Below are 72,089 nucleotides of genomic sequence, written 5' to 3'. Positions count from 1 at the left end.
CGAGGCCCATCTCGCATGCCTGCCGTTATGTCGCTCACGCATAGGGCCATATGCCATTTTCCAAAGCATCTCTAGCTAAAGGCATGCCTCGCCATAAGCCCATATGCCTCGCTATGTGACCTTGCGCTCAAGGGTCCATGCAAGACCGCACATCTTGTCTAGATGAAGACCCGCAAAAGGCGCCTTGCCTCGCCATATCTTCCATGACAACCCCTAAAATCAGCAACACTTAAACAAAATGTAAGAAAGTCTGGCGAAAAGATGTATCTTTGAAATAGGAAAAAGAACCATCAAGTACAAAGCATGCCGATGAGTACGGGATGTACAACCCTGAGGAGGACAAAGACGCTACTCTGATATCCGTGCCTGGAAAGTAGTGGAAGTACGAGGAGTGGTGGCATGACCTACATGTCTCTGACCACAAACAAGCATCGACACCACGATCCTCTGCTCCACCACGACTTGTGCCACTACCATGATAGTGTACCCAAGTACCATCTTGTCCCTTGGAACCACCTTGTATCAGAGGCCATTAGAGCCAAGCTATAAATAGACCTCCACCCCTCAAACTAAGGGGTTGGAAAATTCTTGTAATGTCAGGCTATTCAAAGAGCAATATGCATGTTTTTTTTTTCGTTACTCTCCTACTGTTGTTCTATGAGTTTCCATAAGTTTTCCTAAGAATATAGGTTATTTATGAAGTCTTTGAATTTTCTAGCCTTAATTTGTTGACGAGTTCTCACCATCAACAGTTTAGCACCGACCGTGGGAAGAACATGTATCAAGCCATTGTTCTTTCATCACTTTTAGCAAGGGAAAATGACAAGGCGTTTGAAATGCCTACGTCAACTACAAGATGATGAGGTTCGCCTGGACAGAGAATAGCTGAAGGCCTCCAGAAAAGACCCTTTGCCGCCTAAGCATGGAGATATCTCAGAGGAACATCCTGCCCAATGAAAGGAGAAGGAAGCATCATCCTCGGCCCCCGATGGAACCACACTCTAGCCACCGAGACCCGGGTCCCTCGATGTACAAGCCAGGCAAGAGTCCCCGAGTGCACTCAGTGAGTTCCAGCTCAAGGACTCGCTTTTATAAGGACGAGATTTGCGAGTTACCCAAATAGAATCGAAGGTTGAAAACCACACTAGAGAACACACAGTAGGTTTTAAATGGCCTTCTGCAAGGAAAGTCAACCATACCCCTTCCAAAGCATAAGGAGAAAGAGCATGAAAGAGGGGAAACCACTGTCACCGTAGACGATGGGAGAACCCGACTTTCCACCAGAAACACTCCCCAGAAAAAGTACCATGAGGGACCTAGGCCAGAGAAATACCCTTAGGAGCAAAGGAGGAATGACAATGCTAGTCGAAAGAACTAAGCCGAAGTCACCTCTAAGGAGACGCCCCCTGACCTAAGAGAAAAGCTCAATGGGAGGAGGTCAAAAGTAAGGACGACACCTCCTATGGCCCCTCCGAAGGGTAGAGAGAAGAGAAAGGCCAACCCTACCAAGCTGAAGGACTCCTTGAATAGGAGGCGACAGGAGCTAGACCTCAAGATACTTTGGAGCAAGATCGTCACGGCGTCTGGGGGGGCACATTACCGATGAAGAGTTCGACTATGAGTCACCCTTCACTCGAGAAATCCAGTTTGAACGACTCCTGACTAACTTTAAAGAACCTCATATGACCCCATATGAGGGCACCTCAGACCTTAAGTGCCTTCAACAATTTTATGAAGTTAAGAGGGATCAATAGCAGAGCAAGGTATCACCGTTTCGCTGTCACGACAACAATTTTCTGACAAAGTTCTCTAGCAACATCATGTTGTGCGTGATTACACCTTGCCAGGCACCAGCCTCGCTAATGTGAAACAAGGAGAAGGAGATAGCCTGAAGATCTATATCCATAGGATCAATACGGAGGCAGCCAAAATAGGAAGCCTAACTCGTGGGGAGTTAAAATTGGCTGTTACAGCTGGAGTGCGCTCGAGTAGTAAGTTGTGGGATAACATGCTAATGAATGAGGTCACTGACTTAGAAGATTTCTACAAACGGGCACAAAAGTACATTCGTGTCGAATACGGCCATGAGAACCTAAAGGCATCACTTGTCAAGCCCTCAGCTCCAGAAGGATCGAATGGTGCAAAAGAGAAAAGAGTGTATGAAGGCCAAGAGATGACCACCAGAGGAAGCACAAACACGGAGGTAATCCTAGGCAAACATCCCACACCTTCTACACTGACCAAACACATACTAGGGAGCATATCTTCGTAGCGAATGAGAATCAGGTCCCCTTCAGGAGGCCCCCACCAATGAAGAGAGATCGTCAAAGAGAGATCCCAGAAAATATTGTTAGTACCATAAAGACATTGGCCACACCACGACAGAATGCACTCATTTAAATGTTGAAATTGAAGAACTCATACAAATGGGGCACATGGGTAGATACGTCAGAAGAGAAAATGATAGACCACCCTCGCCATGAGCACGAGATGTAGCCCCAGATGTGCAAGGAGAGGTGAGAAGGATCTTCGGAGAACCAGGATTCAAAGGAGAATCGAGAAAGGGGTGAGACAGATGCACCAAGGAAGCCAAATGAAGTCCACCCCCGTGCATGCTAAGCTTAGAACAACGACCCCTAAAAAACTTTAAAGGTGAAAATGACTCAATAACCTTCACAGAAGAAGACGTGCAGAGTGTGCATTTTCCGCACAATGACCCCTTGGTATTAAGTGTATAGCTGGCTAACATGAAGGTGCATCAGGTTTTGCTAGACAATAAGAGTTCGTAGACATCCTATATCATCCAGCCTTAGAGAAGCAAGTGTGAAAGGGGAACCTAAAGAAGCAAGGGAATGTTATAACACACCCCTCTGCACAATCATGAGACTGCCGGAACTTATGGCGATGGTAGTGCATGGGAGCACAAACCCACGTGAGTTCAACCCTAAAGTTAGTGAGGAGATCAGAATCGATGGTTGTGCATACGTGCCTGAGAGGGAACATCGGGTGAAGCTCCACTTTTACTATGATAATCAAAGCGGTTACCACAGTTTGCCCCCCAACATAGTTGTGAGTCCTCCCCTTAAAAGCAGCTATGAATTAGACGGGTAACCTATATGCCCTAATATGTAGTAAGAACAATGTTTCCATAGATACCTATGTACTATACTCATTTTTAATGAATATGTTTCTTATTGGCATGTCACACTCCTCATTTACGTGAGCATGTATCTAACTCTTGTGTACCTATTACTAATTGGAATTATCAAAGTGCATGAGGAAAATGATCAAAGTGCCTAATGAGATAAATCTCGTCAACCACTTGGGGGGCAGAGCATACAGCCAAAAAGGGTCCTAAAAGAGACCCTTAATAAAAAATGAAATTAGGGAGAAATCCTTGCAAGGCATCTCTTGAGTTCACGAGGATTAGCTACCCTTATGAACATCAAGATGGTCAAAAGGTCCTACTAGAAAAGCCTCCTAATAAAGGCTGATACCTCCACGAGAGGAAAGGCCTCAAGAAGAGCATCCACCAATAAGCCTAGAGCGGCCACCAAGCCGTCTAGCCAAAAAGGGTCCTAAAAGAGAGGAAAGGCCTCAAGAAGTGCATCCACCAATAAAGGACGATACCTCCATGAGAGGAAAGGCCTCAGGAAGGGCATCCACCAATAAACCTTAGGAAGAGCATCCACCAATAAGCCAAGAGTGGCCACCAAGCCGTATAGCCGAAAAGGGTCCTAAAAGAGACCCTTATAAAAATAGTACTATGCATAATGACGAGAAGGACGCTTCTTGCAAGAAATAACAAGCGCGCAGAAAAATATATAAGATGATGGCTAGAACCAAAAGGGTCAACATATCCTTACAAATACAATCAAGGTGCACCAAAGAGACTATCACTATCAGTCCAAATAAAGTATCAACAAGTTATTAGAAAAAAGAGACACCTATCAAACCCCTTTGAGTGGGCTCAAAAAGACCTCAAGTATAAAGGAAAAAGAGAGACCTATTGAACCCTTTGAGTGGGCTCAAAATGACCTCAAGCATAAAGAAATAAAAACAAATGATTACACACACACATATATATATAAAAAGAAAGTTGCGATAATGTTGTAGGATAAATTCGACATCAACCACAGCAGGACTTAGAAAAGTTCCTAAAGAAAAAAAACCAGGAGAAACCTCTCTAGTGTAATAAGGTTCGAATACGCATACAACCAAATCGAAGCGAAAGATAAAAATTGTAGAAACAAAATCTCAAGGCCTCCCGCCGCAAGCATTCCAGTTGGCCACCTTGGCAACGACATGGTCACCAAATGTGGAGAAGTCGAAGCTACGACTCTACCTCCACATTTAATAAAGGGTGCGCTCTATGGACTTATACTCAACCTCTGCCAAATTAGCCTCTAGGAGAGTGGCCCTCTCCTGCAACACCTCAGCCTTAGCTTTCGCTCTCTTCTTCTTTTTTGATGACGAAGAGGCTTTCGCCAGGGCCTTCTCTAGCTTGAGATTTACATCGGCAAGTTGTCCCTTGAGCTCCTGAACTCTGACTGCTAGACGATCCCATTCAGCGTTGGACAAAGATAGGCCCTGTGCCGAGTCTACAAAGCGTTGAGCCACCAGAGAAGCCTGCAAGGAAGCAAAAAGTGAGCAAACAAGGAACCCAAAACATAAAAAAGACCAATGTAAGACGCATGAACTCACCCAAGTTGTGGAGTGCAGAAGGGTCTCCTCAAGCTTCGCGATGGTAAAATTCTTGAGACCTCTCCACTCGGTCTCAGGAATACCATCGGCAACTCGGGCATACCATTGCATTCAAGGGGATGACGTGCGACCCACCCAGGATGTCCCCTCCAAAATCAGGAGTGCCCTGGTGAGCAGGGACAGATGACCCACTCACCGAGGTAGGATGAGGCGCAGGAACATCAGACAGAGGGTACCTCGAATGGCCATGACTAGAGGGAGTGTATGGAAGATTATCAAATTCATCAGAGAAAGGCAGAACGAAGTGCCCTTTCATGGTCTGTGGACCGTGGGAATGAGAAGTCCTATCGCGGTCCGTAGGAGCAGAAGAGGGGCATCCCCTGGAAGATGGAGATTCGGGGGAAACCTCCTTAGGCACCCATTCGACATCACCCACATCCGAGTGAGGCTCTTCCAGAGTTGTCTTCTTCTTTTGCTCAGAAATGTGCCATAGCATGCCGGGCTCTGAAACCCTGGATAGACCATAGTGATTGAGGTTGGCCACAGTAAAGAGGTGGACAACCATTTTCATTGCAGGGTCTATGTCAAGGAAGACATCTACCAGCGCCGCCTCCGATTCAGGAATGTCAGGGATACTGAAGCTCTCTGAACAATCAACTCAGTTATCAATATGAGTATAAGTTCCATAATAGCATACTGAACATAAAAGGAAATACATGAAGTACTTACTTGGAGATGAGCGGAAATGTTCATGGACGAAAAAGGGACCTTTCACAAAGAAAAAGTCCTGCTTCCACAAACCCTGGTTAGAAATGGGACCTTCTATCAAGGAGACCTGAGACTTGGCTTTTTGTAAAATATAGATGCCCTTAGATTTAGGAGTGGGCATGAGATTGTACATAAAGTGCATCTCCTGGGCCGTGGGAGCGTGACTGTTAAGCTTCACGAACACCATATACAGGCAGCTTAAGGTCAAAGTGATTTGGGACCATGACGAAGAATGGGTGTAAGGGAATGGTCCCACCCGCCTTCAAAATATGTTCGCTCATAGTGACATAGCCCTGGGCGGAGGGGGGGGGGGGGGGGATTGGAGGGTACATATAGCTTGTACTCTTTGCTAATGTGGTATTTCTTGGACAACTCTAGCAGCATATTTTCTGACACGTGGGAAATGATGGTGGACACCAATAAAGGACCGGAGTCTGGCTTCTCGGGAGTGACCTGTCGTCTCATTCTCTTTAACATGTCTACAATACCAAGGGCAAAAGGTGAGGTTAAAACAGAGCACTTTACCCTCCATTTTCTTCTTCTTGCGTGAGTTTTCCACTGGGACATTGGTTGTGGAAGCATCAAACACGGGTGGTGTAATGCCCTGGATAGCCAAGACCATTACACTGTGTGTTTATGAAGGTGCAAGACTTGCTAGTCAAGTCATAAAGTTGAAAACGTGGTCCTAAAGTCATAATTAGGTAAAGATTAAAAGGTTTTAGTTATAAACAGATAATGTTTCATATATACAAATATAAGGAACTCTTAGTCCAAGTACAATCACATATCACAATCATACAGTAATGTCTACAAATATAGGGAACACTTAGTCCCAACATAACCACCTAACCAAGTGCAGTTTTCTTACCTTAGATTCCGATAGCTTTGACTAGCGAAATGGACCTTCAAGCACGATCCCGTCCGAGCCCTAGCGTTCACCTAGTCACAACCATGAATTAGAATCCATCACTAATGTAACGACCCCAAATTTGCTAATGAGGCTTAAGGGCCTTGATTAGTGTGCCGGAAGGGCATTACTGGGTTAAATGTGGTTTGCATGACTTTATTGATTTAAATGCATAATTATATGGTTAATAATGCTTGTGTGATTATATTGGCTTTAATGTGATATGTGTATATGGTAATTGTGAGAACCACATTATTATGTGGGTAGGTCTGCAGAGCACGACTCGAGGCGATCCTAGGGCTAGTTAGTGGGGAAAAGTCACAACAGGGCTTAACAGCTGACTTTGGATAAGTCAAGGGTATTTCAGGTATTGGGTAGTTATTTAGACTATTGGGTTATGAAAATAAATATATGGAGATATATTTGAGGTTAGGAAGTCTAGGCAGGAATATTGGGGAATTTTACCATTTTGCCCTCGGGGACGTTTCCGGCACCCCGAGCCTCGGGATTTACTTAACGGGATAAGGTTAGACTAAAGGAATAGAAAACAATAGACAGAAATATTAGACCGACTCTTTCTCAGCCCTTCTCTTTTCTCTCTCTCATTCAAGGAAACACAAAAAGAAAACCACTGAGAATTTAGTGAATCAAGGTGGGAATTTCTGAGAATTGAGGTGGGGATTTGGAGGCTTAGCTCAAGAATTAATCAAGAACTAAATCAGGACTAAGGTAAGCATTTAATTTCCTTTTCTGTGGTTAGAAATTCTGGGTTTTGGTTGGGTTTTGAGGTAAATATGGTTTTGATGTTTAAAGACAGAATTAAGGAGGAAAGCTTGGGAATTAGCTTGGTTTTGGCTTTGTGAAGTGGTCCAGCAGAAGAGGTAAGTCTTAATTCATGATTTAGAAGTTTTAATTTGGGTTTGAATGACTGGTTTGAGTGTTTATAGCTCTTGAGTTTCAGAAATTGAAAAGAGAACTCTAGTGTGTGTTAGGCTGGGTTTTCTGTGGAATCATGTTGTCTAAGTCATGCTAAAAGTGTTGGGATTGTTGGGTGTTGAAGTAGGGAGCTTAAGGGTGGTTTTGGCTAAGGTTTCAAGCCTAGAAATGGTGTGAATTCTGGGTTCAAAGGGAAGGGTCGTGGCTCTGTTCTAGAGCGCTGCGGCCCTAGGATGAAGATGAGCCAAGGAGGCTCGGCCAGAGGTGAGCGTCGCGGCGCGTGGCCCTTGGTTCTGTTTTGAGGCTAGGGCCACGGCTAAGTTTCAAGGGCCGCAACCTTTAGTTGTGCACTTGAACTTTTGGGGATTTTAGGCATGAGAATGTGGTCTAGTATGCTCAGGATTGATTTCACTACCGTGCTTGGTGGAATTTGGATTCCCGGGAGTTAGTTTTGTAATCAGAAACCTATATTTGAATATTAATGGAACCCTATACCTTGGTTGTGACTAGGTGAAAAAAGCTTAGGCTCGGGAAATGATCGTGCTGGAGGAGTGTTGCTCATAAACAATAACCATAAAGATTAAAGGTAAGGAAACTGCACCTGGTTGAATATATGTGACGGGACTAAGGGTTCCCTATTATGAATGCTTGAAAAGATGGTATTATGCCATGCAAGCTATTTAGTGAACCAACATCCTAAGGGTGCCAAGGGTTACACTAGCACACAGGGCGCGGCTCAGCCACTAGTAGCCGAGGACAGCTTAATATGCAATGAGCTCGGTTTAAGCGGGTCGGAGTCTGTGGGATAAACAGAGGGTGCGGCCTAAGTTGTCGGCCCTGATTATTACGTGATATAAATGTTATAAGTGTTTGATTGCATCCATGACTTTGAATATATGCTGATTGATTATTGTGGATTATTTGATGAGAGTTCATGCTTAGTGAGTTTGTTATATGTTTCTACTATTTATGTTGCACATGTTTTCTTGCTGGGCCTTGGCTCACGGGTGCTATGTGGTGCAGGTAAAGGCAAGGGCAAGTTGGATTAGCCTTGATTGGAGAGCTCAACGGGCGGAATGTACATGACCAGCTGCTCGGCCGCCACAGTTGAGGTTTAGGCAGGGACGAGACCCAGAGATTGTCTATTTTGCCTTAGTATGGCTTACCTTTGTTTATATACTTTTGGAAGTCTATAAATCAACTTTCAACTTTGTTCCTTTTGGGATCCCGTGTATATAACAACTTAATTATATAAAATAAGCCTTTTAAGACCAAAACCATTTTAACCCTAGTTCTTACATGTTTAATGACACGTTTTCAAATTAATGACTTGATTAGCAAGTCCTGCACCTTTAAAAGTTCACAATGTAGCGGTCTTAGATATCCAGGGCATTACAACTAAACTTCAATACCAAAACCTAACCTCGGGACCAATCCCGAGCCCTCGGGAAGCCTTAATTCCACCAAACGGAGTGGTGGAATCAAACCCCGAGCCCCTGGGCAAAAATCCTAAGAAATAACCCAAAATTCCCTTCTAGAAACACGGTAGCGATATAGTGCCGCAAAGTGGGCGCTGTAGTGCTACAAATAGAGCCAAAGCACCCAAACAACCTTGGCCTAGTGCTGTAGCGCCCAAAGGTTAGCGCTACAGCGCTAGTTACAGCACCCAACTTCCCAGATTTGTCTCCTTCAAATTTCCGCGAACCAAAATCCACCAAAACTCCTCCAAACCTCAACCATACTCCAAAAGGAGCCTACCATCATCTATATCTGACCCCACATGACCCAATAACCCAAAACTTAGCCACATGCACCTTTAAACAAAGAAACAATATTTGACTCCAAGACTCAAGAACTCAACCAGAAAACTAGAACAGCCCAGAAATTCAAATGTTCGAGCTCAGAATTTCTTACCTCAAGTGGGGAATTCGACCTTGGGTTACCCTTAGTATCCTTTCAGCCTTTAGCTCCTCAATTCTTCAAGCTTAATTCCCTAGAATTCCCATCCAAAACTCAATTCAAGCACAACTCATCAAAACCAGAAAACTCAGACTAAACTCTTTAAGCCTTACCTTAATTTGATGGTTAATCCCAGCTAACTCTCTACAACTTTTTCAAGGATCAAGGTTCCAAAGATTAGCTGTGACTCCCTCTGAATTTACAGCTTCAAATTCCTCTAGAAATGGTGAAGAGATGACCCAACCGAGAGAGAGAAAGAGATATACCATATACCCTGCTTTTCCTTCTTTCTTTCCTTCTCTTTTCTTTCCTTTAACTTCTAAGACTTTCTACAACTTCAACTAAACCCATAAAGTAGTATAACACTTATCTCTGATTTTAAAAACCAAAAGACCATATTGCCCTCCCAATTAAAACCAAACTTTTAAACATTCTAAGGGTATTTTAGTCATTGCTCCCAATTCCAGCTAATTCTTCAAGTGTCCCTAATAACTATCGTTTACATCCCGTCACCTAACTAGCCATTAATTATTTTCCTTAATATCAAATAATCTCCAATATATTTCCCAGAAATACCCCCGAGCTCTCCCAGGCCGGGTATAAATTCCCGCCGTGACTTTTCTGCCAAACCGCTCACTAGGATCGCCTTGAGTCACAAGCTACAAATATATCCACATAATAATGTGGTATCAACAATTTATCGCAAATAATTACATTTATGCCCTCAACGGGCCAAAATTACAAACATGCCCTTAAAAACAAAATAGGGCCCACATGCATATTCAATACTCATAAACATGCTTCTAATCATATCCATATACTCATTTAATCATGCATGTCATATAATCATGCATTTAATCATTCATTCACATAGATACCAATTATGCCCTCCTGGCACGCTAATCAAAGCCCTTAAACCTTATTAGCGATTTTGGGTTGTTACAGGTTGATTAAGGACAAGGGTTGAGGGGAACCAGGGGTGACCTCAGGGCTACTATAGGGAGAACACAGGGCTGAGGGTTCCGCAGGGAGGTTTCCCTCCATGACCTCTAGCTCCATTTGTAGATCAAAGAGGTTCACTATAAGGCTTGCAATGTGATCATTAAGATCAAAGGAGAAAGGGACTCCATCACCCCTCAAAGACAAATCTATCTCACTCTCCACCACCCAGATTTTATGCCTAAGCTCAGCCATGCGTTCAAGGTGACACACACGGGCCCTCCTCAAGGTTTCGTAGTTTTGGTAAGGTTTGTTTTCAGGGGATCCCGAGTCTGAGGACAAGCCTACAAACTCGACCCTCAGAGAAACGCTAGACGACCCATCACATGCCATAAAATCATATCTCGTTTGTGATATGGGTGCAAGTGTATGAGGAAAGTGTACTATAAAACACAAAGGAATAAGCTCAAAACCTCCAGACACAAGTACTCGAAATAACCAACTACGGGGTGCAAAGGAGGGTATATGTGCAAACAGGTGCATATACATAAATTAGCTCACGAGGAGCTCTGAACGAGATACCCCTTCCCAAGTAACGCTAATTTAGACCCATTAACCATAAAAAGGGTGAAGGCGTACCTTAAGCGGGTAAAGTCGCGCACCATCGCAGTTGCAAAAATACCAGGGGTCCAAAGTACACGCCTACAAAAAGAAAGGAGATAGATGTTTTAGTCTCCTAGCAAATATGATAACATTTATATATTAAAATAAAAAGAAGAAAGAAGAAGTGCCCTTGTGAGGGATAGAACCACTCACCTCTTGGAAGCTTTGAAGACAAAAGCACCACCAAGCTAAGAGGAGTAAGTGTAGAAATTATCCTTGAGAAGAAGACCTATTTATAGGAAACTCAAACTCATCCTAACCATTGAATTCAATATTCGATATATGGCTAAGAATGAAGTCAAATACCTGCATTGGGATTGGCGAAGCCAAATGATAGGTTCACATTTATCCTCAAGGAATCATGAGGATCACCATCCCAAAGTATGTTACTTCACACCACCAAGGCAAAGAAACACACTAACACCATAAAGGACTCGAAGGCACCATTACAAAAAGTCTACCAGAGCACCTAAAGGCTCTCCCATAGACTGGGGGGCAAGTGTGGATACCAAAATTATGCTTGAACGAGACCCCTGCCTCGTGGCCCTCGGAGTATAGGCTTGTGATGAAAATAGCCCTCATCCCCTGCGTCTCGCGCTAGGGCCTCGCAGACACCGCCTCGACCATGCCCCTACATCTCGCGCTAGGGTCTCGCGGACACCGTCTCAGCCATGCCCCTGCGTCTCGCTCCAGGGCCTCGCGGACACCACCTCTTCCTTGACCCTATGTCTCGCGCTAGGGTCTTGCGGACACTGCCTAGGCCACGCCTCTGCGTCTCGCACCAGGGCCTCGCAGACACCACCTCGGCCACACCTCTGCATCTCATGCCAAGGCCTCGTAGACACCGCCTCGGCCATGCCCCTGCGTCTTGCGCCAGGCTCTCGTGGACACCACCTCGACCACGCCCCAGCGTCTCGCGGAAGCCGCCTTGGCCACGCCCCAGTGTCTCGCGGAAGCCGCCTCGGCCACGCCCCTACATCTCACGCTAGGATATCGCGAACACTGCCTCGACCACGCCCTTGTGTCTCACACTAGGGCCTCGCCGACACTATCTTCGCCACACCCCTGTGGCTCACGCCAGGGCCTCGCCGACACCGCCTCGGCCACGCCCCTACGTCTTGCGCCCCATAGGTTCCTCGTGAGGTCATCATGCCTTAGCTACTCGAGAGATGCCTCACAAACCTGCCTTACCCATCTACCTAGACACAAGGGCCTCGCCTAGCAAGGCCCATCTTGCCTGCCTGTCGTGATGTCGCTCATGCATAGGGCCATATGTCGTTTGCCAAAGCATCCCTAGCCAAAGGCATGACTCGCCATAGGCCCATAAGCCTCGCTATACGAGACGCCATGCCTTGCGCTCAAGGGTCCATGCGAGACCCCACATCTTTTCAAGATGAAGACCCGCAAAAGGCGCCTTTCCTCGCCATATCTTCCATGACAACCCATAAAATCAGCAACACTTAACAAAATGAAAGAAAGTCTGGCGAAAAAGATGTATCTTTGAAATAGGAAAAAGAACCATCAAGTACAAAGCATGCCCATGAGTACAGGATGTACGACCCTGAGGAGGACAAAGACACAACTCTGACATACGTGCCTGATAAGTAGTGGAACTACGAGGAGTGGTGGCATGACCTGCATGTCTCTGACCATAAACAAGCATCAACACCACGATCCTCTGCTCCACCACGACCTGTGCCACTACCATGACAGTGTACCTAAGTACCTTCTTGTCCCCTGGGATCACCTTGTATTAGAGGCCATTAGAGCTAAGCTATAAATAGACCTCCACCCCTTAAACTAAGGGGTTGGAAAATTCTTGTAATGCCAGGTTATTCAAAGAGTAATATACATGTTTTCTTTCGTTACTCTCCTATTGTTGTTCTCGGAGTTTCCATACGTTTTCCTAAGAATATAGGTTCTTCGTTAAGCTTTGAATTTTCTAACCTTAATTCGTTGATAAGTTCTCACCGCCAATAGGCTTGCATATCAGCAAATATCTGCTGCCAGTTCTCAGGGACTAGCGGAGGGTTCTGGCCCTGGTCATCATCTCTAGCCTCAACCCCTATGTCGGCTAGTCGTATTGATCTCCTAGGACGCATAACTATCCAAGTCTCTTTACAATCAACGACTCGACAGTTAGGCAATGATGACAAGTTTACGTTCTTTCCATGGTCCAACATCGAAACTCAACCAACATTATGCAATCAAGATGCAAACAAGCATTTAAACATTTATTCACATAGAATAGCAATGCTAATAAGCACACCTTATCATAATCACATCGTAGTCAAGGGCCAGGCCCTATCAGTATATCTCATGCTCCCTATTAATCATGCAAATAAAACATTTATATTTCATTTAAACATTTAAGCATATAATCACATATATGGTTACCAAACCCTGAGTCGTGCTTGTCTTTAGCGGAGAGTGTACATGCCCAGCCAGTCTTCAGGAACCCTTAAGCCTAGACAGCTCTGATACCAAATTGAAATGCCCAGGACAACCAAGACCATTACACTATGTGTTTAAAATAGTGCAGGACTTGCTAATCAAGTTGTTTGAGCATAAATGTGAACCTAAAGTCAATTAACAGTTAGGGTTAAAAGGTTTTGGTCATAAACAGTTAATTTTCATTTAAATAAATGCTTGATGCATTGTATCCCAAAAATAGTAATTACATGGTGGAAAAAAACTCTAAAAAACAGATACAACATAAGCCAATCTAACGGAAAAATAAAGTACAGAGCTCTAGTTCCTGTAAAATTCCTTCAGTCGTGGCGGTCGAGCAGTTGGCAATGTACACTCCGCCCATAGAGCTCTCCAACTCATGGTTGGTTTAGTTTTCCTTCGCCTTTACCTTTACCACGTAGCACCCATAAACAACAAACATATATAACACAAGAGCAGTTAATAAACTTCAAACCAATTAATTCAATTAATCATCAGAATACAAGTATAAAGCTAGGCAACGATTAGCATATACTTTCGCACATAACTCAAACTATAAGTTGAATATTTAGGTGTTGACGCCCTTAGGCCGAGCCCTCTGGTTATTTAGCTTGCTCTAGCTCGCTTAGGCTGAGTCCTCTGATTATTTAGTTGACCCCGTCTCGCTTAGGCTGAGTCCTTTAATTATTTAGCTGACCCCAGTTGGCTTAGGTCGAGCTGCGTCCAATACGCTTTTCATCAGCCCCAACACCCTTAGGCTGTACTTTCATATCCCACATAGCAGATATATAACTCACAGAACGCATATATTCAATTATAAGGAATCTCAGTCCCAATGACAACCACATGGGTCAAGTTTTCTTACCTCGAATCCCGAGCGATGGATAAAGAACAGCACCGAGCACGACCCTCAGTCATGAGCCTTAGCGGTAATCCTAGTCACAAGACATGATGGATAACTTATCAAATTTTAATCCAATTAAATGTTTTGGAAACAAATACTAGCCTCCGGGACCTCAAATTCTACTAAACTGAGTTATCATTGAAGTTTAGTAGAATTTGAGGTCCCGGAGGCTAGTATTTGTTTCCAAAGTTTTCTTACCTGGGACCTCAAAGTTTGAATTCCCAAGCCTCCCCGAGCCTAAAACCTTGGCTGCCCCTCATTTTTTATTTACGGTCGCAACTTGCCCTTAAGGGTCGCGACCCACCCATTAGACAGAGGCCAGGCCCTCCCTGCTAGAGGGCACAGGCCGCAACTTGCAAACCCCTGGGTTGCGGCGCGCTTGGCAAAACAGATAATCCAGCCTCTTCAAGCACGCGAGCAGCGATGCCTGAAGAATAGGGCCGCTACTCGAGTCCCCAAACCTAGAAATTCCATAATTTTTCCAACATTTCCCTCGAGTCTAAGTCTTAAATTTCAATCAAAACCTTCAGCCAAACTCATAACTGAACCCATAATTCTTATCCCTATAACCCATATATCATATCCAATCTATAAACAATTCTTACTCTCCTTAACACCCAAAATTCATCCTTAGAAACCATTCTCATGCAAGCTCTAAGTTTCAAAATTATCCCAACAGAATTCAATATTCAAGGTAAGATTTTTACTTGAATTGATACTCTAAACTCCTCAGAAACCCTTGTCTAACCTTGGCTTTTATTTCCCTAGCTTAAACCAGCCTAAACCCTTGAGTTTCCTTATTTTTTCCTCAGGTTCAAGACACAAGGAGAGGGAAATGGAGAGTATGTGATTGAGAGGGAGAGAGAGAGTGTGTCTAAATGTTCCAAGAGTGTTATGATAGTTTCCTAAGACCCAGCGGAAGAAATACCTTAGCTAAAAAGACTAAAATACCCCTCAAGTTTTCCCAACCCTCTAATAGCCCCAATGGTAAAATGGTCTTTCTCCCAATTCCCGTTAATTCCTCAAGTCATCCTATAAATTCCCAATTAATCCTATTATGCCCAAATAATTATCAAATACTTACTCGTTACTCAATAAACCCCAAATTATATTCTAAGTTCCCAAAATACCCCTAAGCTCACCCCGAGCCGGGTATTAAACCCTGCTGTGACTATTCCGCTAATCCGCTCACTAGGATCACCTTGAGCGATATACTGCAAATATATCCAAATAATAATGTGGTCTCAACCATTTATCACATATAGTCACATTTATGCCATTAACAGGCCAAAATTACAGATATGCCCTTATAAACAATGAAGGGCCCACATGCATATCTAGTACTCATAAACAAGCATATAATTTATTAACATAATCATATAAATAATGCATGCCACATAGTTGTTGGTTTTTATAGATCAAATCAGATATTATACACACCGGAACAAAAATCAAAATTGTTAATTTAATCCCACAAGATTTCTAGATCTGCTTCTTCACATGTATATATATATATATTGAATCAAAGACATGAATAGAAAATTACATCAGGTCCTTCCTTGCAGCTATCTTTTTGTATGGCAAAATCCTTGAGATCTCACACCAAGATCTTCCAAAATGTTCTTAGCAAACAAAGAACGAGTGTGGGCTCGCTATACAAAATGATAGGCAAAATCTATTTATCAGATGTTCTCAACACATGAGATCTGATAAAATTTGGACCTAGGTTTTGTGAAGAACAGTGACTTTTGTTTCTATCACTGTTCTCTTTCTCTGAGAGAGATTTCAAGATATTTTTCTATCCCTAAAAAGTTACGTTCTGAAAAACTGATATCCTATATTTAATATATCAAATATATTAAAAATAAAATATTAGTTATTTTAAACAATTTGAAAATAACTAATCAGTTATCAGATTTTGTTTAAATTATAATATTTTAATCATATTACAATATCTCATTATTTATTTAATATTTAAATAACTAAAATTGTGGAACCAAGAAACTGCTCAGAGTCTCTTATGTGTGTAGCACAGTAACTATGCACTGTGCTACACGTGTACCACATGCCAGAGATGGCATGTGATTTTTCCCAATTTTTATTATTATTTAAATACCAAAAATCCCAAAAATAAATTAATTCAAAATTAATTATATTTTTGTTAAATCAAATAATTAATTAATTCTCAATTAATTAATTACACATGATTATACAATAATTATGTTTGATGCATAGAAAAATATTTTTCTTATCAAATAAGTCCTTTTGCCCATTTTTGTATTTACCTTTGTCAGTGTTTGTTTGAGCCATTTCGGGGACCATGGACCTATAACATTAAGCTCTAATAAATTGAAACTAAATAATTAAACTCTTTAATTATAATAGTTAATTTATTAATTCTGATATTTCTCCACTATAAATTCATAATTGCACTCTTTATGTTATAGATATACTTTTACAGAAATCTTTTCTTAAGTCATCCATTGATATAACCATCTTACAATAGTTCAACCCTCTAATTAATTAGTTCATGAATTAGAATGGAAGAATTACCATTTTACCTTTCTAATTTACTTCTTAATCCTTAAGGACTATTAATTCACTAGTGAATAATTAATCTATAATCTAATTATAGATTTGAGCTCAAAATCATTCCTTTTCTGATTCAAAAGAATTCCAATCCAATAAGAGGGAACTAATATACGATCTGTTAGGAAAGATTAGATTCCGTATTGTTGATACATGTTCCCAGCCATCCATGATATCAAATCTCCAAAACAAAAGTCATTAGCCTCATTCTATGAAGAGACCTTAACGAATGAATCAAAAGATTTAATAAACATGAACAGGAGTTCATGATCACTCAGGATTTAGGTTGATCTATAAATGATCATCAGTTATGATATGAATTACACGTCTTTATTGTTAAAGGTTTTGGGATAAAGACTTTTATTCATATCGGTCCATGTCATATATAATCATATTATATAAAACACCTTTACCGAGATGTTTTACCACATCAATAATCTGAATCTAGATTATTTGTATCATTGTGATACTCAGTAAACCGTACTTACAACTCCAATTAAAGAATTCCATAACTTTAATTTGATGTTTTTGACTATTTTTATTCATTCATGTGATCTTAATTCTCTTGTACTAATACAAGATCACATCCTCAATAATGGATATGAAATTTTTCTGATATTTACAAAACTATTCAAACAATAATTTAATAATCTAATTATAACAATAATAATAAACCATTGTATTTATTTATTCACGGAAAATACAAATGTCTTTTACATGCTTTTAGGACACACTCCTAACAATAATCACACAATTAAATCACATAATCACATACTTATATCAAATTATGCCCTCCTGAAACGCTAATCAAGGCTCTAAACCCTATTAGCATTTTTGGGTCGTTACATGAAATGTTCAGGGCGAAAGGTTTGAGCTCCTTATCAGAGTCACAATCATCAATCCCCTTTCCAGATAAGAGCTTATTCATTTGCTCCTCCATCAAGGCCAGTCGTTCGAGGGTTGGGTCTTTTGTAACGACCCAAATTCACTAATAAGGCTTAAGGGCCTTGATTAGTGTGCCTGGAGGGCATATTGGGATTTATGTGTGACTTTATTGAGTAAAATGCATGGTTATGATTTAAAGCATGTTATAAGACTATTTGACTATTTGAGATGCATGACTATGTGTATTAGTATGCATGTAGGCCCTGATTGTGTTAAAAGGGCATAATTATAATTTTGGCCATTTTGGGCATAACTGTATCGATATGTGCTGATTGTCGAGACCACATTGTTATGTGGATATACCTGTGATTTGTGACTCGAGACGTTCCTAGAGAGCAGACTAGCGGTAAAGTCAAGGCGGGGATTTATACCCGGCTCGGGGCGAGCCTGGGGGTATAAATAGGAATTTTATGAGTATATTGGGGTCTATTTTGATATCGAGGAATATTATTGGTGATTAATCAGGTATTGCAGAGCAATGGGAAAATATTAGAGACACTTGAGGAATTAGCGGGAATTGGGTAAAATGACTAAAATGGCCCTACATGGACAAAAGGGTTTAGTATTAATAGGGAGGGCATTTTGGTCAATTGGCTTCTTAGAGATAAGTTTATTGAGGCTTTATATACTTAGTGGGATTGATAGAGAGAGTTAGATGGCTGTGGAAAAGAAAGAAAAAGGAAGAAAAAGAAAAAGAGAGAAAACAGAGGGGTTTTTCCAAAAGGGGCGGTTTGTGGATTCTAGCACCATTTCTCTTCAAATTTCTTGGACCAATGCTCAGTGGAGAGCTAGGATAGGCTGAGCATCAAGGATCCTAAGTTATACTTGAAGATTTGGCAAGGGATTAGCAAGAACACATCAACTTTTGAGGTAAGTTTTTAGAGTTTTCAGTTTTGGGTTTGGCTGGTTTAAGCTGTGTAATTAAGCTGAATGATGAGAACTTTAGGGGAATTTCTGGGAAAGCTTTGAGGAAGAGAAAGCTAAGGAGGTCTAGGAATTGAATCAAGGTCGAAATTGCATCAACGGTATGAATTCTAAGCCTTTAACTTTGATGTTTGACTGAATTTCTGGGTTTAGGGTTAATCATGGTAAATTTTGAAATTTGGGATGAATGTGCTTGGATTTTGAGGATTTGGGATGCTTGGGATGAGTGGAGAATGTTTATAAGCTTGATTTTGAGTTTGGTAAAGATTTGGGGAGGTTTGGGTTGAGATTGGCTCAAATAAATCGCAGAAAAAAAGAAAATGAGGGTTGCCTGCCTGCAACTAGCGCTACAACGCTAGTCTTTGGGCGCTGTAGCGCTAGGCCCTGTTTCTGGGTGGTGCGGTTCTACTTGTAGCGCTATAGTGCTCTCTTTTGAGCGCTGTAGCGCTACCCTGTTCCCAGAAAGGGGTTTTTGGGTTACTTTTTGAGGGATTTTGACCTAGGGTTCGGGGTTCGATTCCACCATCTTGTTTTGTGGATCTAGGGCTTCCCAGGGGGCTCGGGATTGGTCCCGAGGCTAGGTTTTCGGACCTGAGGTTCGGTGATGACTTTGACCTATGGCAGTGTTTAGGTGTGCGCTAGGGCTCGAGTGGGATCGTGCTCAAGGAGTCAAGTGATGAAAGCTATCAAATTGACAGGTAAGAAAACTATAGCACCCATAGGACAGGGCATGGGCCCGTAGTGTGATTGCAGGGCACGGCCCTATATTGCATTACATGTTAGGGTGCAGAGTTAATTAAATTGATTGCAGGGCACGGCCCTATATTGCATTACATGTTAGGGTGCAGACTTAATTGAATTGATTGCAGGGCACTGCCCTATATTGCATTACATGTTAGGGTGCAGACTTAATTGAATTGATATATGTTTGAATGTTATTTGAGTTATGCTATTTGTGATTATAGTAAGAATGAATGGCAAAGGAGCCGAGAACGGCAACGGAGCCGGGAACGGCAAAAGAGCCGAAACGGCAAGGAGCTGAGAATGGCAAGGGAGCCGAGAACGGCAAAAGGCTGAGAACGGCAGTGGGGCCGGGAGTAACACTTATTATGTGAAGTGCTTGTAGATAGGGTGGGACCCCAATGGATACAGGGGATATCCTTACGGTGAGGATCGAGACCCCAGGCTTAGGTAATGCCTCTGGAACGGCATGGCCGTGTTTGTTTAGTTTGATGGAATACTCATTTATCTGTGGATAATCTGATATGTTAACCATATAATCCGCATATGTTATATACTGTATGAGTTTTCTTGCTGGGTTTCGGCTCACGGGTGCTCTGTGTTGCAGGTAAGGGCAAAGATTGAGTCAACCAGCCATGAGTACGGAGAGCGTGAAGCGACGCGTACATGTGTTGGCCTGCCCGACTGCTTTGGTTGGGGGTTTATTTGAGAAATGGCTGTAATAATCTGTGATTTTAATAATTAATCGACTGTAAACTTATTTTAAGTTGTAAATAGTTTTCAAACCTTATTTTGGGATCCCAAATGTTTAATACTAGAAGTTTTCAATGAAACAACGCATTTTTAAAGATTACAGCGTTAACTTTTTCTTAGTCACACTTTTGTTTTAAAAACCTCGGTTAGCAAGTTCATTGCACATTTTTCGTTTTAAAACTCACTTAGTAACGAATCTAAGGAAGTAGGACGTTACAACTTGGTATCAGAGCGAGCCAAGGTTTATTGGTTTTGGAGATTGACCGAACATGTACGCTCGTTGTCAGTGACCAGCTCGACTCAGGGTTGGTTGGTATGATTGATTGACATGTTTGAACATATGTTTGAATGCCCTGTTTGCCTGCTTATTTATATGGAGCATGAGGAATGAGTTGATATATGCATGAGATACTGTTGTGGCTGGGCCCTTGACTATTGCATGTTGAGATTAAAGCGTTCTGAATAATATTATTATGCATGTGGATGAATATTGGGATAATGGTTTACATATTGAGTGTATGTGGTTAATTGTCTGAATTAAATTCATATGTAATATATGTTTATTGGCTTGTATGAAGCATGTTGAGACTTGGGTATGCTTAGTGATGTTAAAATCTGGTAGCTAAATGTATATCATTGTGGTTTTGGCCTAAATATGCTTTGTGTATGCATGATAACTGTGGTTATTTGGATCTAGTTGTGGTTTGGTTCAGAGTATGAACCACAGAGCTCAGGAGGTTGGTCAGTATCGGCGGATGAACTTGAATTGTTTGTTCCTAGAAGGGTTAAGTGGACCTGATATTGTGTTGAATGTGGATTCTAGATAAAAGTTAGAGTTAGAGATCTCCATTTATCCCTAAATGCAGCAGCAGAGGGTCACTGATGTGTGAGTAAGCTGTGGAGTTTATTTGTTGAGATGGAACAGAAGAACAGCGGACTTCTCTGGGAAAACAGCTGATTTAAATGTTTTAACAGTAAGGTTACCAGTGTTGGTTTACTGTGAGGGTATGGACAGTTAAGGGTATTATCTGAAAGGCTTAAAGGGTGTTATCCTCTGGCTTTTTGAGGAAAGTTCAGGTTGACAAAGAATTTATCAATGGATGGGCAAGGTTAATTCCACCCTTGGTTATAAGGGGATGAGAGCCCATGACTAAAGGGTGGTGTTAAGTATTGTGCAAAAGGGATGCCTGGAAACGGCACTTGGGCTGAGGCATTGGCGTGTTGGGTTGGAAAGAACCTAGATGATGAATTGATAGTAGAGGTTATAAAGGCATGATCTGAACTGTGGAGAATGGAGACCTTATAAGATTGGTTTGGAATGATATAGTGCCAATAGTGTAAATTTTCGGGCTTTGTGAATTGAGTAATTCATTTCAGGAAATGGATACGGACGGATGCAGTTGAAAATGATGATGACCCATTTAAGGATTTTAAATTTGGAACAGTCTAAGGTATTTGTGCCTCTCCGATGTGTGTACTCACCATCTGTATGGGGACAGTGGAGAGGGCCATGTGGTTCGAAGAGCTGATGAATGATGTAAGAGCATGAGTGCTAGAGCTGCAAATAGCAGTGCTTCTTTTGATGGATTATAGTAAGGATAGATTTTCGGTAATCAAAGCAGAAGAACCCCGAAAAGCTTGATAGCTCTTAGTTTTTCCAGAAAGGGGGGAAAACCTGACTGACTAGATAGCCGTCAGGATAGTGATGGAAATCAGTGAAGTTATCTACTATGCATCAGAGGCAGGAGATGCCACCTGGAAAGAGGTCAGATGAGGGCATGACTTCTACATAGAATGACTCGATATGTTAGGATGGACTTCCCATGGTGAGGGAACAGAAAACTAGAATGCCTCGCTACATTCGTAGTTCGAGGCTGATTCCTCGAGGATGAGTATTCAACTGAATGGTTATGCTTTGGTCACGTAACGGACTAGAAGAACTTGGTGTCGAGAATGTTCCGAGAGGGAGTTAGACATAGAGAGTTTGCCTCATGGGTGCTATATGTGAGGCTGAAGGTAGTAATACTTATTGAGAAGAAATTAGAAACTTCTGGCAAATGGATTGGGATGCAAGTGATCAAGAAGTGCATAGTAATAACAACAGAGTTTGTCTTATGGGAGCCTCAGCATGAGTCACAGTGAGAGAGTTTATTAGTTAAGAAATAACCATGGATTGTAGAGGATATCATCTGGAGTATGTTAATGAGACTGAGTGGAAACTGAGCTGACCAGTGGGAAAATTATATGGGTATGTAAAGAAAGATTGGGGGTACTTCACGGTCGGACTACAGATAGCATTGGTATAAGGAATGTTGTAAAAGATGGTATTGGCTGACAGAAAAATCTATTGAAACAATCGAAGGAATTTGACCCTGGAGTAGCCAGAGCGTTATACTGCGGGGATTGTTAGCATCGTCGGGTTAGAACGAAAAGTACAATGTTGGATACAAGATGAGACGATGTCTCTAGGAGTTGATCTATGACCTGGTTATTACCAGCTGGAAACCAAGGATAGAGACATTTCATGAATTTTTATTTTGCACCGGGTAGGGTGTGAGGAGTTGGTAACAAAGATTCTAGATTGGTTTAAGCTACAGCAGCACATGTAAGTTCTTAAAGTGGAGAATACAAGAATGGTATAGGCAAGTCCCCTTCAAGTTCACAAGCAGTATGTGTGGATTACTCCCAGATGGAAAGGGAGAGCAAATGACTATTATGCAGAAGACATTAGTACTAAGGGAGCAAGGTCACAAGTAATGCTATACGAAGAATCAGTTTGGGTTTCGTTAAGAGTACTCCGAGTAGAGCTACAAGAAGAAAGGACAGGTAAGAGGATTTGATCTGAAGCCACAAAGGAGCTAATGAAGAATAGAAAGCATAATAGGAGTGGTAAGCGCGTCATCTATTGCATAAGTATCTCCGGAGACAACTACATCAGAGATGAGGAGAACAGTAAAACTTGAGGTTAGATAGAATGAATGGTGTTAAATCGGAGCTCAGGTAATAAGGTAGGAGTTGATTGGTACCTGGTGATGCAGATTTGTGAGTGTGATATGGTTAAGTATAGAGTGATAGCATAAAGGACCTGATCCATGATGAGGATATGGAACTGTGGGGGTGCATCATAGATTAGGCACGCCCAGGCGCAAATCGACGCGAGGATGGATCGAACCTTGCGGGAGGTGAAAGAATGGATCATGGTTGATATACTTGGAACGTTAAGTTGATAGTTATGCATATCATAAGGTACTTGAGTGATGGGTATTAGTAAGAAAGATAATGTTGAGACCCAGATGTGGTGAAAAGTAACAGACGAACGATCAGTGTTTATAATCCTCGATTGAACGAGGGGAAATTTAATTGGAGGCGGAACTCCTAATTGAGAGGCGTGTGTCAGTCAAGGAATAACGCCATAGACTGTAATGGAGTGGACAAGGCAACGACTGAGATTGGCGTAACGTTGGTAGGTAATGATTAGCTGGTAAGTGTCACTGATCTATGGAATCCAAAGAGTGGGCTTTGGTTGAAACAGGGAAGAACCCTGTCAAGGTGATACAAGTTAGGATACCAGGATCGAATGAAGGATCCAAATAGAAATTGGTATTTGAATGAGAATTCTGAATGGATATCATTCCACCTCCTAGGGTACGTTGTACCGGGAGGGTTGATCGGGTGACGGAATTTAGTGATTTCTTTTGGTCACTGAGGGGTTAAGTGATGTGGTGATGTATCGTGGGAATAGACCACTTTAGACCTTAAGTAAGGTGTTTGGACATGAAAAGTTTTAACTCAGTTGATGGAGTTAATGGAGTTGGTTCAGGTGAACTGGTTTCAGGGCAAGACGCCGATGATACTGAATTGAGACCCTATAGTATTCTAAATTTTGGAAAGAAACTAGAGAACAAAGAGAACAGAGTGGGAACCTAGAATCATCAGTTGATTGCAAGTGGAATAGCAGTCTGAAAGCTTATCAGATATCTTAAAGAATTAAGCGTTGACTATGCGAATACTTGATGTATTAAGGGAAGTGTAATCCCTGATAAGTTAGTCGTGGTGGCAGATACTGGCGTCTTGTTAAAGTAACACGACATAGGACATGGTAAGAGGCGAAGGATAGTGAATACTACGGTTTGGCATTGGTTCAGAGTGAAAGCCAAAGAGATGGTTGGAATTCTTAAGGCAGGAGTGTCTGCCTATCTGGAAGAATAAAAGAACTTGTAAATTGTTAAATTTTGAGAAAGTAAAGTTCCGGAAGGAAAGATTTGTATCTCTCTACGTAATAACAGACGAGGATTTGTATGGTGTTCAGAGAAAGAAGGGAGAGTTCTGACTCTTGATTCAACTTAAATTCTGAAGTCGTATCAAGGGTTAGGCCAGGGGCCTACAAATTGATCCCACCTAGTAGAGGTGACGACTTTTGGGTAACTCTGGAATCAGGAATAAGACAATGAATTGGTTATTGTAATCTAGGCAGACCCGGATGCTTCAGCAGGGAAGCGGTGTAAACGAAGGGTTAACGAGAGTATGGCTATTAGACGAGATCTTGTGGGGCAAGATTGTTACTCTTGTAAGAGTGTTGTGGAGAAGCAAAGTAAAGGCGGTGGACCTTGGAAATCATGGTCAGGGTTGTGGGTTTACTGACTGATGTGTTTGGGTAAATTTCGAGGACGACATTTTTATGAGGAAGGGATAGTTGTAACGACCCAAATTCACTAATAAGGCTTAAGGGCCTTGATTAGTGTGCCTGGAGGGCATATTGGGATTTATGTGTGACTTTATTGAGTAAAATGCATGGTTATGATTTAAAGCATGTTATAAGACTATTTGACTATTTGAGATGCATGACTATGTGTATTAGTATGCATGTAGGCCCTGATTGTGTTAAAAGGGCATAATTGTAATTTTGGCCATTTTGGGCATAACTGTATCGATATGTGCTGATTGTCGAGACCACATTGTTATGTGGATATACCTGTGATTTGTGACTCGAGACGATCCTAGAGAGCAGACTAGTGGTAAAGTCAAGGCGGGGATTTATACCGGGCTCGGGGCGAGCCTGGGGGTATAAATAGGAATTTTATGAGTATATTGGGGTCTATTTTGATATCGAGGAATATTATTGGTGATTAATCAGGTATTGGAGAGCAACGGGAAAATATTAGAGACACTTGAGGAATTAGCGGGAATTGGGTAAAATGACTAAAATGGCCCTACATGGACAAAAGGGTTTAGAATTAATAGGGAGGGCATTTTGGTCAATTGGCTTCTTAGAGATAAGTTTATTAAGGCTTTATATACTTAGTGGGATTGATAGAGAGAGTTAGATGGCTGTGGAAAAGAAAGAAAAAGGAAGAAAAAGAAAAAGAGAGAAAACAGAGGGGTTTTTCCAAAAGGGGCAGTTTGTGGATTCTAGCACCATTTCTCTTCAAATTTCTTGGAGCAAAGCTCAGTGGAGAGCTAGGATAGGCTGAGCATCAAGGATCCTAAGTTAGACTTGAAGATTTGGCAAGGGATTAGCAAGAACACATCAACTTTTGAGGTAAGTTTTTAGAGTTTTCAGTTTTGGGTTTGGCTGGTTTAAGCTGTGTAATTAAGCTGAATGATGGGAACTTTAGGGGAATTTTTGGGCAAGCTTTGAGGAAGAGCAAGCTAAGGAGGTCTAGGAATTGAATCAAGGTCGAAATTGCATCAACGGTATGAATTCTAAGCCTTTAACTTTGATGTTTGACTGAATTTCTGGGTTTAGGGTTAATCATGGTAAATTTTGAAATTTGGGATGAATGTGCTTGGGTTTTGAGGATTTGGGATGCTTGGGATGAGTGGAAAATGTTTATAAGCTTGATTTTGAGTTTGGTAAAGATTTGGGGAAGTTTGGGTTGAGATTGGCTCAAAGAAATCGCAGAAAAAAAGAAAATAAGGGTTGCCTGCCTGCAACTAGCGCTACAGCGCTAGTCTTTGGGCGCTGTAGCGCTAGGCCCTGTTTCTGGGTGGTGCGGTTCTGCTTGTAGCGCTATAGCACTCTCTTTTGAGCGCTGTAGCGCTATCCTGTTCCCTGAAAAGGGTTTTTGGGTTACTTTTTGAGGGAGTTTGACCTAGGGTTCGGGGTTCGATTCCACCATCTTGTTTTGTGGATCTAGGGCTTCCCGGGGGGCTTGGGATTGGTCCCGAGGCTAGGTTTTCGGACTTGAGGTTCGGTGATGACTTTGACCTATGGCTATGTTTAGGTGTGCGCTAGGGCTCAAGTGGGATCGTGCTCAAGGAGTCAAGTGATGAAAGCTATTAAATTGACAGGTAAGAAAACTATAGCACCCATAGGACAGGGCATGGGACCTTAGTGTGATTGCAGGGCACGGCCCTATATTGCATTACATGTTAGGGTGCAGACTTAATTGAATTGATTGCAGGGCACGACCCTATATTGCATTACATGTTAGGGTGCAGACTTAATTGAATTGATTGCAGGGCACTGCCCTATATTGCATTACATGTTAGGGTGCAGACTTAATTGAATTGATATATGTTTGAATGTTATTTGAGTTATGATATTTGTGGTTATAGTAAGAATGAATGGAAAAGGAGCCGGGAATGGCAACGGAGCCGGGAATGGCAAAAGAGCCGAAATGGCAAGGAGCCGAGAACGGCAAGGGAGCCGAGAACAGCGAAAGGCCGAGAACGGCAGTGGGTCCGGAAGTAACACTTAGCACGTGAAGTGCTTGTAGATAGGGTGGGACCCTAATGGATACAGGGGATATCCTTACGGTGAGGATCGAGACCCCAGGCTTAGGTAATGCCTCTGGGAGGGCATGGCCGTGTTTGTTTAGTTTGATGGAATACTCATTTATTTGTGGATAATATGATATGTTAACCATATAATCCTCATATGTTATATACTATATGAGTTTTCTTGCTGGGCTTTGGCTCACGGGTGCTCTGTGTTGCAGGTAAGGGCAAAGATTGAGTCAACCAGCCATGAGTACGGAGAGCGTGAAGCGACGCGTATATGTTTGGCCTGCTCGACTGCTTTGGTTGGGGGTTTATTTGAGAAATGGCTGTAATAATCTGTGATTTTAATAATTAATCGACTGTAAACTTATTTTAAGTTGTAAATAGTTTTCAAACCTTATTTTGGGATCCCAAATGTTTAATACTAGAAGTTTTCAATGAAACAACGCATTTTTAAAGATTACAGCCTTAAATTTTTGCTTAGTCACACTTTTGTTTTAAAAACCTCAGTTAGCGAGTTCATTGCACATTTTTTGTTTTAAAACTCACTTAGTAACGACTCAAAGGAAGTAGGGCGTTACATCTTTGGTCTCTAGGTTAGCTGGGAGATGTTCACCAACTCCCATCCTATTGTACACGTTTGATGGGTTGTTGTCCCTCCAAGTTTGAGCTTGGTTACGTGGGACATTCCCATTGTGGTGTACAATAGGTGAATTCAGATTATCACGTAGGTCAAGATGTGCGTCGAAATAAGAACTTTGTGCTGATCTAAGATGATTCCTCAGGACGCTCTCAGACCTGCCTCCAGGCTGGCTCCCTGTCCAGTAACTTCCATTTGCAAAACTTACATTCTGCGGCTGAGGTCGAGAACCTAGATTATCTGCACGTGCCCATGGGACATTGAGTGTCTACTGACAGGGGAGGATTTCTCCTACTATTTCCATGAGCTAGAGGGTCTCTTTGTGGGCACGATGGTGAAGGATGTCTAACCAGCAATGGAGGATGTCTTATTAGTGAGGCTATCCTCTTTCCATCAGGACGAACTAAATTAACTCGCCTTGGTTCTACCCCAATGTCCTGAGTTCTCTTTGCCTGGGGTTCTGATCACAACGAAGGAGGATCGCTGGGGTGTTTTGTCTCCGCAAATACGTCGCAGCTCGCCCTGGTGGGTTGTTATGGGCATTCCTGGGAATCTGTGCGGAAGGCATGGAGCTGGGGGTCGCAGTTCTAACCGACCTACTGACATGCCAATGATGATTCCTATGATGATTCATGGGCTGAGTGCTTTGGTGATTTTTCTATGAAGGTACAGAGTTTGGAGTGGCAATTCTGGTAGAATGACTGGGTTTGGATCGGTTATTCCTGTGGGACTTATGGGATCCACTTTTCCTCTTTCTGACATTAGCATCGATTGCGAGACGGGGTAACCGAGCCAAAACCTCCTCGATCTGTTCGTTTGCCCTAGCGAGATGGCTCCGTAATCGAGCATTCTCAATCTCGATGGCTGTTAGATATCTTGGATTAGGATTTGGTGGGAGCGACGCTAAACTCCCAGCATCATCTTGGCCCACCGGTTGCTTCCTAGAACGTTGCTGAACATTTGGGCCCTTTTCAGTGGGAACGGATGTATGATGCGCCTCTTTCCTACCAGGCTGTTCATTTCATTGTCATGCATCGATTAAGTAACCACCATGATGAACGTCGAATGAAACTTGTAAAACACTAATTTGTGCTCAACGAAAGCACCAAAACTGTTGACACAGTTTTTTCCAATGGTACGTGGTTAAGTGGTTAAAATCCACCTAGTCCATGAGACAATATTATTGCTCTTCTCTCACAATTTCCACAGAGTTTCAGTAATACAAAAAGGTCGTCCCTTTTCCTGTCCATTAACCCTGATATTTATAGTGGAATTTCCTGAACAAGTTTGGGTAACCGTGTGCATAAATATGGTATACATTTAATACAGATAATTCCCATTTACATTGGGATATGATTGCATAATAGAATATACTCCTGCTATATCGGATAATAAATGATAGATGTGCAATATAGCCTGGGCATTAATGAACGTATAAAGAGCCTCTGTGTCTCTCGAGATCCCTCAGTATGCATCATGTCAAGGTTTCCATGGGCTGAACATCTTCATCGAGCTAGTGATCGAAGAATACCCGAACCTTAGTTCAGATTAACTTCAGAGCGCCCTAAAGGGGATCTGGCCACTATATGTCTCGAAATGGACCGTCATCCTAAGAGGCAGCCTAATAATTGCATGAATGTCGTATTGCCAAGTCCTAATTCGAGCTGCTCACACCATCATTTGCTAGATGTTCTACTTGTCTGCTTTTCCATATACTCATCTGCCAACTATATCCCTAGCTGAGTGATTAAACTCGTGCTAATTTTTAGGGTACAACATAAATCATTAGTAACTTAAAGCTTGAACCAAGTATTCCATATGATAACACCGGTGATACCTCACACACCTCCACCACATCTTTTGTTTTTCCACTTTCTCGCTTAGAATTATCATGGCCATGTGCTCATCTCTTCAAAGACTTTCTGGGCAGAAACTCCAACTCCCATGGGATGCGACACTACCTCTAAGTCCACATAGGTGAAGTTCCTAAAACATCTTTGCTACCTTTATAGATGCTTGTTGAACTGAACTGAACTTCATTAAAATCCCTAGGCTTAACCCTAACTCAGTAGCAACCAACACTAACCATCTCGGATGGAACTCATCATAAATTTTAGTGTTGAAACTATTTACATATCAATGACTTGTTCTTACCTGTTGAACTCTTTCCCTTGATTTGTACAAGTTGAGAGTTGGGTTTCCGTCATTGGTGAATCTATTCTTCTAGGAGTTTCAATCCCATCCCTTTTGAAGTAGAACTTACTAACCTTTTGACAAGAGGTTTTGTAAATGGAACTGCTAAGTTCTCACTTGTTTTAACATATGAGATCGATATGATTCCACCTTGAACCAATTGTCTAACATATTCATGTCATAGACTAATGTGTCTATACTTTCCATTATACACACTATTATATGCTCTAGTAAGTGCAGATTGGCTATCACAATGTATTAAAATTATTGATACCATATCCGTGGTTAAAGGAATATCCATCATGAGATTCCTAAGCCACTCAACCTATTTGTCGGTTGTCACTAAAGCTATAAACTCCACTTCCATGGTTGAGTATGATATACATGTTTTCTTCTTGGAGCCCCATGATATTGCTCCTCCTCCAAGAGTAAACACCCAACTGATGGTGGAGAGATTATCTCCAATTCCCGATATCCATTAAGCATCGGAATATCCTTCAACTATCTTTGGAAATTTTGTATAGTGAAGAATATACTCTTTGGTGCCCTTAAGATAACAAATTATTCTCTCAATAGATTTCTAATGCTTGATACTCGGATTGCTAATAAACCTACTAAGTTTACTAACCGCATATGCAATATCTGCTCTTGTGCAATGAGCGACGTACATTAGACTACCTATTGCACCTGCATATTCCAATTGAGCCACCGCTCTTCCTTCATTCTTTTCAAACTTCACATTTGAATCAAATGGTGTATGTGCCTCTTTGATTTTTAGATGACTGAATTTGTCGAGCACTTTCTCAACATAGTGGGTTTGACTCAACACAAAACTCCCATTATTCCTTCTAACTTTGATACCTAGAATGGTATCCACCTCTCCAAGGTCTTTAATTTTAAAGTTAAAAGATATAAACCTCTTCGTTTCCATTATTCCTTTCATCATTACTCAAAATCAACATATCATCTACATATAGGCATACAAGTATGACAAAGTCACCACAAGTCTTAGAGTATAACATTTGTCCACATTGTTGTGTCTAAATCCATAAGGAACAATGACTTTATCAAACTTCTCATGCCATTGTTTTGGAGCTTGTTTCAAATCATATAATGATTTGACAAGTCTACACACTTTATGTTCATTTCCTTGAAGAACAACACCTTCCGGTTGTTCCATATAGACCTCCTCCTCGAGATCTCCAATTAGGAATGTCATTTTGACATCCATTTGGTGAACATGAAGGTTGTATATAGATGATAAGGCAAACAACAACCTTATAGAAGTAGTTATTGCTACTGGTGCATATGTGTCAACATAATCTATTCATTCTCTTTGTTTGAAACCTTTGGCTACTAGCCTAGCCTTGAAGGTTTGCATGGTGCCTTCGGTGTGGTATTTCTTTCTAAATTCCCATTTGCACCCAATTTATTTGGACCCCTTTGGAAGGTCAACCAATTCCCAAGTGTGGTTTGACATAATTAAATCCATTTCATCATTAATTGCCTCCTTCCAAAAAGCAGAGTCCCTAGAGGACATTGCTTCCTTGAAGGTTTTGGAATCATCCTCTATTTGAAGTACTATTGGATGTTTCCAAGTAACTTCCTCATTATCACCTTCAACAAGGTATATTGTCTCTATTTGATAACACTTCTCATTTGATCCCAAATCTTTGAGCCTTTGGATCCTTCTCCAAAGAAATCTCTTCATTTCTGTGGAGCATCTATTTCCTATAGCCTCTCCATGTATGAGGTAACATGGCTATAATGGCACCCACAAGAAATTGTTCCGACAATACAATTTTAAGAGTAGACAATTTATTCACAATAATTTGCAGTTCATGAATTTGAGGGAGAATGGGTTTATCACCATAAAATTTATATTCCATATATTGAGTAATAAGGAATTTCTTAGTACCTTCATCTTCCACTTTGTACTTCTTTTCCAAGGCCTCCCAAATCTCCTTGGCGGTCCTGGTGTTGGTGTAGAGACCATAGAGCCTATCCGAGAGGGCATTGAGGATATGACCCCTACAAATCAACTCATCTTCTTCACGCTTCTTCCTTTCTTTGACAACTTCTTGTGAATCAACTTCCTTGGGCTCTTCCAAGGCCTTTAGGTCTTTATCCAAGACATAGAAAACTTTCAAAATAGTGAGCAAGAACCTAATCTTGTCTTGCCAATGAACAAAGTTAGTCCCATCAAATCTATCTAATCTAACAAAGTCTTGAGTTATGAATCTCAATGCCGAAAGAGAGTTAGATTCTTCCATGATATGCTATCTCAAATTTTAGAGTATTAGAATGTTGGGGGAGAGTGAGATAAGACCACCTCAAGAAATAGAATCTACACAAAATTTTGATTGACAGAGACTTAAAAAAGATTAAGAAAGAACATGCAAACCCAAGTAGAACAATGGTGTTCTTCAACTTTGATTAAGCTTCAAACCTTAAGCACTATCATCACTTTGAGAAATACTTTAAGCAATCATTTGAGCCAACCAACTCTCTAAGTCAAGCACTTTCTTGGAGAGTTCTTGGAAAAAACTAGAGATTCTTGGAGCTAGAGAGAGATTGGATAGAGTGATCAAGTCTTCCAAATCACTGTTTTTGACCCTTATATACAGTAGGCACCGTCATTATGTCCAACCAATAGAATTAGACTTGAAAACACGTCATTTAGAACATTTACGATATTTCATGTAATACTAGTGATGCATCGCTTGCTAGGGTTTCTTGAAACCCTAGCTAACAGGTGATGTCTCGCCTCTTGGGTGGTGACGTATTGCCACCCTCTCTGACTTAGAACACTTCCGAAGGTCCCAAAATTTCTCTAAATACCACCAAACTTTTTGGGAACCCTTAGATACTCTCATGTATCATTTTGGACCCAAATTTGCATTTTATAAGTACCTACAATTGAAGTTCAAATTCACATATTCATTATGTGAATTCTACTAAGTCTTTATACCTTGCTTGTATTTTAACACTTATCATTTGTATTTAACCAATCATAACAAAGGAGACCGCGGTCCTGCTGGCGAAGCACTCCCTGCTTCAGAAGGACTTCGAGGATCTTAAGGCCCATGCCTTAGTGTTGGTGACTCAGCTAACCATGGAGAAATCAAAGTTGTCATCCCTCGAGGACACCTTCGCGAAGTTGCTGGAAGATGCCGTGAGCCAAACCCAATCTGTGAAGGAGGCCAAGGACTCCAAACCTCAGGGCACTGTGGACCCCGTGTCCTTTGGAGGAAACCAAGATCAGACCCGCTCCCGCTCCGTTCTCATTGGAAGACCCTATTGGGAATTGTTCCCTTAAAAGAACTATAGTAGGCAATGGTTTTAATGATATAAATAAATGAATTGAATTATTGTATGTATGTAGCTTATGTACTATAATATTCCTAATAATATTAAGTAGATATCATAAAATTCTCAAGTTCATATATGTGGTCTCAATCTCATATTGGTATGAGAGGATCGAGATTGAGATAATGAACTTAAATAGATTGCAGTAAAATAAAGTTATGGAATATTTAGATTAATTACTGCTAGTACGATCCACTAGTATTATGAATACATTTTACCAAGATCTGGGTTACTATTGTAGTAGGAAACTTTAGTGGAGGTACTTTGCATGATGAGAGTATGTAGAACTGGACCAAATGTGATTTAATAATACTTGTTTAAATACTGTTTCATAGTATTATAAAAAAAAATCAACTGATGATCATATACAAACTGATCTTAATCCTAAAGTTACTATGAACTCCTATATATGTCACTTGATCCTTTGATTCTTGCATTACGGTTTGTCATAATGATCAGGCTAAGAACTATTATTTTGGGGACTCAATGATGTATATGGTCGGGGACATATCTTAACAGGTATGTAATCTATACCTTCTTATAGATTGAATGATGATTCCCTATTGGGTTGGCTTTTGGAACTGAAAAGGTTACTGACGTCAAATTCATAATCAGATTATGAATTAACCTTCACTAGTAAAGTCAATGGTACATTAGGAATCGAGATATAATTAAAAGGTTCAAACGATAATTTTATTCCCACTTAATTATGAATCATCAATAGGGGATTAATTTGTATGTAATTATTATATCAATGGACACTTTATGGTTATAATAAAGTACTCAGTAAATATATGTCTTTAATTCTCAAGAGTTCAGTCTCATATATATAGTGGAATAATCACGAGATTAATAAATATGATTATTGAATCAAAGAGTTTTAATTAATAATCCTTTATTTCTTGGAGCTTGGAATTATTGGTCCATAGGTCCCTGGGCACGACTCTATCAACAATAATCAAGGTAAGAGTTGATACAAAGGTTAAACTATGAATGGAAAATTTGAGAGAATATTTATTCTTCAGGATAAATGTGCAATTATGTGATAATTAAAGTTGCACAATTTATTATTGCATTTGTGCAATTTTTGAAATTGTGTAGAAATAAAATAAATTGATTTTTGTTGACCTGCGAAATCGGCCATGGGTCGTATGTACAATATATAACACCTTTTGAATGAAATAAGTATAATATACGACAGAATACAAATATCTTAAACAAACACATAAATTTTATAGTGGTTCAACCCTGTTCTGGTGAACAGTAATAACCTAATCCACTTAGTCTTTAGTATTGAATCACTCGATAGACAATTACACAGATGAACATAAGTATTCACTCGTTACTAATTTGCCCAAAGTTTCTCCCAAAATATTCGCCAGATCCCCTTCAATGAAGCCCTGGGTCCTTTATTTATAGTACCTAGGGGCTGTTACATGATCAGTAATACTGGGATCGTGGTTTGGTACACAATTATTGGGTAGTGGAGATACGTGTCCACCTCCCCATTATTATGAGATCGTGAGTCTTCTCATTGTTTCGCTAGATCGTGGTAAATGCTGCATGATTGAAACCTCTGGGAAAATGCTAAGTCTCGGTTGGTCCATGAAACTTAGGTGCTAGGCCTGATGACCCTTCAAGCCTTGGGTGCTAGGCTTGATGACCCTCTGGGTGCTAGACCTGTTGATCCTCTGGGTGCTAGGCCTGTTGATTTCATCTTGAATGAGCGTGATCTTCATCCAACAAAGTGTATTTGGGAGTTTAGGCTAACCACACTATGAAGAATAGGGTGGACCGACCACCCATGTGGCTCTTGAGCATGTCAAACCGACCACCCCTAGGGGTTGGGGTCAGGCCGACCACCCCTAGGCGCTAGAGCTAGGCTGACCACCCCTTGAGGGTTTAGGCCTGGTTGACTTCCCTATAGGTCCTGGACCTATCTTTTTTTGCTCATCGGTCTTTTTTCAATACTTTGTCATTTTTTCCTGACTTGTGATGCCACGTGCCGCTTTCTCATTTGCCACTTCATCTCTTGATTTTTGAGGGATAACATTTTCCCCCGAAGTTTATCGTAATGTGTTCAACATTATGGTAAACTTGATCAGTCTTGAGAACATATCGTAGCAGTACTCTAAAAGAAATGTCCCTCGGGACATTACATAGTACTTTTATCAACTATCAATAATTTGCTCGACATGTATTTTTCAAGGATAATTGTAATTCCTAAAAATAATTATATTTTCAAGGAAAATTAATTTCCTCAAAATCTAGTATATTTTTCAAGTAATTTTGAAGTCCTAAAAATATAATATATTTTTCAAGGAATTTTGAAGTCCTAAAAATATAATATATTTTTCAAGGATATTAATTCTTAAAAAATACAAAATATTTTTCAAGGAATTTGAATTTTTAACAATTCCAGATATTTTTCAAGGATTTTGAATTCCTAAAAATATGATTAGCCTAAGAGGCTATAAGTAGGGGACTCACTTCTCAGTTCTCAGTTATGTGCGCCTAAGCTGTAAGGATGTCCAAGCGTGACTTCCCCCAATTCTTCATCAAACTCTGTAGATCTTCACTTGGGTAAGTATTTTCTCCTAATCTTCACATCATTTACTTTAAATGTGCTTAGATTTAGAAGAAATACTTTGAATCTTTGATGAATCTCCTTGTTTTATTTTATTTTGATCCAAAACAATTGACGTCTTTGAATCAAAAACTTATTTTAATCAAAATTTGGCTTGTTCCTTGCCTCTTTTTGTGTGATGCTTAGAATTTAGATGACTATAGGCCGACCACCCTATGATTTCCTTAGCCTGGATGATTTCCAAGGTTCCAAACCCTAGCATAGGCGATTTCGAGGGCTCCAAATCCAAGCATAGGCCGTATTTTTCATGCTCTGGGCGATTTCCAGGGTTCCAAACCCTAGCATTGGCGATGTCCAGGGTATCAAATCCTCAGTTTTGGTTGACCCTAGATCCTCCTTGTGTTGAACAATTTTTTGGAGACTTGAACCCTAGCCTTTTTGAAATTTTTTTTAGCCTAAATCCTTAGGGTGGTCGGCCTAAGATAGTAGGCCGACCACCTTAGCTCCTCTTTGTTGGGAAACTTATACAAGATCTTTATTTATTTTCATGTATATCTAATATTAAGAAAATTAATATGAAATAGCCTAGAACATGTTTCTAAAATTGAATTCAAAGAGAAAAAATTATTAGAATACTTACATTATATGCAGCGGAATTAAAGGGTCTTTCCTTCAGTTTCTCTAACTCTTGTATCCTCTCTGTTGCAGAGTATTATCTAGAAACTGAACCGATCTTCTATTTTCTTCACAATCTTCCAATGTATCATCAGAATCACCTAGACTAGTGTGGGAAATTCTCAACACATGAGATATATATAGAGAGAAGAATAGAAAATAACAAAGAGGCTTAGAAAACGACTTATGTTTAGAGAGAATCTAAAACTATCAGAAAACCAGTGATTAAACTTGTGTTTTGACTTCTCTCTAAGCACTCCTTTTATAGACTCAATTAGGCCATTTAATTTAATTAAAAAATCAATAAAATAATAGCCATTTTAAAGCCCTAGGTCGAAATTATCATGGGCTTTAGGCCCGTGAAATTTCTCATTTGATTATAAGCCCATTGGACATAAAATCAAGGCCTGTATTATTTTATATTGATTTAATTAATCAAATAATTATTTAAATCCTTTATCAAATTAATTATTTATAATTTGAACCATGATTTAAACTTATTTATTAATTTAGACACCAATTTATCTTAATTAATAAATCTGCCATAATTTCTCTTTTCTTCTCAAAATTACACAACTCTACGAAACTATCCAAAATTGACCTGGTCAACTTTGATAATTCTAATTGATAATTAAATCAATTAATTGAGACTATCTAGATGATTTTATCCAATGTACAATGGGGACCATGGGCCTATGAAATCAAGCTCCAATAAGTTATCATAAATCTAACAAATAAATTTACTAACTTATTAATTCCTCGTGACTCCACTATAGACTCGGAATTGCACTCTTGAATTCATAGAACACTCTATAACAAATATAGATACGCTATTAATTATCCATTGTTACAACCATAATTGTCACTCAATCCTCTATAGACGGTCTACAATGAGATAGGACTAAAATACTGTTTTACTGCTCATTGTATTTTATCCTTAAAATACTTAGTTCCTTGTAAATGATATTTCAGTAAACTAATCAGAAGCTATAGATGTTCATATCTATGATTAACACTCCCACTCAATTATACTACCGAGTTCCCAAGATGTATGTATGGGCTAGTCCGCAGGGTAAGCTGGTAACGAACAAGTCAAAGAACTCAAATAATACAATCAGTTAGAATACTAACCTCTCAAAATTAAGATTGAATTGACCTATGGTCAACTATATGATATGACTAGAATAGATAATAACGGTATGTTTACTTATCTTATCAACTATCAATATCGGTCCAGTTCGATGTAACAAATACATCTGATCTTATCTACTTTGCTAATGTTCTAGAAAGAACATAACATTGTAATGTGTAAGTAGATCATATCATAGATTGGCAAGTTAGTGTAAATCCTGTGCACTGACTAATCCTAGGACTAATTTATTTGAACATATAATCATATTTATGTTCCACTGTGATTACGTCACTATAAATACGATTAGCTATATGCTCAAGATTTAATAGAAGTTTATATTAAACAAATAATCATTAAAATAAAACATGTGAGCAAAGTGATTGACCAAGTGAAAAAATGATTTCTATTCTTTTATTGATAATAAAATGAGATTACAAAGAATTTGGGTTTTAATTAGGGCATAAAACCCCAAAAAAATCCCACTTGCACTAATTGAAACTAATGCCTTAATCTACTAATCTCATTTCCTTGATATGCTTATCAAATGTAGCTTCTAGTAGTTTCTTTGTAAATGGATCCGCAAGATTGTCTTCAGTTGCAATCTTCATAACCTTCACATCTCCCCTGGCCAAATATTCTCGAATAATGTGATACTTCCTTTCTATATGCTTACTCCTCTTGTGACTTCGAGGTTCTTTCGAGTTGGCTATCGCACCTGTATTGTCACAAAACAACACAAGTGGTTTATCCATTTCTGGAATAACACCAATATCTAAATAGAACTTCTTTAGCCAGACTATATCCTTAGTTGCTTCTGACACGGCTATGTACTCAGCCTCCATGGTGGAATATGATATTGCAGACTGCTTTACGCTTCTCCAAATCACAGCTCCACCCCCAAGAGTAAACACCATTCCAGAAGTAGACTTCCTATCATTGACATCAGTCTGATAATCTAAACCAGTGTAGGCTACAGGGCTCAGAACACCACCCTTGTAGACTAACATATAATCCCTTAGTTGCTTCAGGATATGCTTAACTGCTATCCAATGTTCTGGTCCTTGGTTTGACTGATACCTACTCACTACTCCCACTGCATAGCAGATATCTGGTTTTGTACACAACATGGCATACATCAGACTTCCAACTGCAGATGGGTAAGGAACTTTTCTCATTGCATATTCCTCTTCTGGAGTCTGGGGAGACTGCTTCTTTGAAAGATGAATTCCATGGTGAGACGGTAGATGCCCTTTCATGGAATTCATCATTGAGAAACGTTCAAGCACTTTATCTATGTAAGCTGCTTGAGATAGAGCTAAGAGTCTGTTCTTTCTATCCCTGATGATCTGGATACCTAGAACATAACTTGCTTCACCCAAATCCTTAATCAGGAATTGAGTGCTCAGCCAATTCTTCACATCTAATAATTTATTAACATTGTTTCCAATGAGTAAGATATCATCTACATAAAGAACCCGGAATACCACTATTTGATTTTCCTTCAGTTGGTAAACACAAGGCTCATCAATATTTTGTTCAAAGCCATAGGTTTTGATTATTTCATCAAACCTAAGATTCCATGAACGAAAAGCTTGCTTAAGTCCATAGATGGACCTATTCAACTTGCAAACTTTTCCTTCTTGTCCAAATACTTTAAATCCTTCTAGCTTATCCATATAAATGACTTTGTCAAGCTTTCCATTAAGAAAAGTTATCTTGACATCCATTTGCCAGATCTCATAGTCGAGAGTGGCTGCTATGGATAGGAGGATGTGAATGGATTTGAGCATGGCTACCAGACTAAAAATTTCCTCATAGTCCACGCCTTCTCTTTGGGTGTAACCCTTTGCCACTAATCGAGCTTTATAAGTCTCGATATTTCCATCAACACCTCGTTTCTTCTTGTAGATCCACTTGCACCCAATGGCCCTAAAGTCACTAGGTGCTTCCACAAGATCCCAGACGGAATTTGACTACATGGACTCCATTTCCTGTTTCATGGCTTCGAGCCATAGTTCCTTTTTAGGGCTAGCCATTGCCTGTTTGAAAGACAATAGATCATCATCACTAGTGTCACCAACAACCATATTAGTTTCACCATCCAAACCATAGCGAACTGGGTTCCTAGAAACCCTCCCACTATGACGAGGCTCCATGGCTGTTTGCATAGGAACACTGGTACTTTCTTCATTTAAATCGACTTGCGTCAGTTGTACATGAAGAGTGGGAATTTCATCATCATCTCGTGTTGATGATGATGGAACATTGGTTGGAGTCAATTCTTTAACCATCTCCTCTAAAACTACGTTGCTGCAAGGTTTAAAGTTCTAGACATAGTCATTTTCCATAAAAGTAGCATTTGTAGAAGTAAACACTTTCTTTTCTGATGACTATAGAAAAGTCCACCCCGAGTACCTTTAGGATAGCCAACAAACATGCAAACTTTAGTTCGTATTTCTAGATTTCCCTCCTTTTTCCTCAGGACGTGAGTGGGACACCCCCAGATTCTATAATGGCGTAAAGTAGGTTCACGACCATTTCAGCGTTCTAAAGGTGTTTTGGGGATTGATTTAGACGGCACGACATTGAGAATGTTGTTTGCGGTTTCAATTGCATGTCCCCTGAACGAAGTTGGTAGAGTTGAGTAACTAAGCATGCATCTAACCATTTCCAATAAAGTTCTGTTTTGGCGTTCCGCTACACCATTTTGTTGCGGAGTACCTGGGGCAGTAAGTTGTGATAAAATCCCAAGTTCAGTTAAATGATCTTGGAACTGCATATCCAAATATTCTCAACCCCTATCAGATCGCAAGATCTTTAACGTTTTACCTAATTGGTTCTGAGCCATTGCTAGGAATTCCTGAAACTTTGAAAATGTTTCTGATTTCCTATGCATTAGGTAAAGACATGAGTATCTAGAGTAATCATCAATGAAAGTGACGAAATACTCAAAACCACCCTGGCTTGTACATTCAAAGGTCCACAAACATCTGAATGTACAAGAACAAGTGGTTCTTTGGCCCTATCACCCTTTGCAGAGAATGGACGCTTGGTCAGTTTGCCTTCTAGACAAGATTCACAGACAGGTAGTTCACCTAAGGTAAGTTCCCTCAAAGGTCCATCCTTTGTAATCCTATCATAGCCAATGTGACATAGTCTCAAGTGCCATAAATACGTCATATTATCGTTATCGGTCTTTTGACGTTAATTGGTCCTATGTTTAGCTACTTTGAATAAATCATTATTAAGAGCGAGGGGTTCATTAGGTCGCAGAATATAAAGCCCATTTTCCAAACATGCAATACACAATTGTGATCCATTGAAAGAAATAGATATATTAGAACTTGTGAAAGTCATAACAAAATCGTTCTAATTGCAACATGGAAACTGAAATTAAATTTCTACTAAAATCCGGGATAAGAAATACATCATTTAAAATTAAAAATTTATTTCCAAACTTCAGACGAGCTCTTCCTCTAGCTTGGACCGCAACGAACGCTCCATTCCCAACTCTATGCTTTAAGCCACCTTCATTCACTTCCTCCCATGATTTAAGAAGCTGTAAAGAGTTACAAACATGGTTAGTAGATCCAGAATCAATAATCCAAACAGAGTGATCATTCTCTAAAACACATGTTTCCAAGATAAATGAACTATAATCATTACCTTTGTTTTTATCTGCTAGAAACTTGGGGCAATCCTATTTCCAATGGCCCTTCTCTTTGGAGTGAAAACATTTACCTTTACCTTTCTTGTTTTTCCCCTTAGGTGTCTTTGCACTTGGTTGTGCACTCGCCTTTGTAGCCTTTGCAGGCTTGGGGCTGTTGTTTTGTCCACCTTTCCTCTTGTTTCCAGCTTTTGAAGACAAAGCTTGGTTAGCTTCAGCCTTAGCTAGATCAGCAGCAGTAGTAGTAGTTGTCTTCTTTTCTCCTCCCTTACTAGGTCCACCCATGATAGACCCAAAAGTCTGAAGCTCATTCATGATCTGCGTCAGACCATAGTTGAGTTTATTCAACACATAGTTGGTGGTGAATGTAAGGAAAGCTGGAGAAAGACTGTTGAGGATTAAGCCAACTTGAGTTTCCTCATCTATTATAGCTCCGTGCAGTTCAGCTTCCTGAAAGTAGTTTGTCATCTTGATCAGGTGATCATGAACATGTTGAGAAGGTTCCATTCGAGCATTGGCATATTTCTTGGTGGCCTCAAAATGAGACTGCGCTGACTTGGCACCAAACATGTCTTGGAGATGATCCATGATTTCGTAGGCTTTCTCGACATTCTCCATCTTTGTCTTGAGAGTGTCGACCATACTAGTCAACATGTAGTACCGCGCCTTATTGTTAGCCGCCTGCCAACACTCATACTTGTCCCTCACAGACTTGGTAGCTCCTTCAGCTGGAACTTCCAGGGATTCCTCAATCATGACGAACTTGGAGTTGTCACCAATCAACACAATGTTGATGTTTTGCTTCCATTTAAGGAAGTTTTCTCCAGTGAGTTTCTCCATCGAAAGTTGAGAAAGGATGGGAGTAGACACAACCATAACTTAAAACTACAAATAACCAATAAAATAGAAATCAGTCACATTTGCTCAATAAAACTTCTATTCACACATATTTCAAGAAATAGCACAACATATACCAAAATTATGTAAGATATGAGAAAAATACCAAAAACAATCATATCTCTATTTCTTTAGGATTTTAACTAATCTATGATATCCTTGTCCCGGTTGACGAGAGTAAAAAATACCACCAGTTAAATAGAGTTGTAAACTCATTTAATAATGGACATCACTAATAACAACCTTCTATTTGATCAAAATAAGAAAAGAAAATCTCTTATTTTATGAGCTAGACCCATAGTTTCAATAATCATAGATTTAGTCCTAGTAATCACCGTAGGGGTAAGTCTAGTAGAATTTGACCTATAATTATCTATCTTTCGAAATCTTACCTTGTCAAAATAACTAATGAACACCTTCCGTAGGGAGACGAATCAAAGCGCCTCGAGGCCTCATTAAGCTATTGACTATGTTAAACCAACGGTGGAGATCGAATATAATTCTTAAAATAAGCTCATTATAAAATTAAAAATAGTATTTTTATTATTTATTTATAGAAAATTAATGACTATGGTTTTCCCAAAAAAAAAATTAAACAGATTAAAATTTTTAAAACGAAAGTCCTATAATTTCCTATTAATTCTAAAGTGTCACATTGAAACAAATTCAATTAATTTAGAATTAATTTGTTGCTAATCAATATTTAGGTTTAACTAATATAATAAACCTATACAATTAAGTCTAACTCAAGTAAATGGGCCCTAACAATTGGGCTTGTATGGAGGAGGGCTGGGTCCAGTATGTCGTTCCCACTACAAAGGCCCCCTATCTTTCATACAAGGTCCAAAAGACAGGAATTTAAACATTCGATTTATTAATTGATTAGGCTCACTATAGTCATGTAAAGCAAATGGGCATTCACAAGTGGAATCACCCACAAGAGAGGAATTTAAACTTTACATTTTCTAATGGGCCCAAATAAAACCTATCATTTTATGAATATTTTATTTGGCAAAATATCTATATCTAACAAACATATGAGCCACTATATGCATCTAAGCCCAATTGCAAAAATACCACATATAGTGCAAACATACATGTTATAATTGAATGGGCCTAATCATGTTACTATATGAGCAATTCTATGAATTTATGCAAAAATACCACAATTCATTTCATTTCCAAAAATACCACAAATAATTATCTAGAATTTATCAAAAAATTCAAATTAATTAAATTTTTACAAAAAATAAGTCAATTTAAATGAAATTTATCAACAATTAACAATAGTTAATTTAAATTTCATTTATCAACAATCAACTTGGTTTTAGGTTAATTTGAAAAAAATATATTAATTTAATTTAAATAGGATTTATCAACAATTAACCAAAGTTAATTTAAATCTCATTTATTAAAAAATATTTTATTAACTGGGTGAAAAAAATTATATTTTTTAAAGTTTAACCAATTTTAAAATCAATATCTTAACTATTTTCCAAAAATATCTTGTGTTGTTAGAACTATTAGCTAATATTTTAATCATTTAAAAAAATAAAATATAAATAGTTATAACAACCCTAAAATATCTCAAAATAGTTAAACAAATTCAAATATCCATAAAAATATCTAACTAACAATATTCAAATTTTAAATAATTTAAATATTAAAAACTATAGAATAAAAAGATATTCATATTTTGAAATAAAGATTTAATAAAAAAAATTAAGAATTTAAATGAAAATATCTTAAATATCTGATATCTTAATTCTAATATTTTAATATATTAAAATATTTAAAATTAAGTTGTTAGTATATTTTTTAATTTGAATTTGAATCTTTGTAGAAAATATCTAATTATTTAAATCTCAACTAAAAAATATCTTATTTTTAAAAAAAACAATTTTAAATACAAAAAAATATGATATTTTTGGCTTTGATTATAAATAAGTTATTTCCACAAATTTTATTTTTCATTAATTTAAAAAAAAAAGTTTTTAAAAAAAATTTGGATGAACAGTACCCGTTTCGGGTACTGTTCACCTGATATGCCTGGCTTCAAGGAGCGCGCACGCGCAGGAGGAGATGGTCGAGGGGCGCGCGTGGATGGCTGGGCGGGCTGCCTAGTGTGCGCGCGCGTGTGCGCGCGCATGTGCGCACGCGATGGCAGCCAGAAGAAAAAAAATTTGGAAAATTTTTTTGTGCAATTTTTCTAACCACAACTATTTTCTAATTAATTTTTACCATGTTTTACTCAAAATTTCTAATAATCACATAAAATCAATATTCTTCATAAAAACATGACAACCATCCAATTATTCAAACACATCAAATAATCCAATTGTAAACATGTTCATGCATGAAAATAAAGATTAGCAAAGGCTCTGATACTGGTTGTTGGGAAACTTATACAGGATCTTTATTTATTTTCATGTATATCTAATATTAAACAAATTAATATGAAATAGCCTAGAACATGTTTCTAAAATTGAATTCAAAGAGAAACAATGATTAGAATACTTACAATATACGCAGCGGAATTAAATGGTCATTTCTTCAGTTTCTCTAACTCTTGTATCCTCTCTGTCGCAGAGTATTATCAAGAAACAGAATCGATCTTCTATTTTCTTCACAATCTTCCAATGTATCCTTAGAATCACCTAGACTAGTGTGGGCAATTCTCAACACATGAGATAGATATAGAGAGAAGAAGATAAAATAACAAAGAGGCTTAGAAAACGACTTCTGTTTAGAGAGAATCTAAAACTATCAGAAAACTAGTGATTAAACTTGTGTTTTGACTTCTCTCTAAGCACTCCTTTTATAGACTCAATTAGGCCATTTAATTTAATTAAAAAATCAATAAAATAATAGCCATTTTAAAATCCTAGGTCAAAATTATCATGGACTTTAGGCTCATGAAATTTCACATTTGATTATAAGCCCATTTGACTTAAAATCAAGGCCTGTATTATTTTCTATTGATTTAATTAATTAAATAATTACTTAAATCCTTTATCAAATTAATTATTTATAATTTTAACCTTGATTTAAACTTATTTATTAATTTAGATACCAATTTATCTTAATTAATAAATCAGCCATAATTTCTCTTTTCTTCTCAAAATTACACAACTCTACGAAACTATCCAAAATTGACCTAGTCAACTTTGATAATTCTAATTGATAATTAAATCAATTAATTGAGACTATCTAGATGATTTTATCCAAGGTACAGTGGGGACCATGGGCCTATGAAATCAAGCTCCAATAAGTTATCATAAATCTAACAAATAAATTTTATTACTAACTTGTTAATTCCTCGTGACTCCACTTTAGACTCGGAATTGCACTCTTGAATTCATAGAACACTCTATAACAAATATAGATACGCTATTAATTATCCATTGTTACAACCATAATTGTCACTCAATCCTCTATAGACGGTCTACAATGAGATAAGACTAAAATACAGTTTTACCCCTCATTGTATTTTATCCTTAAAACACTTTGTTCATTGTAAATGATATTTCAGTATACTAATTTAATTACTAAAATGAGATCTCGATCATTTAACACCTTGAACCAAACTAAAAGGAAACCATCGTTTCACTTCTTCATCAGAAGCTATAGATGTTCATAACTATGATTAACACTCCCACTCAATTATACTACCGAGTTCCCAAGATGTATGTATGGGCTAGTCCGTAGGGTAAGCTGGTAACGAACAAGTCAAAGAACTCAAATAATACAATCAGTTAGAATACTAACCACACAGAATTGAGATTGAATTGACCTATGGTCAACTATATGATATGACTACAATAGATAATAACGGTACGTTTACTTATCTTATCAACTGTCAATATCGGTCCAGTCCGATGTTACAAATAAATTTGATATTATCTACTTTGCTAATGTTCTGGAAAGAACATAATACTGTAATGTGTAAGTAGATCATATCGTAGATTGGCAAATCAGTGTAAATCCTGTGCACTGACTAATCCTAGGACTAACTTATTTTGAACATATAATCATATTTATGCTCCACTGTGATTACGTCTCTATAAATACGATTAACTATATGCTCAGGATTTAATTGAAGTTTATATTAAACAAATAATCATGAAAATAAAACATGTGAGCAAAGTGATTGACCAAGTGAAAAAATGATTTCTATTCTTTTATTGATAATAAAATGAGATTACAAAGAATTTGGGTTTTAATTAGGGCATAAAACCCCAACACTCTTTGTATCCTTGATGCGCCAAAGTGTTCTTCAATCCCTAGGGTGGTTGGCCTAAGCCTAGGTTGACCACCTACTCTTCTTTTTGCACATTATTGGGTCTCCAATATCCAAGGGTGGTTGGCCTAGGGCGACCACCCAAGTCTTTTTTTTTTGCGTTTTGTAAGCTCAGGAACTCAGGTAGGTCGGCCTAGGCTTAGTTCCACTAGGTCGACCCCTGCTTTGAGACTTCGATCTATTTTTCCAAGTCTAGGGGAGTCCTATGGTGGTCCGATTGAGCTTAGTCTCACTGGGCCGACCCCCTATATAGATTTTTCCCTTTATTTCTTCATTTTTGATCCTTAGTAATAGACATGCCCCCAGCTACTGGCCTATCTGGTCCGTGGTAGGGAGCTTCGTGATGTGGATGTTCTAACTTTACTCTTTATTTTTACTTTGTTGCATATGTCCAGCTCTTCTTCCTCAGATAAATTTGTAAATGAGCGTACTCCACATGAGTTCTTGGAAAGGGTGAAAATGATTTTCCCTCGCTCTGCTTTATATTTATTCAGTGAGGAAGATTTCTCGAAAAGGTATAGCCTAATGGCGAGAGTAATACAGAAAACTCGATAGCCCTCCAATGATAATCCTCATATTGCTAGGCACATCACTCATGGATCTTTGTCTGGCTCTTCTCAGTTCTCTTCTCAGCATAGTACTCCCCGTGGCTCTCAGGGCACACCTCAGCGAAGTCATTCTTCTCAGCGGAGTCTGTCCGGTTAGTGAGACTCCTTACAATGCCATTTGCATCGGGATACCATTCGGGTTCTCCATCACTCTTCTTCTTAGCGAGAACATACCGAGGGCTCTCATCGCCAGGCTACTCATCCTCAGGAGCGTTCTATTCACAGGTTCCAACCTAAGTTGGTTTGCCCTTCTCCCAAGAGCAAGACAGTCTCATCAGCTCTGCAGAAGAAGAAGAAGAGAAGAAAAAAAGAGTTCCATTCATCAAATTCTAGGGCCACCTTTGCCAGTGAGATCATATGGAAGCTGGTTGAGAAGCCTCGCTCTGGTGATTACAGGGTTGTTTTGTTTAAGGGGGCTGCCTCTGACATGACTGAAGAGAAGGTAAAGAACTTAAGGAAGACCTTTGACCTCTCTGATGTTTCTATTTCGATCCCTAGTCCAAATGATAGAGCTATGGATCCCCCTTTGGGTATGTGCGCTTAGACACACTCTGCCATCAAGTTTGGTGCCCTACTTCCTCTTCATCCATACTTCCAGAGTGTGGTCGATTATTTTGGTATTAGTCCCTCTCAGTTGGCTCCCAACGCGATCTTGGTGTTATGTGCATTGTACATTATCTATCATGTAGAAAACGGGCTGCTCCAGTACCTCATGAGATCCACTACTTATTTGATCTGAAGACGAACCCTTCTCAGCACAACTCGGGGTACTTCCACTTCCACCATTACACGAGTGAGGGTACCGACACCTTCTTGGAAGAGATCTTTGGAAACAGCAAGGCGTTTAGATATGTCGACAACTATTTCTTCACTAAGGATGCAGAGGCCAACTATTCCAAGTTTAAGCATGTCGGGCCTTTTTATAGACCGCTCCCGACCCAGGCTATGACTGTTAGGGCTAAGGCGCTGATTTCCATGACCCATGAGGAGAAGAATGCCAAGACTCTCATTACTTCAGAGAACCTTCAGAAGGTCGGGCTGTTTCCTTCTACTATCACCGATGTTCTGGATGAAGATGGTCTCGAGCCTGTGAACGCCATAGACTCCCCGGGACCTATTCATGTTGAGGAAGTACCCTCTTCGCCCGTGCTAGCTGGACAAGAGGGTGATGAGGTGGGTGCATCTGCACACTCGCTACTTGCATTGGATGATTTTGATGAAGCCATATTTGAACTTGAATCTCATTCAGAAGCTCCGACACTTTTATCATCTTTACTTTATGTTTCGTCTGTATTTGATATCCTGCTAATATTTGATCTTCTTTTGTAGGTTCATATATGTTTGGTTTTGTTCATACCTTGCAAAGGTCGACTCCAACAGAGACTAGCCCTTCCGTCTGAGTGGCTAAGAGGGCCAGGGTTGAGCCTGAGTCGATAACAGAGTTTCCTCCTCAGGTGTCACCTCTGACTCCTTTGGCATCTAGTCTTATTGCCGAGGAAGAGCCATTCTCACCTACGTCGATTCCTCCCAGTATCATTGATGCGGGTGCCTCCTTTTCTTGGCCTGCTTCCTTATCTGAGCCATACCAATCTACCATATGGAATTTAGGTGCCATCATGGACCAATCGTCCCATCTAGAGCAGACGACAATGGCTTTTAATGGGATTAAGAATGAGGACTTGAGCACAACCCTCACGAAGTCACTCCTTGACATTCAGAGTGTAAGTCCTCTACAGTTTTATTTTTGTCTGGTTAGCATGTATGCCGATGTTATCTAACACTTATATGTTTTTTGTAGGCACTGATGTTGGTCTCCCATGTCCGTGATAGGTCTATAGAGTATTCCTCTATGCTTTCCAATATTCGTTCTGAGCTTGAAGTTCTCTGCCATGAGGTGTTGGACCTTAGGCGCGTTCTTGGCTCTAGGGATATTGACATTACTTTGAAAGATGAAGAGATCAGCACTCTCCGCAGTACCATGGAGCTTAAATAGCAAGAAGTGACCAATTTGACTCTCAGGGTAACCCAGATGGAGGGGAAACTTGCCGATCAGCTCAAACAGTCTGAAGCTGAGAAGGAGAGGCTAATTGCCGACATGGATCAATTGCAGAAGGATGCTCTTGTCGAGAAGGAGCAAGAGGTCAAAGCTACCCGGGACTAGGCTCGAGAGGAGTATTCAGAGACAGCTTTCTCTTGCTTCTACCTGATCTTGAAGTCCAACTGTAACGACCCAAAATTGCTAATGGGGTTTAGTTCCTTGATTAGCGTGTCAGGAGGGCATAATTGAGATCATGTGTGTGTTTAACTATTTAAATGCGTGACTCTGTGGCATGCATGACTAATATGATTATGTGAATATATTATATGCATGTTTATGAGTATTAAATATGCATGTAGCCCTTTATTGTTCATAAGGGCATATTTGTAATTTTGGCCCGTTGAATGCATAAATGTGATTATATGTGATAAATAGTTGAGACGACACTATTTTGTGGATATATTAGCACTATATGGCTCGAGACGGTCCTAGTGAGCGGATTAGCAAAATAGTCACAGCGGTGTTTAATACCCGGCTTGGGGGAGCCTAGGGGTATTTTGGGAATTTAGAGAATATTTGGAATTTACTGGATAATGAATAAGTATTTGGTAATTATTTGGACACAACAAGATTAATTGGTTAATGGTAGGAACACTTGAGGAATTAGCGTGAACTGGGAGAAATGACTATTTTACCCTTAAGGGCAAGGAGGAGTTGATTTAGTCTAACGGGCAAAATGATCTTTTATGGGTTAAGGATATACTTAGGAATTTTAGGAAGTGATCATAAACACTAGGAATACTCTCACACTCTCCCTTTCCCTCTTACTCACATTCACTTTCTCTCTCCCTCTTGTGTTGAGGCTTTGAGTTTGTTGAAGGAAAAGACTTGGTTTAAGTTTGGATTGGAGTTGAATTAGGACTGAGTTAAACTGAAGTATTAAGGATGGAAGTGGACAGAGAATAGCTAGAGAAATTCAAGCCATAAACTAAGGTAAATTTCAAGTTCAATTTTTGAATTCTGTTGGAGATTATGCTAAAGTTAGAGCTTGCATGATTCTAGTTCTTAAGATAATTTCAGGTACTTAAGGGGAGTAAGAAATTGTTTATGGATTGAATATGATGTTTAGGTTATAGGGATAAGTTTTATGGGCTTGAATATGAGTTTGGTATGGATTTAGGAGTATGGTTAAAAGCATTTTTGAGGTCATGGCAGAGTAGAATGCTAATGAAACCTAGATAATTTTGGGTTCGCGGGGGCGCGCCGTGACCCAGCTCATGGGCGCCATAGCGAGCATGCCCAGAATTCCTTAGGAGGGCTTTCTAACTTGAGGGTGTGTCACGTCCCTAGGGGGGCAAGTCGCAGCTTGCCTCCCCCAGATGCATGAGGTTGTGCCTCTGACTTGAGGCACGCCGCGACCCTCAGGGCTAGGTACCTCAGGGCTAGGTCACGGCCCACCTAGAAAATTTTGGCCTAGGATAGTTTTTAGGCTCGGGGGTTCGAACGTAAGCACTCGGGACAAATTCTACTACCCGGTTTAGTAGAATTTGAGGTCCTGAAGGCTAGTTTTTGTTTCCTAAACATTCATTTGGAATAGGACTTGATGGTTACCAATTAGCATTGGGACTAGGATTATCGCTAAGGCTCAGGACTGAGGATCGTGCTCGGGACCGCTTTTAATTCTCTGCTCGAGATTCGAGGTAAGAAAAATGCACCCATGTCGTTGTGAACGGGGATGAGGTTCCCAATATTTGAGTATGTGTACTGTGTGATTGTACGATTGTTGTGTATATGAGAATGAACGACCTAAGAGAGTCGGGGCTGATGATAAGCATACTGAATGCAGCTCGACCTAAGTGAGTCAAGGTCAACTAGATAAACAGGGGGCTTGGCCTAAGTGTGCCAACCCTAAACATTTGTGTAACTAGTTAAGATATGAACTTGAGATTATATGTGTACCATTGGTTAGTTTAATGCTTGTATTCTATTATATAATTGAATTAGTTGTGTTAAGATTGATTGGATACTATTTTTGCTATATGTATTTGTTGTTTATGGTTTTCTTGTTGAGCCTTGGCTCACGGGTGCTACGTGGTGTAGGGAAAGGCAAAGGGAAACTGGACTAACCATGAGTTGGAGAGCTATGGGGCGAAGTGTACATAGTTAGCTGCTCAACCGCCACGACCGAGGGATAGTTACAGGGACAGGGCTCTAAAATTTGTATTTTTCCATTAGAATGGCATTTATTGTATTAACTTTTGGAGATTGTATTTACCACTTATACCCTGTTTTTGGGTTCCCATGTATCAAACATTTGTTTTAATGAAAATCAATCGTTTATGATCAAAATCTTTTAATCTTAACCTGATAGTGGACCTTAGGATCATATTTTTTGTTCAAATGACTTGATTAGCAGGTCTTGCACTGTAACACCCTGGGTAGCCAAGACCGTTACACTGTGTATTTATAAAGGTGCAAGACTTGCTAATCAAGTCATTTAATTAGAAACGTGTTACTGAAACTATAATTGAACTAGGGTTAAAAGAGTTTGGTCATAAAAGATGCATTTCATTTAGATAAACATTTCGTACATGGGATCCCAAAAGAAATAGAGTTTAAAAAACATTTACAAAAATTCCAGGTTATAAATATGTACTGGCCACTCTAAGGGCAAAACAAACATTTAGGCTTCTCCTGTCCTGTCTCAAAGCTCTCCAACTCAGAACTGGTCCACCTTGCTCTTGCCTTTACCTAAACCACGCAGCACCCGTGAGCCGATGCCTAGCAAGAAAACTATAATACATAGCATAGACAATTTACGAATCATCAATCAGATATACACAAGTCATACAACTCACATAAGCAGTGATATTAATCTACAAGCCAACAATCAATTATTCAGATAACAAACTCATCCCACTCAATAGTTTAGACAACAATAAACATTTCACACCAAAGTCCAGGGTCGACACCCTTAGGCCGCACCCTCTGATTATCCCACTGACTCCGGCTCGCTTAGGCCGAGGTCAGTGATTATGTATTTAACCTCAGCTACCAGTGGTCGAGCCGCGCCCTGTGCGCAAATATTGATTCTGGCACTCTTAAGCCATTTATCACATGTCCCCATGGCATAATACCATCCCATGACATTGCATACAAATATAGGGAGCTCTTAGTCCCAGCATATTCACATAACCGGGTGCAGTTTCTTACCTTTGATTTTGATAGCTTTGACTAGTGAAATCGACCTTCAAGCGCAATCCTGTCCGAACCCTAGTGTACAACTAGTCATAGCCATAAATTAGAACCATTACTAAACGTCAATTCTGAAACCTAACCCCGAGACCAATCCCGAGCCCTTGAGAAGCCCTAATTCCACCAAACGGGGTGGTTGAATCAAACCCCGAGCCCCCGGGCAAAAACCCTAAGAAATTACCCAAAAATCCACTCCTGAAGGTAGGATATCGCTACAGCGCCATAGAGTGGGCACTACAACACTACAAGTAGAGCCAAAAGCCCCCAGACAACCCAGGCCTAGCGTTGTAGCGCCCTAAGGCTAGTGCTATAGCGCTACTTACAGTACCAGAACACCCTATAATTTCTCCTTCGATTTTCCTCAAGCCAAAACCCCTCCAAACCTCAACCACACACCAAATTGAGCCTACCATCCTCTACATATCATCCCATATATCCCAACAATATAAAAATTAGCCACATGCACCATCAAACAAAGAAAACAAGACTTCAACTCAAAACTCAAGAACTCATCAGGAGAAACCAAAACTAACCCAGCAACTTAGATGATTAAGCTCAGAATTTCTTACCTTAGATGGGGAATTTGACCCTAGGTTTCCCTTAGTATCCTTCCAGCCTTAATCTCCTCAATTCTTCAAGCTTAATTCCCTTAACTTCTATCCAAAACTCAAGTTCAGAATTCAATTCTAACAAAGTTCAGAAAACTCAACAGAAACCTTTATACCTTACCTCAATTGAGTAATTAACTCCTGCTAAATCCTTTAGGTTCACCAAGGATCCTAACCCCAAGCTCCAACCTAAGCTTTCCTTGAGTTAAAGCTTCAAAAATTCTCAAGAGATGATGAAGAATGGGGAAACCGAATGAGAGAGAAAGGGTAAGCTAAATGTTCTGTTTTTCCTCTTCTTTCCTTCTTCTTTTCTTTTCTTTCAACTTTTATTACTTTCTAAACATTCCACTAAGTCTATAAAGGCATAATATCACTTATCCCTTTTTAAATCAAATGACCATTTTGCCCTCCCATTAAAACCTAAGCCTTTAAACATTCTAAGGGTATTTTGGTAATTTGTTTCCAATTCCCGCTAATTCCTCGAGTGTCCCTAATAATTACCACTTACTTCCCGACATCTAAATAATCACCAATTTTTTTCCTCAATATCAAATAGCCTCCAATATATTTCCCAAATTCCCAGAAATACCCCCAGGCTCCCCTGAGCCGGATATAAATCCCCACCGTGACTTTTCTGCTAAACCGCTCACTAGGATCGCCTCGAGTCACAAGCTACAAATATATCCACATAATAATGTGGTCTCAACAATTTATCACAAATATTACATTTATGCCCTCAACGGGCCAAAATTATGAATATGCCCCTATAATCTAATCAGGGCCTACATGCATACTAATACACATAATCATGCAACTCATATATCCAAATAATCATATAAGCATGCTTATCACATAATCATGCATTTAATCATTTAATCACACATAATCCAGTTATGCCCTCCCGGCACACTAATCAAGGCCCTTAAGCCCTATTAGTAATTTTGGGTCGTTACATGCACTACTTTAAAATACATAGTGTAACGGTCTTGGCTATCCAGGGCATTACACCAACAAAGATCTGAACTTGGATTTCCTTCCCAAGAAGATGCGAGCGAAGGAGCTTAGGAAGTGTTTGGCTCGTGAGACTGCCAAGGCTCAGGGTGGTCTTTCAAATGATACTCCTCACCCTAGTTAGTCTTCTTTTGGTCTTTTACTATGTCTTTCCTTCGATGCCATTGGTGGGAAACCTTGTACTTGACAATTTTTACATATGAAATTTTATGCCTTTATGTTTTTTTGTTATGAGTACTCATTGTATTGATTGAAATTTTTTATTTCCAATGCTTACCAAGTATATCAACTCATAACCCTCATTGGTTCAGGTATCAGTATACTCTAAACACATGTATTTCATGTGCCATACTAACCTTACTCCCTTACGTTTTTCATGCTAGCAACCATGGTAATGTGAGTAGTACGATACTTCACCATGTACCATGAACAAAACAGTCAGGTTGACCACCCCATGGGTGGACATGGCTAGGATTCTCCCTACCAATGAATTTTTGTTTTTGTTTTTTGCACTTTCAGAACATATGTCGAACAAATGTCCTAGAAAAACTTGAGCTTGCTTAGTACTTAAGGTCACATCCTCATTGCTTGTGTATACCCCGATCGGTATGTACTATATGCCCCCCAAGTGATCATGGGTTTAAAAGCCTTGGTTACTTGCTACTTGACCATGCCTTGCTTCGAGCGTTTAAACACATAGTACTATCCTTTTCACCCAATGATGCAAGCAGAAAATGCTTGTCCCTCATTGGTAGTTGGCTGATTGTTTCATACTCAGTAGTAATGATACCTATACATAGATGCAGATTGTGTAGCAAGTGTCGATCATGATCTACGTAATCTCTTGTGTACTCGTTATAATGATTGTAGACAGAAATGTCTAAGTTGTACCAATTGGGTCTAGATGGGCTAATCGAGCCTGTAACGAGTCCTAGATCAAATTATCGCTCAGTCCCTCAAGGATCAGATTCGATTATGATCGACTGGTCTTCGAACCAGTCTCTTTTTTTATCGTATGGGTCGATAGGTTGCTCAAGAACAAGGATCAAACATGATCAAATAATGGCGAGTGGTCCTTGAATCAGTATTTTTTGTTGATCGTATAGGTTGATAGGTTCCTCAAGAACCAAGATCAAACATGATCAACTAAATTGGCAACAAGGTCCTCGAACCAGTCCCTTGTTTGGATCATATGGGTCGATAGGCTCTTCAAGAACCAAGATCGAACATGATCCATAATTTGATAACAAGGTCCTGCACTTGTCTCTCTTGTTGATCGTGTGGGTCGATAGGTTCCTCAAGAACCAGGATCGAACATGATCAAATAGATTGCCGACAAGGTCCTCAGACCAGTCTCTTGTTTGGATCGTATGGGTCGATAGGCTCTTTAAGAACAAAGATTGAACTTGATCTATAATTTGATGACAAGGTCCTAGGACCTGTCTCTCTTGTTGATCAAGATCAAACATGATCAAATAGATTGGCGACAAGGTCCCCAGACCAGTCTCTCTTTTGGATCGTATGGGTCGATGGGCTCTTCAAGAACCAAGATCGAACATGATCCATAATTTGACGACAAGATCCTAGGACTTGTCTCTCTTGTTGATCGTGTGGGTCGATAAGTTCCTCAAGAACTAGGATCGAACATGATCAAATAGATTAGCGACAAGGTCCTCAGGCTAGTCTCTCTTTTGGATCGTATGGGTTGATAGGCTCCTCAAGACCAAGATCAAACATGATCCATTAATTTGGCGACAAGGTCCTAGGACCTATCTCTTGTTGAACGTAATTTAAAGAATTAAGAGAAACTTAAGAAATTAAATTCATTCATTGAAGCACAATGGCTGTTACATAGATAATTTGAAAATAATACATTTGCAAATTAAAACTCGTGTTAATGCTGAACAACTTCATTGATAGTACCAGTAGAGGTGTTCGCCATTCCAATAGTTTTTTATTAGTTTTCCATTCAGTCTAGTTATCTTGTATGTCGCTGGTGGGATCACCTCCTCCACAAGGTATGGCCCTTCCCAATTAGGTCCTAGTACTTCTGCTATAATGTCCTTAGTGTTTAGGAACACCATTGTGCATACTAAGTCTCCAACTTGGAATTTTCAATCTTTCACTCTGGAGTTGAAGTATCTAGCCACTTTTTGTTGATGTGGTGCTACTCTGAGACTTGCCTTTTCTCATCTTTCTTCGATTAAATCAAGCGACTCTTCTATTAGTTGATGGTTCCTCCCTTGATCGTATGTCTCTCGTCTATGCGATGGGGGAGTGAGTTCAACTGGCAACATGGCTTCATGACCAAACACCGAAGAGAATGGGGTATGGCCTATCCTCATTTGAGCCATCGTTAGATGTGACCATAGGACCTCCAGAAGTAATTCTGGCCAGGCTCCTTTGGCTTGTTCAAGGAGTTTCTTCAGAGTGTCGTTGATAGTCTTGTTCACTGCTTCTACTTGACCATTAGCTTGGGGTGTGCTATTGAGGAAAATCTCTTTGTTATTCCATGCCTCGTACAAAATCCAGTGAACATATCACTGTCGAATTGAGTCCCATTGTCTGAGACTATCTTCTTTGGTAGACCAAATCAACATATGATATTCTTCACCACAAATTCTAAGACTTTCATCGAGGTGATGGTGGCGAGCGGTTCTGGTTTAGTCCATTTGGTGAAGTAGTCTACCACTACAACAGCAAATTGGGCTCCTACCCTTCCCATAGGTAGCTTTCCGATCAGGTCAATTTCCCATACAGCGAAGGGCCAATGGCTTTGCATTTGCATTAATTCATTAGGTGCCGCCCAGGGTATCTTGGAGAACATCTAACACTTGTGGCATCTTCTAACATACTCCATCAAGTCTTCGTTCATCATTGACCAAAAGTATCCTTGTCTTAGGATTTTCTTTGATAGGCTCTGCCTCCCAGCGTGATCTCCACAAAACCCCTCGTGTACCTCGATCATTAACAGCTTTGATTGGTCGGGCGTAACGCACCTTAGAAGTGGTAGGGAGTACCCTCGTCGGTACAAGACTCCTTCGAATATCATATATCGTGCAACTTGTTTCACCACTTCCTTGCTTTGTTCTGATCACTGGGTACTACTCCTTGGTTGAGATTGTTAATAATAGGGGTCATCCATGTATCTCCTAACTCATTTATGCTTCTTTTTGCCAAGTATTCGATAGGAACTACATTCAAACATAATCTTGCTAGCAATGCCTCGTACTCAGCCTCATTTTTTGAAGCGTTGAATCCAAATCTGAGAGCGCAGTGGATTCGATGATTCTCTGGAGTAATTAGTATGATTCCTATGCCTGAGTTGTGTTCATTGGATGCTCCGTCAACATATAGCTTCCATACGAGAGTATCTCCTTCTTTCTCGGTATCTCCATTCTCCGATTGGTAGGAAGGGTCTTCAAGGTTGGTACCTTTGACTATGAAGTCCGCCAATGCTTGTCCCTTTATAGCCATCCTCGAATGATAAGTAATATCAAATTGTCCTAACTCCATTGCCCATTTGAGAAATCATCCCAAGTCCTCTGGTTTCTGAAGAACTTGTCGTAGCAGTTGATCGGTTAGGACTCGGATCAAGTGAGCTTGGAAGTATAGGCCCAGCTTTCGAGAGGCAATTACTAAACAGTAGGCTAACTTTTCAAGAGGGGGATACCTAGACTCCGCACCTACTAGTCTTTTACTGATATAGTACACAGGGTGTTGTACGATGTTCTCTTCTTTCACAAAAGCAGCGCTGATTGCATGCTTGGTGATTGCCAAATAGATGAATAGTACTTCACCATCTATTGGCTTTGGTAGGACGGGAGATTGAGCGAGATGCTCCTTCAAGGCTTGGAAGGCTTTCTCATATTCCTCGGTCCATTGAATCTTCTTGCTGCCCCTGAGTAAGTTAAAGAAGGGGACACACTTGTCCGTAGACTTTGATATGAACCTACTGAGGGCAACTATTCTCCCTGTTAAGCTTTGCACTTGTTTGATTGTGGTAGGTGACTTCATGTCGATCAATGCTTTGATCTTCTCGGGGTTAGTATCGATTCCACGTGAATTGACTATGTATCCAAGAAACTTACCAGAACCAACTCCAAATGAGCACTTGAGAGGATTTAACTTCATGCAATACTTTCTAAGTATTGCAAAGCTTTCCTCCAAGTCTTGAACATGCCATTCACTAAACGTTGGTAGGTGGCTCCTGCATTTTTCAAGTCGAATGGCATTACCTTATAACAGTTGAATCCCTTGTCTGTCCGGAAGCTGGTATGTTCCTCGTTGGGAGGGTGCATACTTATTTGATTATACCCAGAATATGCATCCATGAAAGAGAGTATTTCATGTCCTACATTTGCATCGACCAGTTGGTCTATTTAGGGTAATGGGAAGCAGTCTTTGGGGCAGACCTTGTTTAGATCTATGAAGTCCACGCATGTCCTCCACTTCTCGTTTGGTTTTAGGACCAGCACGGGGTTTGATACCCAATCTGGGTAATAGGCCTCCCTTATAAAACTATTTTCTTTGAGCCACTCGACCTCCTCCTTCAGGGCTTGAGATTAGTCTTTGTCAAGTAGTCTTCTTTTTTGTTGCACCGGTGGGTAGTTTTTGTTCACATTGAGGACATGGCTTATTACGGACGGAGAAATTCCAACCATGTCCTTATGTGACCAGGCAAAGATGTCCTGGTTCTTCTTCAAAAATTCTACCAACTGTGCCTTAATTTACACCTTTAGCTCATTCCCGACTTTGATTACTCTAGTCGGGTCCTCCTCATCTAGTAGGACTTCGTCAAGAGCTTCGATTGGTCCAACCCCCATGATGTCATCCCCAAAGCAAGGATCGATGTCATTTCCCTCACTTTGGGAAGCTTGCTATAATAACAAATCTTCATTAAAAGGAGCCCCCAGTTCCAGTAAAGTGTTTCTTTCAACGTCAACTTCCATGTTGACAACCTCATCAGTTCCTTCATTCCTTTCACAGCAGGTTACTACCATGTTGTTTACGCATGGTCCTTTCTTTTCCTTGACCATTGATGCATTATAGCATTCTCGTGCCTCCCTTTGGTTACCCTGTACGCTTCTTTGCCCTGTGCTTGTGGGGAACTTCAAAGATAGAAGCCAGACAGACACTGTTGCATGTAATGCCATCAAGAAGGTCTCTCGAGCACTATGTTCTAAGCCGATGAGAAATCTACCACCAAGAACTCTATCATCACAGTCTCATGCCTAGGGGCATCCCCCACCGTGATCGGTATTCTAATAGTTCCTACTGGTGCTAGGCATTCTTGCGCGAACCCATATATCACTTGAGAACAAGGTGTCAGGTCCTTGACCGTGAGCTTCATCTTCTCAAGGGATGATTTGTAGATGATAACTACTGAGCTTCCTATATCCACCAAGCATCTCTTCACTCGGGAATTGGAGATTTGAATGGTAAGGACCAGAGGGTCATTGTGGGGGTACCTCACGTGTCTAGTGTTCTCCTTTGTAAAAGTGAGAGTATCACTTTCATATTTTGGATTTTTTGGAGACCACCCCTCGACTTCCATACACTAAGAAGACTCCCCTACCTCATGTCCTAGGGTCCTTACATACTGCTCAAGAGCATTGTTACTATTGCCTGCTAGTGGGGTCCCCCACATATGGTATCCAATGTGAAGTCCACAGCCGCTCGCTCTAGTGGAGGACTCTTTTGCCTTTGGAATTATGGATTCCTACTTGGGGTTTCGGTCTTGACACGGTACCTCGAGATTTATCCTAATTGGAGGAGAAACTCTATCTCATCCTTCAACTGTTTGCACTTGTTTGTGTCATGCCGATAATCATTATGGAAATGACAAAACTTGTTCTTATCCCTCTTTCCTTCTGAGCGCAAGGGTGGTGGATTTCGGTATGGTACCTCCTGGTATGTTTCCAAGTAAATCTCAACCCTTGATGTATTTAGAATAGTATAGTTGGTAAACCTGGGATGGTAGGGTTGATGCTTAGGTTGTTTGTCAGTTGGTGCAGACTTAGCCTTCTTTTCTCCACTCTGCTCGGCCCCTGAGATACTCCTCTTCTTACCACTGCCCCCATTGCTACCCGGAGGGTTTGCACCATTCTTGCCTGCCTTGATAGTGGTTGAATGGTTTATGCCTTTTTCTTCTTTCATGATAACATTATCTAGATTCATGTATTTGTCTGCTCGATCTAGGAACTCCTGCAAGGTGTTGATGGGGCTCTTGTGTATGATATCCCACAAAGGACTACGATAAATTATTCCTACCGAGATGGCAACAAATTTCCCTTCATCTCCTATTGTGGATGCACAGTTGACTCCCTCATGAATCTTTGGATGTAGTCCTTTAGGGATTCATCCTTCCTTTGCTTGATGTCAGCTAGCTAATTGTAATAAACTGGTTGAATCAGTCCGACACTGAAGACCTTGCAAAATTCCTTCCTGAATTGCTCCTAGGAAGTGATGGATCCAGGTTTGAATTTCTAATACCATTCTTGAGCTGAGTAAGAGAGAGTGGTAGGGAATACCATGCACCTATAATCATCCTCCACACCGAGTAACTCCATCTGATCCTCAAACGGTCATATGTACAATATATGACACCTGTGAAATCAACCAACGGTCGTATGTACAATATACGACACCTTTTGAACGAAATAAATATAATATACGACAGAATACAAATATCTTAAACAAACACACATAAATTTTATAGTGGTTCACCCTGTTCTGATGAACAGTAATAACCTAATCCACTTAGTCTTTAGTATTGAATCACTCGATAGACAATTACATGGATGAACAGAAGTATTCACTCATTACTAATTTGCCCAGAGTTTCACCCAAAATATTCGTTAGATCCCCTTCAATGAAGCCTTGGGTCCTTTATTTATAGTACCCAGGGGCTGTTACATGATCAATAATATTGGGATCGTGGTTTGGTACACAATTATTGGGTAATGGAGATACGTGTCCACCTTCCCATGAGATCGTGGGTCTTCTCGTTGTTTCTCTGGAATGATGCACGATTGAAATCTCTGGGAAAATGCTAAGTCTAGGTCCGTCCATGAAACTTAGGTGATAGGCCCGATGACCCTTCAGAGCTTGGGTGCTAGGCCTGATGACCCTCTGGGTGCTAGACATGTTGATCCTCTAGGTGCTAGGCTTGTTGATTTTAGCTTGAATGAGCATGAACTTCATCTAGCAAAGTGTATTTGGGAGTTTAGGCCGACCACCCTATGAAGAATAAGGTGGACCGACCACCCATGTGGCTCTTGAGCATGTCATGCCGACCACCCCTAGGGGTTGGGGTCAAGCCGACGACCCCTAGGGGCTAAGGCCAGGCTGACCACCCCTCAGGGGTTTAGGCCTGGTCGACTTCTCTGTAGGTCTTGGACCTATCTTTTTTTTTGCTCATCGATCTTTTTTCAATACTTTGTCATTTTTCCCTGACTTCATCTCTTGATTTTTGAGGGATGACAATTTTAATCAATTAGTTTATTTAAGTGTGAATAAATAAATATGGATAGTCAAAATTTGGTTTTGATTATTATATTTATTTAATTAATTATAAGGTGATAATGGAAATTCAAATTTTGAATTTTGAAATTTGAAATTTAAGTTGTTATCTTTTCCTTAGAAACATGATACCTTATTTGGATATCTAATTATTAATTAATTAAAATAAAAATACATGAAAAAATTAAAATCCCATTCTTCAGGGATAGGTCACACGCATAGAGCTTTGGACTGCTCTATGTGTGTGGCACTTCTTATGTCATCAGAAGTTTGTTTTTTATTTATATTTTTAATTAATCAATAAATTATTTTAAAAGGGATTTTAAAATTGAATGTTAGACTTTGTCTTTTATCATTATTATTATTATTATTATTATTATTATTATTGATTTTTCTTTATTATTATTATGGTAATAATATATATATATTGTATATGATAGAAAATAGAAAGAAAAAAAACAAGTCATAACAAGTTTTTATAGATAAGAAAAACTATCTTTTTCACAATGCAAAAACCTTTTCTGTCTAGCCTATAATCAAAAGTCTCATGTGTTGAGAATACTTTTGATTTACAAAATTGATCATTGTTCTCTATGTGCCCACCCACATCTTGAGGTGTAGAGAATGTCTTGGAAGATTTAGGTGTGAGTACTTTAGCAAGGATAGGAAGATCGAAACATATACGAAAAGATTCAAGGATTCTTGATAGGCTACAAGTGATAAATCGTTTCGTATTATTTTTCATATTCATATTATATATTGATTAACATATTTCATATTAAAGGGTTCTCATATAAAGATTGTTTATATGAAATTTTTTTGTTGTATACCATTACCGCAACTTCCGCTGCGCACTAGGAACCGTTCCTAACAGACCCGTCTATGTATAGCTTCCAGATAGGCCCATCTACTGGGGCATCCCCGGGCCTTTTGTGACTTCCCGTGCACTCGGTGATGACATATGCCAGTGCTTGTCACATTTTTTGATCATTTGAGTTGGCAAAGTCACAATTTTGGAATTATAAACATGACATTTACTAGAGGGATAATTTTCATATAAGAATGAGCCTTTATAATATTTTTTAAATTTGTGTTCTATTTATTTTATTTTTTGTAATTTCCTTTATTTTTGTGTTGCCTCTTGTCAAAAAAATGAGTAAATAAAAAAAAAGAGAAAAGCAAAGTTCCAAAAAAAAAGAACAAGAGCAACACTTTCCTCTTTTAGTTTGTAATTTTGTAATAAAAAAAATATTTCCATTATTACTTTTGTTTGTGTAAATATATTTATGAATAATAAAAAAATTATAATAAAAAATATATTAATAGTTTCATTTTCTTATTTACCATTTCTAGTTAGTTGGCTCTTTATTCTTTGAGTGTTCTCTTGTAAATCCCAAAGATTGTTTGTCATTTGAATTCTAATAAGTTGATATGCATATCTTGTGATAAATACTTGTTCAAATTGTTTGTCCTAAAATATTTATCTTCTCTCATTTATGCGTTAATTGTTACATTTCCAACTCCAAGAGTGTTATCCTTCCGATAAAAATATTTTCAATGCCCGTGAGGAGTTTGGAGTTGAGATCTTTTTTGGATTTTTCTATACTATTTGTGTTATGACTTGCAATAAAAATGAATTTGGTTTGGTGCACACACACACGACTCTGGAATCACAACTGAAGTAGCGTTGATAGTAAATTTTGATTTCTTGCTGATACTTTAAAAATGCTTTGATAGTTTTGCTTGATTTGACTTGGTTATTTAATTTTCTTTTCTGCTTGAATTGCTATGGACTAGCAATAGTCTAGTTGGGGGTTGTGATTAGTGCTCAAAGATGTCATTTTATTAGTTTTAAATTTAAAATAATTTAAGTTTTAATTAATATTTTCATGGATTTATTGAAATATATTATATAATTGAAAATATTAATTTTAATTTAATTTGTGTTTAAGTTTTAGAAATTAAAATGTTTTTGGCACTTGGAAAAAATAAAATAAATAAATAAAACTGAAAAAATGATGAAATTGTTGGCATTTTTTTAAAGGAAATAGCCCAAATTAAAGCCAAGAAGGTCGACCCAGCATCCTTTGCCCCGCGTCCAGCAGCAGCCCAGTGCCACCCGACCCAGACCCACCTGTTACCCCCATGCCCGATCCAGTCTACCCGCCTGCGTGGTGATTGTCTCTTTCAGCTCCCACGTGCCAAATGGCGCTCTGCAATTGGCTGTCGCCTGCCACCCTGATGCCCCAGCCCCTTTTGTGTGCGCCTTGGTCCCCGTGTGAGCCACTTTCAACACTCCAAGCCTCCTAGCCACCTACATGCATTAGTCTACAGCCTAATAATAATCATAACACTAAAACCAATGTTAATAATAATAATAATTTTGATCTTTAAATTAAATTTTATTATTAATATTTTAGTTTTATTTTGTAAACCCCAAATTTAGTTAATATATATTTTAACCGCTTCTAAGACTCTATAAATAGAAGCTTATCTTAGTTTTGGTGTGTAATTTTTGGAGTAGAAAAATAATAGCAAATTTTCCTCTCACTTTTCTTCTCATATTTCTTTTTAGAATTTTTGTGAGAATGATGTGCATAATATGACCTAATCTTTTTTGGAAGGTTAGGGATGATCCCATATGCAAAGTGGTGTATTATTTAAATTTTTAATTCAATATATTTGTCTTTAAAGTTTATACATTTGAGTATTTATGTTCTTCTATCATCTTCATCATCTTTACTTATTGTTGCTACTATTATATATAAAATTAGTCATGTTTTTTCTATGTATTTAAAGTGAGTATAAATAATATTGATGCTTAGTTTTATGTTCAATCTTTTATTGCATTATGGCCTAATGGTATATTGTCATTCTAAGATTTTTCATTAGAATAACATATTGCTTCCAAAGTAAAAACGTATTTGTTCAAATATATTGTTGTGAAATAATCATGCACTTTATGTTAAATCCTCAAAATAAGTAGTTGGGATGTGAACTATTTGTTTGTGTAAATTTTATGAATCAAAGATCTAAATAGCTAAACAATCTTAGATCTAAATAGGTAAACAATGCATATGGGTGACTATTGATACCTTTCTATTCTCTAATCTTGGATTACATCTTATTTCTATTTCCTTTACTTTACCATCAAATTCTCAAAAAAAAATAAAATCATAAATCCATTTCCCTTACTTTTCACTAACTTTTTGTGTTTATTTTTCCACTAATATTTTTGTTCTTAGTTACCTCCTTGTGGAATCAACCGCCCATCTATACTACAACCAATGCTAGTGGAAGTCACGTTTGGGCGTTAATTACTAGCCATTCATGATATTGAATCTCCAAAACAAAAGTCGCTAGCCTCATTATATCAAGAGACCTTAATGAATGAATCAAAAGATCCAATAAACATAACGCAGGAGTTCATGAACACTGAGGATTTAGACTGATCTACAAATGATTATCTATTATGGTAAGAATTAAATCTTTATGGAAAACAGTAAGTTTATAAAGATAATTAATTCATATCGGTCCTTTCATATATAATCACTATTGTTGACCCTCGAATTGGTCAATGACACGGAGTCAGATAAACAATTAAAAATGAGATGAAAGTAAGAAGAAAAATCAAATGGAATGCAAACGACACAAACGATTTAAAGTGGTTCGGCCCCAATTGGATGGTAAAGACCTACGTCCACTTAGTGTTCTTATTGATATTGAATCCCAAAAACTGTGATCAATGAACTAGGGTACATGAGTTTCACTAGCTTCGGGTAGAATACAATTTTGATGGATAAAAACACTATGTTCTTCTCCCTGAGTACAAAGAACAATGTTCTCTAGTCAAAAGTCTAAAAGTCCCTTCCTTGAGCCCTTTGTTTTTATTTATAGGTTCAAGAAGGTTACATGGGCCAACGGGCCTTAATTATAATTAAGACTTGCGTATCAAGGTAATAAGGAATATACAATTAATGCAAATATTACAAGATTGCACATCAAAAAGAAATGAACGAAAGTATGCGACCAGACTGGTCGCACCTAAGCATGAGGCTTGATAAATCAATAACTCTCGGGTCGATTGTCGACCAGGACTCATTCACTTAAAGTTGCTACGTGCCTGCCACGTGTAGGTCAATCCTTCCACATAATCATGAGCTGTTTTCGGGTAAACATTTGCCCCCCAAATTTATTTCACTGCGACCAGCATAAAGTAAACTTAAGCAACCGTCTTTTCGTATGCCCTATCACATCTGTCAGAGCCGCCTATGCCTTCTCGAAAAAGGCAACCAATCATGTATTTGCGGTTTCCCAAAAGTGGTCTGACGGCTATTATACTTACCCATGCCTCGGAAAGTTACCCTTTATGATTACATTGGTAACTACTCCTCGATTAATATAATTAACCCCTTAGAATCATTTTTCACTTTTTACATTTAACTTTCACCTCAAGAACACCAAAGAACAAGTCACAGAAAGCCCAGAAACTCAGACGGCCTTGACGATTCGTGAAGCTTCTGTCCAACCTTCTGACTTAGCGTTTTAGAAATTTACTCCAACCTTTATCCAAGTAAGTTTCTCAAACTTTTCAGTCGTTGAGATGCCATGCAATATCTTTTTCATATCCATTTCAGATTCTGAGTTCTTGAATGTTCTTGAAGAAATTGTTTTAGGGTAAATGGGTATGTAGATCTGAGCCTAACATGACAGGAAAATAATACGTTGTAGGGGTTAGGAATCAGTTTGGTAGTTAGGATTATTAATTTAGCGCATAAAATCAAAGTAAAAAATTGATTTTTAGGCTTGTAGAAAAAACTGGGTTTTTCCCGCCATTTCAGAGTTGAAAAGTTTTTCCTGAAAAACTTTTCACTTCTGCTTTTTAATCCATTGTCCAAACTGTTCGCATAGAATTTAGTATTTTTGTTAGAATGTTGCTGGTCGTATAAAAGTTTAACTTTTATACACGAGCAATGTTATTCCAACTCTTTACACTTCTCGGTCTTTTGGCTGTAGATTCTCATCTCCCCTTCTCTGTTCGTAGATTTTCATGCACGATCCGTGGGGAGGTGAGAGGCCGATCAACGATGACTTGCTCGCCCAGTTGCTTGAAGATCAGGATCAGCCATCATTACTTATCCCATAGATTCATTTTTCCCATACCCCGTCTAACAGACCTTCAACCAGTCCATCAAACATGGGTCGAGTAAAATCCACTGCCCAGAAAAAGAAACCAACCACAAATCAGTCTGCTCCTCGGGCTAAAATTCATTCGACCAGCGGACGAGCCGAAAACACTCAACAAGAAATCCAAATATAGGCCCAACCCTGGGACGTCCTTCGACCAGAGTTGAATGGTACGTTGCTCCTCCTAGCAACATTACAGCTAGGATGATAGGGAATTATCTCAAAAAGTATGGACTTTCTAAGATTACCCTAAACAAACCTTCCATCATCCAAAGGGCGAACCTGCCTGGGTGCGCCTGGTCGAGATACCACATTGAGGCAGGGGCAACCTTGCCTCTTCATCCATTCTTCTAGGGGGTGGCCAACTATTTTGAGGTCGCCCCCTTCCAAATCACACCAAATGGATATAGAGTGCTCTCTGCTCTCTATATCCTGTACAGCCACGAGAAGTGGCCTGCGCCTATGTCACATGAGATCAATTATTTATTTGATCTCAAGTCCAACCCCAATCACAACAACACGGGGTTCTTCCATTTTTACCACCAGGAATTTGCTCGCACCTTCCTGAATGAGATCACCTACAAATCCAACATAGGAAAGTACTTCCAGGAGTACTTTTTCACAATAGACTTGGTCGCCAACAATCTGGCCTTCACTCAAGGAGGTAATTTCTTTTATTCTCTAGTCGTTTAATTCCCTTTAGCTTTTCTACACATTCCTTAGAAAATTAGTGTTCTTCAGGTCCATGGAAACGACCAGCTCCTACTCCAGAAATGGAGGTTCGAGCAGCATCCCTGGCCAGCATGACTGACATAGAAAAAAGCGTCAAAGGGCAGTTCACAGAGGCCAATCTAATGCTGGTCGGTATTCTGGCACCTCACCAAGATGTGAGGGAATCAACGGCGGGGAGTGCTACTGGTGGAGAAGTTCTTGAGCAGCACCATGACATGTCACAACCTCCGAGGAGGAGGAAAACTGGGTGACAATCAGGGAATCCTCCAGCACCCCGCGAGCAGCTTCTCCCCCTGCTCCTTTGGAAAAGGACAAAAAGAAAGTTTCCGAACATCCTATGCCAATTGATGAATCTTCATATGAGAATGGTACTGGCCTTTCGCTCTTAGATAATTTGCCAATTTCCTGTCATTTATTTAACGAGGATGACAATTTTAAATACACCCTTATTTTAAATTCAGACTTCTTCAAGCCAGAGAGTGAGTGTAGCAGTAGTTCAGTAAATAGTGTAGCAACCAGTAATTGTAGCTTGGGTATTTTACCTACAATTTCCTTTCTCTTATTTTCTTGACGTAGTAAGTACATCTATTCATATTGTCTAACTGCTCGTATGTTTTCTTACTTGTAGATATGTCATTGAAAGACATGTTCGAGCTTTACAGCGTACCTGCCGCTCCTTCAAGCAAGAAGAAGGAGAGCAGGCAACATCGTGGAGAGAGTAGCAAGGCCCCTCCGATGAAAAAGGCTCAGACTGGGGACCCTCTAGCAGTGGTTCCTTCAAAGGAAACAACACCCCTCCGTCTCCTCTTGACCAGATGTCTCCCCCAGCACCAGTCGACCAGAACCCTCCTCCACCATCACCTACCGACCAGACACCTCCTGACCAAACTGGAGATGTCCTGACAAATGTCGTCCTCAGCTTGGCCAAAGAGAGAATGACAAAAATCTTAAGGCACCGATGCGTCCAAGAGGCCATCGTCAGCACCGACTCCATGGAGGTCGACCAGCTACTCAACCGCGCACTGAACAAAATAGCTAGTGTAAGCTACTATCTATTGCTGAGTCTTTATTTATTTTTTCATTTTCTGCCATCACCTTATCTTTTTGCCTAATCGTATGGAATGCTAACTATGATAGTGAGCTGGCGCCGCTCGGGAGCTTTGATTACTCAATTCAAAGAGTCCAAGGCCAGGCATGCTAAGGAGTCCCAGATGGCTGAGAAGAAAAACGCAGAACTGCTCGAGCAGAACACCAAGCTGGCCAAAAAGCTGAAGCAGTTCCAGGCTGCCTTGACCAAAGCCATTGGAGAAAAAGAGAAGTATAAGGAGGCTTCTAAACTTAACTTCCAGGAAGCAAAACAGCTTAAGGGTGAGCTGGTCGCTAGCAGAAATGAAACTGAAGGGCTGGAGGGGCGTATCAAAGAGCTCGAGGAGACCAATGCCAGCAACTTGGAGAGGTATAAGGGAGCCACCTCCAATTTCTTCTATGCATTCTGGAAACACAACCGTGAGGCAAAATTCAGCTATCTTTCCGAGCGCATGAGGCAAATTGAAATAAACTGGTGCCTTGCTCACTTGGAGGAAGAGGAGAGAGCGAAAATCCCAGCCTTCCCCAAAATCTCCTTGGCTACGGGCATTGATGGCATGGAAGAGGAAGCTGGGGCCTCTGTCGACCAGCAAACTCCTCAGGACCCTCTTGCTGCTTCATAATTGTACTTGTTATTCTTTAATTTTAACCTGTAGTTTAAGACACACGAACTACGGTTTGTGATGTCAAAACAATTTATATTTTTATTGCTGCACGGTCACTTGCCTTGACCACGACCTGTTCGAACATAACTGCTCGGAATATATACTTGTAAAAATGATAATATAGCAAAACAACACACATAATGAGCAAATACTTGTAATAAATACAACAGTTGGCAAGATCTGCGCACATTCCCTTTTATTTCTCATAATAAATGGACAATCGAGTCTGTACGAGTGATCAAAAATATGATCTTACACTTATAAGCGATTAGTCACAAAATTGACTAACCCTTGTTCACAAACTTGTAAAAAGTAAAATTAATACAAGCCAATTCTTTAGGAAGAATTGTTTATTGATAGTACTTGCGCAGGTGTTCTCTATTCCAATAGCGAGGAACGAGATCTCCGTTTAAGCAAGCAAGTTTATAAGTGCCTGGATGGAGGACTTCTTCGATTTGGTATGGTCCTTCCCAGTTCGGTCCATGTACTTCGGCAGCTTGATCGTGGGTGTTAAGGAAAACTCTTCTAAGTACCAGATCTCCCACATTAAATTTCCTTTCACGTACTTTAGAGTTGAAATACCGGGCGGCCTTTTTTTGGTAAGCCGCTACTCGGAGTTAGGCTTGCTTGCGGCTTTCATCGACCAAATCTAAAGATTCCATCAATAACTGGCTATTAGCACCTGGGTCGTAAGCCATCCATCGATGTGATGGCAGATCTAATTCAACAGGAAACATAGCTTCATATCCATAGGCCAAGGAAAATGGAGTATGACCTGTTGTTGTTCGATGCGACGTTCTATACGACCAGAGGACTTCAGGCAACTATTCTGGCCATGCCCATTTTTCTTCTTCAAGCCTTTTCTTCAGAGTATCTTTTAGTGTTTTATTGACAGCCTCGACTTGTCCGTTTGCCTACGGATGAGCTACTGAAGAAAAGCTCTTGATAATTCCATGTCGTTCGCAAAAATCTGTGAACAAATCACTATCAAACTGCATGTCGTTGTCTGAGACAATCTTTCTTGGCAATCCATAGCGACATACTATGTTCTTTACTACAAAACCCAACACTTTTTTTTGTCGTTATGGTTGCAAGTGGCTCAGCTTCGACCCATTTCGTGAAGTAATCGACACCCACCACAACGTATTTGACGCTGCCTTTCCCTGTGGGCAAAGATCTGATTAGGTCTATTCCCCATACTGCGAATGGCCACGAACTTTGCATTTGCTTTACCTCATTAGGGGCTGCTCACGGAATCTTGGAGAATCTCTGATACTTGTCGCATTTTCAGACAAATTCCATCGAGTCTTCATTCATTGTTGGCCAGAAGTATCCTTGTCTTAGGATCTTCTTTAATAAACTCTGCCCCCAGCGTGATCCCCACAGAAACCTTCATGGACTTCTCACATTAATTCTTTGGCCTTTTCTTTTGAAATGCGTCTTAGGAGTGGCATTGAGTATCCCCTTTGGTATAGAATTCCATCGACCAGGATAAACCAGGCAGCCTGCCTCTGAAGGGCCCTTGCTTTGTTTCTGTCTATCGGCAATACTCCATGCGTCAAGTACTCAATGAAAGATGCCATCCATGTATCTGCCACTTGAATTACCAAAGAAGTTTCTTCTGCGCTGATGCTTGGTACAGACAGCCGCTCAATCGACACTATATTCAGCGTGTTTGCATCCTTTGCACTTGCTAACTTGGCCAAGGCATCAGCGTTTGAGTTCTGGTCGCGAGGTACTTGCTCCAGAGTATATCTTTCAAACTGTGCCAACAAATCCTTTGCTTTGTTCAAGTAAGCAACCATCTTTAGCTCCCGGGCTTCATACTCTCCAATAATCTGATTAACCACCAATTGGGAGTCATCATAGATTTCAAGTGACTTTATACTATGTCCCTGGCTGATCATAAACCTGTGAGTAGGGCTTCTTACTCAGCTTCATTGTTGGACGCTGTGAAGTTGAATCTAAAAGCGTAGTGGAATCGATGTCCTTCAGGTGTTACTAAAATCACCCCGGCACCAGCTTGATGTTCATTAGAAGAACCGTCTGTAAATAACTTCCAAGAGGGAGTTTGGCTTTAAGGTTCAGGCTCTTCTGTCTGTTCACTGTCTGGAAGCCTAGTTGCGACGAAGTTGGCTAGAGCTTGCCCTTTTACTGCTACTCGTGGTAAGTAAGAAATTTCAAATTTCCCATTTTAATAATCGGCCAGTGGCTTCTGGCTTTTGCAGAACTTGCCGTAGGAGCTAGTCGGTTAATACTGTGATGGGGTGAGCTTGGAAGTATGGCCACAACTTTCTGTAGGCTAAGATCAAGCGGTAGGCTAATTTTTCAATGGGTGGATACCGCATTTCAGCTCCTATTAGCCTTTTGCTTACATAGTATACAGCTTTTTGTACATTTTCCTCCTCTCTTATCAAAGCAGCACTAGCAGTATATTCTGTGATCGCCAAATAGATGAACAAAGTTTCCTTCTCAACCGGCTTAGATAAAATTGGTGGCTGCGACATGTGGGACTTTAAATCTTGGAAAGCCTGCTCGCACTCCTCCGTCCACTTGAATTTCCTATTACCTGTGAGTAGATTAAAAATGGGATGCACGTGTCCGTCGATTTGGAGATAAATCTACTTAGAGCAGCGATTTTCCTGGTTAAACTTTGAACATCTTTTATATTTGTTGGCGATTTCATATCTACCAGGGCCTTGATCTTTTCGGGATTAGCTTCAATACCTCGTGAGTTTACTATAAATCCCAAAATTTTCCCTGATCCAACTTTGAAGGAACACTTGAGGGGATTTAGCTTCATTTGATACTTATTCAAGACGTTGAAGCAGTCTTGCAGGTCCCCTACGTGTTCTTCTGCCATTTTTTACTTAACCAGCATGTCATCAACAAATACCTACATATTTGTACCGATCATCTCCTTAAACATGTGATTGACTAGTCACTGGTAAGTCGCACCAGCGTTTTTCAAACCAAAGGGCATTACTTTGTAACAGTAAAGCCTTGTAT

Source organism: Humulus lupulus, chromosome 3 (assembly GCF_963169125.1).
Source record: "Humulus lupulus chromosome 3, drHumLupu1.1, whole genome shotgun sequence".
NCBI lineage: Eukaryota > Viridiplantae > Streptophyta > Magnoliopsida > Rosales > Cannabaceae > Humulus > Humulus lupulus.
This window is presented reverse-complemented; position numbering follows the sequence as displayed.